At 39.0% G+C, this 72,089-nt stretch overlaps 2 protein-coding genes across 2 annotated transcripts; one reads left to right on the top strand and one right to left on the bottom strand.

The window, feature by feature from the left end:
• Positions 1-19,609: 19,609 nt before the first annotated feature.
• Positions 19,610-34,374, top strand: LOC128746273 (proton channel OtopLc-like). Its single transcript, XM_053843322.1, has 4 exons — positions 19,610-19,786; positions 32,238-33,682; positions 33,739-34,170; positions 34,233-34,374. Exons 1-4 carry the CDS (start codon positions 19,610-19,612, stop codon positions 34,372-34,374), a joined length of 2,196 nt encoding a protein of 731 aa, XP_053699297.1.
• Positions 34,375-42,262: 7,888 nt separating this feature from the next.
• On the bottom strand, positions 42,263-43,456 carry LOC128746274 (uncharacterized). The gene is made up of 3 exons (XM_053843323.1): positions 43,349-43,456; positions 42,670-43,287; positions 42,263-42,613 (listed from the first exon to the last, which is right to left on the bottom strand). The coding sequence occupies exons 1-3, from the start codon at positions 43,454-43,456 to the stop codon at positions 42,263-42,265; spliced, it is 1,077 nt and encodes a 358-aa protein (XP_053699298.1).
• Between the last annotated feature and the right edge of the window lie 28,633 nt (positions 43,457-72,089).

The raw sequence follows: 72,089 nt of genomic DNA on the forward strand, positions 1-72,089 counted from the left end.
GGGTGGTGAAGAGAGTGGAGAAAAGAAAAAAGAGAAGTGAGCAGTCGGAAGTGAGAGCTAAGAAGTTAAATATCAGAGTCGGTTCAATTTTGGCACTTCTCGTTTTTGGCACGGTTCGATTTTGGCACATGTACATGGGTCATTCCACGTCCAACCAAGAAAAACTACAAACTAGCTAGAGCGTAAGGCATGAAAAACGAAAAAGGGAAATTGGACTATTTCATACCTGGCGGTCCTCCAGGTGCATATTTTTCCATGAAAATCAACACTCGTGCTTCTTTTGAGTGCACTTTCATTATAAAGTAGTCATTTACTTGATCGCGTCGCTTTTACGATGTTACCCGTTAGAGGGTTAATGATAAAACTTGTACTTTGATGCGATATTGAGATGCATTGGAATCAATACTCATTCCATTCTGGTTCAACTCGTCGTGTACCTGTTAGTTCAACAAAACTATGTTTGATAATCTTTTATTGAACAATTAATAGTGATAGTAAATCAAAATATTGAAAACCGTTCGTTTTTGGCAACATATACATTTGTCGCTTATGCCATCCAAGAAATTATGCCCTACTGTTAGTGACCTAAAACCATCAAAATCTTGGCGCAAGCTCCCGAGTGAATTGGACCTTCCCGTCTTTTTTTTCGCAAACAACCGTTAGTGTACAAGTAAGTTGTTGTAATAGCCTCTTATTGTATCTACCAGCTTCTCTTAGCCGAGAATTGCACATACGACGGCTGGCTTGTTAGACTACTGTCGTACCTTGAGGTGAACCGGCAGATCCAAACTATCTATAATTTTGAGGCGGTCTATTTTGTAAGTCTTTTTTTACCTTTGTTATACTATATAACAAAGGTTTAGAAATTGGTCGAAAAACACGAAATTGATCCGAGGCCCGTAGGGCCGAATCACATATACCAATCGATAGAGCTCGACGAACTGGGCAATGTCTGTGTGTGTGTGTATGTGTGTATGTGTGTATGTGTGTATGTGTGTATGTGTGTATGTGCAGCTCATTTTCTATCGCCTGTTTCTCGAAGGTGGCTGAACCGATTTGACCGCTATTACTTTTGTTTGAAAGGTATTATTGCCTAGTATATCACTATTGAATTGCTTTGCGGTCCGACGTTTCGTTTAAAAGTTATAAGCAAAAATGTGAAAACTACGTGACACGCGTTTCTCCTGAACTACGCAACCAATTTTAACGATCTTAGTACCAAACGAAAGCTCTTGCTGTTACTAAACTTTTTACCAAGTTTTATTGAAAACGGACAAGCAGTTTAAAAGTTAGCCTTAAAAAACCATTTTTGATAATGTTCAAATGATCGCCTGTTTCTCAGAGATGGCCAAGCCGATTTATGCGCTATTAGTTTTATTTGGCAGGTAATATAGCCGGATAGATCACTATTGAATGGTTTTGGGATTGGACGTTTAATTTGAAAGTTATGAGCAATCGTATACACCACACCAAAATTAACAATAATTTACAATGATTTTAACCAAGATAATTTACCTAATTTCAATTATTTTAATATCAAACGAGAGGTTTTGACACTACGAATATATATGCAAAATTTCAGAAGAATTGGTTTTACCGGTCAAAAGATATCAATCCTCAAACGCTCGCGCCAACTTTTGCAACACAGTTACTCGCGCGCAAAACCAAAGAAAAAGTGTGCACTAGAGTTTTGACTAGGAAAACTTGTTTTTAAGTTTATCGAACCTTTGGAAGAGTTTCTTGAAATTGAATGCTCTATCATCTGGTGCAATTTAAATTTGGATTAATCCCCCTAAAAGTGAAAAAAAAAATTTTTTCAGTTTCAATATAACACATTGATATGTTCTGCAAAGTTTTAGAGCCTATTATTACAAGAAATTTTGCTGAAGACTGTAACCTGAGATAGAAGCGAAGACAGAGAAATCTTATTTATTGTTTCTGTATTTGTAAAATCAGTTTTTCTAATTTAGCTCTTTTTGTAATTGTTGTATGACTTTTTCATGTGTTACAAAGTTATACAAATAGTAAAAATACACAACTTTGCTGAAAATAGTATACCTCTATGTTTGCTTGTTTAGGAACTGTAGAACTTTGATTATAAAAATATCCTGATTTTAACCCCGAATTACTCGACTACCAACTGACGGATACATTTTAAACATTTTATATTTGCTGATAGTTTTGCTACATACAGATATCATTTTTCCATATGAAGTAACGTGAAAAAATTCCAGTTTGGGGCCAATAGCGGTACACCCACGGTTGCCAGTATGCCAGATAAATCTGGATTTTGCCAGATTTTTGATTGCGCGCCAGACCAACAGACAAAGCTTAAAACCTTCCAGATATTTGGCACTGTGCCAGATTTTCGATTATCCGTCTTGCAAAAAGGTCATCACTTCTAATTTTGGACAAAATTTTGCATCTACTGTGAGCAAAACGTGCAAGATTTTTTCAGGAAAACGCCTCCCCGTCGGACTAATTTACCACCAGATTTTTGCCAGACACTTTTATTCATGTTCGCCAGATTTTTGGGAAAACCAGGTGGCAACCTTGGGTACACCTCACATGCTGCTTGCTTCGTTTCTGTGCTCTCGGTTTATGCTGATCTATTTTCCTAACAATTTAAAGTATTATTGCATTGAATAATTCAGACATTTTGCTGAACATTTTTTTGAAGAATATACGTTAGTTAAACTCCGATTGGTAAATATGGCATTCAAAAACCTACACATGTTATTCAGTATACAACAGCGTGAGTAACCGAAGGTTAATAAAAATTGATGAAATTTTTTCAAGAAAACCTTATTGATGCATAGTTATGCATAGTTCAAAAACCTATAAACTAGACCTTTACTACGCAATATATATGTTAAAGAATAATATTTCTTCTTACAACTTACTTTTACTTGCACTTACCCACATTAGTAACAACTTACTCAGCAATTTCATAAGAAGAAGAACTATCAAAATTTGTAAGTGCTACTATTTTATTCAAATTTTGTAGGCTTATTCAATTTCCAAAATTTTTATGTAAACCAACGCACAATGCAACGTTAACTAATAGATGAATTATGTTCCGAAGACGTGTCGATTTCTATCTCAAATAGCAAGTAAGACCGTATAACAAAGGTTCCTTTCACCAATAGGTGGATTAAATCAGGTTTTTACTACAGTATTCAGGTTCCATTAGCTTAGATTCCCTACAAATTCCTGTTTACAAATCATGTTTGTTATTAACTCTCACACAATCACAATGTAATCCCAACAACAGTGACTTACGTGGCGCTCTGAATTGGCGACCGAATTCGGAAAATGCACAACCAAATCCAGATTTGGCGTGTACACCGGTAATAAAGCAAACATGCGGCGGAATTCCGCACTCCCAACCGGGTGGTGCGGTGTTGGCATGGTACTGTCGGTACGGAAACATTCGACGAATGAATGAATGTATGCTACTGTGTATGCATGCTACTAGCTAAACGGTATGGCATGGGGGGTAACGGAATCACTCGGCGCGGCGGTGGCTTACCCGGAGGTTCCCAATGATTCGCGCGTGCTACACCTTAAATGCGTTCAACCGTGTCGCCCTCGCGAGAGCGCGGCGTTCCTCGCGTTCGAACCGGGCCTGGGCTGCGTTTGACAGCCGGAGTAGTGTTTCGTACCGAGTTTATTGGCGGTTAAACGATTGACATTCTAATGAAGTATGAAAAATCTGCTCGTCTGAAATGGTTGACTTGTTGCGTTAGATACTTACCTACCGTGCTCGGATCGTCGTTGGTGCTCACCTGTGAAAAGATATATGTTTGTTGAATCGGGACTTTCGGTGCTTAACGTTAATGTGTACTTAGGATTAGTTGGCAATAAATCAGACATGGTTATGATTTCGATTGATGTCGGAGAACAGAGAACAGCTGTCTAGGTTTGGGATTTTAGAATAAACCATTCTTGTTGATGGTAATCGCACTTTTAGGAGGCAGTTGGAGATGACTAGAATGGATTGTTGTAAAGCCGTGATAGGCAAATTACACCGCATTACTACTAAGAGCATCACCTCCTCATAAACCTGGCAAAGTGATTTTTTCTCATACGATAAATCAATTACCATTTTTCCATGCAAACAAAGGAGCACACTGACTTACTTCGGGATAGGGGTGCATAACATCACCTCAGCAGATCCATTTATTCTTGGCGGTGGTCCTGCATAGCACCGGCATTGTTTCTTAGGACGACCAGCTAATCATGTTTGCCGGCAGCTTCCGTCCATTTGTGATTTGCCGATGGACGCTCCTGTCAGCCACCGGCCGGCCGGATGATTCAATTACAGTCAATAATAGGTTAGCTATTAACTACAAAGGCTCCCGGTTTATCGAATTGACTCCGATCGGAGAACCCTTTTTGCTGGCATGTTAGTGTTTTAGAGCATTTTGCCAATTCTGTGCGCCTTCTTCCCCATCAAGCCGCAGCAGCTCCTCCATTGTCTAGAAAGATTGGAGCAAACAATATTTCCCACAATGGCGCACCTCGTCGGTGAAGTGCCAGTTTGCCTAGGGTAGCACTGGCTACATCCGGTTTGCTCAGCGTGATTTACTAAAACGGGACAGATAAATCCACTGTCACCTTACTGGCTAACATTTCACTCTCGCAATCGGGGTAGAATTTGCGGATAAAAAATCAAACATGGACATAGTTGGACGGACTTGCAGGGCGAAGCTTTTACTAACTCGCCGGGCTGACTGACATCTATCAATTAAACGTTTTGTGACTGGGTAAGTCGCGAGCGGGACACCTACCAGGGTAATAAATTTTGTCAAATTTTGTGGATTCATCTAATAGAACAATTTCCGCGTCCAATCAGTCAAATATTTAATGTCAATGCGCTAGATTGATCACTTGTTGAACAATCCGAAATATTTGTTAAATAATATTTGAAAACAAAAACTTAAAATTATAGGAACGTTAGATTACAAAACAGCTGCCGGTATGTCTCGGCCCACACACATACACAAAACAATGAGCGGCGACGCTGTCGTCCAACAGCTCAATCACAAAATTGAATTTAGGATTCAATTAAAAATCCTTTATTCCACTGAATCGAATTAATTCAATAGGTTGTGATGATGAAATATTGAGCTGGAATTGGGTTCGCACTCACTTAAAGTGTGTACAAAGCAATGACTATACATAGCCAATGATCGTGTGAATTTATAGAAAAAAATAAAAAAACAAAAAAAAAGCAAACAACAGCAAATATTCTTCTCTCTAGGGTAATCGACAGATGGCAGCACACACGTGTGAATTCCTCCGGTCGGTCCCCCAGGGTCTGTACCTTTCCCACTTCCGCCTTTGTGCATTTGGTGGCCAGGTCGCGATGCCAGAGCATAGCATACCTATGCTGGAGCTGCGGCGGTGGCAGTCGGGTGTGGCTCCAGTCCGGTCCACCGTGCATCCGGTTCATTTCAGCGCGCCGAGAGCAGGTGGGTCGCTCACTCTTTGAATCCCAGGCGGACGTTGTACCTGCTGCTGCAAATTCAATTATAACTACCGATATTTCGCCTTTCGCCATGTTCCATTATTGGTAGGCTAATGGATTGATGGTAGAGTTGTTGTTGTTGTTGTTGTTTTTGATTTTGTTGTTGTTGATGGAAAACAATAGGGGATCGGAAATGTGGGTAGGTTGTTTCATGAAGTTGTCTTTGATGAGACTAAAAGATATCGTGTTTATACCGAACTGCTGGTAGGGGGAGACCTATCAATGAGGACCGTAATTTACGATTGAATATTGGAACCTTCAACAACTCCGTTCGATTATGCTATTATTTTTTATTATTTTATAAGTCGTTCATGTGAGGGTAAGGGAATGAACCATTATGATGTTCAAATCTAAAAATTGTTAACAAAATTGTAAAATAGATTCAATATTTTCAAATACCTGACGGTTACCAAATGTTTGCAATTACAGTTATTACGGCTTTTATGTAGAAATTTTCAAAACAAATCAAATCGAATCCTTTTTCAAATCAGAGATTCATACAATATTTTATATTAATGTCCGAAATAAGAAAATGTCTAAATTTGTATCAAATTACTTTATTTGGCATGCTATTCTTTGTTGCAAATGGTAAGACTTACAAGATCGACTACCTTCAAAACGTCTTTTACCGGTTTTGTAACAATGCAATGAATAATTATTGTGTCGCTATTCTAACCAAACGTTAGAATTCATCGAATAGCGGGGAACTCAGAAGGAACCTAAGAAGAAAGAAAAGGATGCAAATACCTAACATGCTTACAAAACGGTTATAAGAAATATTAGTAGGATTGTGTATGCGTAGGAGTGTATTATTCATTAACAATCGTGTCATTTCATAATGTTCGTGTTATTTAGAATATAAAGCCTGTCTAAAAGTAAATTTGGACGAATAAAACAATCTATAACTCGGGACTGGAGTGTAACAGAAAAACCTAAAAATGACTGGGTTGCAGTATGTTTATTCAGCTTTAAGTTTCACAGTATTACAGGAAAGATGGGGTTATCTGCCCGATCTATAAAAAGGACGACAAGTTGTACTGTGAGAACTACCGAGCGATCACCGTTTTCAATGCCGCCTATAAAGTGCTCTCCCAAATCTTTTTCCGCCGGCTATCACCAATTGCGAATAGATTTGTGGGAACTAATCAAGCCGACATCCTCGAAGGTCGATCAACAACGGATCAAATATTTACACTACGGCAGATCCTCCAAAAGGGCCGTGAATACAGAATTCCCACGCATCATTTGTTCGTTGACTTCAAAGCCGCATATGATACCATTGACCAGAAAGAGGTATGGAAAATCATGGACCAATACAGCTTCCCCAGGAAGCTCATCAAACTGGGTGGATTGTCGAGTTCATTCGAATCACACAGAGGGCTTCGTTAAGGTGACGGTCTTTCATATGCCTGCTGTTCAACATAGCGCTACAAGGTGTTATGAAATGAGCGGATATCAACACGCAGGGCAGTCTTCAACAAATCTAGTCAATTCGTCTGCTTTGCCGATGACATGGATATTATCGGCAGAACATCTGTGGCGGTGGCTGAACAGCACACCAGACTAAAGCGCGAAGCAGAAAAGATTGGGTTAAAGGTAAATACGTCTAAAACCAAGTGCATGCTGGCCAGCGGAACCGAGGCCGAATGACGCCGCTTGGGCAGTAGTATATTGATCGACGGCGATGCGTTTGAGGTAGTCGACGAATTTGTCTACCTTGGCTCACTGGTAACGGCGGACAATGATACCAGCCGTGAGATTCAGAGGCGTATTATCAGCGGAAGTCGTGCTTACCATGGGCTTGACAAGCAATTGCGGTCGAGCAGACTAAATCCTCGTACAAAGTGTACCCTGTACAAGACGCTTATTAGACCGGTTGTTCTCTACGGGCATGAAACATGTATAATGCTCGAGGAGGACCTACGAGTGCTCGGAGTTTTCGAACGACGAGTGCTAAGATCGGTATTCGGCGGCGTACAGGAGAACGGAGTATAGAGGCGGAGGATGAACCATGAACTCGCATAGCTCTATGGCGAACCCAGTATCCAAAAGGAAGCTAAAGACGGTTAGACCAGGTGGAGCGAGATCTGGCGGAGAGTACTCGGTGTCCGAGGCATTGAAGAGCGGTAGCCCTCAACCGATTCACATAGAGAAATTTTGTAGAGAAAAAGCGATAATTACAAATCTATCTCCCACACCAAGTAATTCAAGAAGGTCCATTTGTGGCTGGCGATCTGCCCAAGCCGCTGGCTGTTGTTTTCTTTCGGGCTTGCGGTGAACGGGGAGATATGCAGTACGAATTTTTTACCGTCTTCATCGAGAACTATGTATTATGTGAAGGAGGATGTGATCTGAGCTCGGCGTATTATTTACTTACATTTCATATTTATTCCATCCGACATATTGTCTTAACCCGAATCAGCTCAACACAATGAACCCATACGGCTTCACTTGACAAATTGTATACTACTGGGGCACACTTGGGCACGTGCCCGACCTTCTTTGTGAAATTGAATATAAAGCAAAATAATTTCTGTACCACACAAGTCCGCAGTTTTCAATTTAAACGGTTACTATTTTTCCACTATAATTATAATTTCAAGTCCAAAATCAATTTCACTTGAGTCGCTCAGAAGGAAAGGGGTGTAAGTGACAAAAAGTATATTTCGAGAAAATCGGATCCAAAGTTAAGCTAGAAGTCAGCTAGAAAATTCGTCAGGTTAAAATACAAAACTAATGGCGCACTATGGTTCTGTTAACTTCACTTTATTAATTTCTATTGAAATCTTGGAAAAGCATTTTATAATTTTTGGGAGATATAAGACATTTTTGAAAATGTTATTTGCACTTACACACCCCTTTCCTTCCAAGCGAAACCCAACTTTTATTTTGCTCTTTTTTTCATGTTTCTAAAAAAGTCATTAAACGGTAAAATTTTGACATGAATTTTCTAGCATGCATAAAACCATGCTCAAAGTATCGTTTCCTATCATTATCTCGATTTTTTCAATTTTGTCACTTACACCCCTTTCCTTCTAACCCCCTCACTTGTAAATAAATTTCAAGTCCAGTTTCAGCAAATAGATAACTTTTCAGGTTCTGTTTTTCGGCTATGTAGTCTGTATTTAGTAGCTAAAACGATGTTTTGCTTCTATAACCGACGTTTCGGCAGTTTTATTCCACCTTTTTCAAGGAAACTAAAATTTTTATTACATACAAAATATACAGAAAAAGCGGAAAAACGCACGAGAAAAGATCTGGCATGAAAATAAAAATAAAAACTAAACAAAAAACCTAACAGAATGGGATGGAAAACGGAACATGAAACGAAAAAAAAGCGGAAAAGACGAAGATGGGCGAGTAAAAGAGGGAAAGCGACGTCACTTTGTTAAGCATGAAAAGAAAAGAAAAAAAATGACAGAAAAGAAGAAAAATTGATTAAATATGAAGAAAACAAAAAAGAAAATGAAGAAAACCTGAACAGAAAAGGAGAAAAAATGGGGTAGAAAAGGTTGAAATGTGGGAGCAAAATAATGGAAAAACGAGAACAAAAAAAAAGAATGAATCGCTTTTTTGGTCACCGTGTGTTTATGTACTTGTTTTGAAATGGACACTTTTCGGTGAAATACTCACACTCCTTTAATTACGTTTCGGCCTACTCATATTTTTATTCGGCCATCCTCAGCTAAAACAAACAACGACGCGCAAACAGCGTCGTCAGCAGCAAACACCGGACGACAAAAAATGATAAATTGTTTAGTTATAAAACATTGTTTTATCTGAGGATGGCCGAATAAAAATATGAGTAGGCCGAAACGTAATTAAAGGAGTTTGAGTATTTCACCGAAAACTGTCAATTTCAAAACAAGTACAAAAAAACCCGATTTAATCCAACTAGTGGTGAAAGGAACCTTTGTTATACGGTCTTACTTGCTATTTGAGATAGAAATCGAAATCGTCTTCGGAACATAATTCATCTATTGGTTATCGTTGCGTAGTGCGTTGGTTTACATAAAATTTTTGAAAATTGAATAAGTTTACAAAATTTGAACCAAATAGGAACACTTTAAAATTTTGATAGATCCTTTTTTCATAAAATTGCTGAGTAAGGATAAATAAGTTGTTATTAACCTGAGTAAGTGCAAATAAAAGTAAGTTGTAAGAGGAAATCTCATTCTTTAACATATACATTGTCTAGTAAAGGTCTAGTTTATAGGTTTTTGAGCTATGCATAGTTTCCTGTAATGCCATTCTATTTGAATCACATCAATAGAGTTTTCTTGAATAATTTTCATCAGTTTTTATTAACCTTCGGTTACTCACGCTGCACGCTATGTCTGAAGGGTGCGATTATGCAACTTTGATGTACATAAAATTTTCTTTCACAATGTGTTAGGACAGGTCTTCACGATTCAGAATATGCTAATTTTAAAAAAATACATCGGGAAAAAATTGAAAAAAGTCAATTTGAATATTTTAGTTATAATCAACCGGTTACAGGTGTACGCACTAGTAATTCCATGAGCAAAAGTGCTCCGATGTTGATCAAACTTTATGGATTTGTTCTTTTTATGAAAATTAGACCACTTAGGGTGGTACTAAAATCATAATCTGTGTCATAACACCTTCTCTTAAATACTCTCGGATACTTTTTCATTTCAACGAATCTGACAATGAGAGATTTTCTTCGTGTCCCCTCTCTTCCGCTTTTTACGGCGATACTAATGCATTTTAGCGCATCAGCTTTGCGCGAATCGGTTGCCGGAATCACTGGCTAACTAAATGTTTTGAAAATTTTCTTTTCAATGCTTTAGTTTCGCCGTATAAAACGGAAGAGAGGAGACACGAAGAGAATCTCTCATTGCCAGATACGTCGAAATGAAAAACTACCCAAAAACTTTTAAATCGCTCAACTGGTTACAACAATTTTGATAGTAGTCGGAAGGTATATTAGTGAGTATCTAATAAAAACGATGCATTGTAACCTATATTAGTTTTTTCGAATAATATTGGTTTGAAACCCAAACCATCCAAACCATGACATGATTACAAAAACCTTGAACATATTTCCATGCAATGACAATAATAAGATCCCAGCTTTTATATTTTTTGAAAGCTTAAAAGGTTAAAGCGGTAGGGAAAAGTAACGAAAATGTTTTTTGAACGGAGGGAAAATAGTGGAAAGCTTGGTTCGACCAATTCACCTTCCAGCATTGGACAAAAGGTAGGAGTCACAACGACAACTTGTTATACGTAGCTACCAATTACCCCCTCCTCCCCCCCCCCCCCCTTACCTTTCCACTCTTTCCTATCCATTCCCAAAAAATAGTTCTGTAAAGAAGAAAGATAGTGCTTACAAATTATGTTGCGGCCATCTTAGATCTTAAACAAAACCGAGTGATGTGGCAAAAAGTCGATTTCTTGTCATAATCTAATATGGCAACATTTGCAATTGTCGCTCCAAAAAATTGTTCACCCAATTTGAAAGCCTCATCCTTTCTTTTTACAAAACCATGTCATTTGTTATTTGTTTATATATCAAATTTCGGGACTGTCACACGATAAAAATGTTGAAGTTAGCCAAAAATCAACTCTTTTTAATACTGTTCTGGTCTTTTGGCGAACGAGGGGTCCACTGTTTCCAGTTATTTCAAGTGAAATTCTCCATATTTAACCATTTTCATTCATCAGGCACAAAAATTGAGATATTTAAAGATTTCGTGGCAAAAGTTAAGTATTCAAAAGAAGGTGTCAAGACTATGATGCTGATTTCTAGGACCACCCCAAATCAAGAGGGGGTACCCTAAGCGCCAAAATAAAAATACGGGTCTAAAATTTTCATAAAAAGAACAAATCCACAAAGTTTGAGCAAAATCGGAGCCCTTTTTATTATGGAATTACTAAGTCCGTACACCTGTACCCGGTTGATTACAGCTAAAATATTCAAATTGACTTTTTTCAATTTTTTCCCGATGGATTTTTTTAAAATTAGCATATTCTGAATCGTGAAGACGTGTACTAACACGTTGTGAAAGAAAATTTTATGTACATTAAAGTTGCATAATCGCACCCTTCAGACATAGCGTGCGCTGTTGTATTTTGCACAACACGTGTAGGTTTTTCAACGCCATCTTGTTATAAAGTTACAAAACGTTGTTTAACTAACGTATATTCTTCAACAAACTTATTGTGCGCAAAATGTCATAATTATTCAATGCATTAATAATTTAAATTGTTGGGAAACTGTATGCAGCAAAACTATCAGCAAATGTAAAATGTTTGAAATGTATCCGTCTGCTGGAAGTCGGGTAATTCGGAGTCAAAGTTAGGGTATTCTTTATAATCAAAGTTCTACAGTTCCTAAACAAGCAAACATACAGGTATACTATTTTCAGCAAAGTTGTATATTTTTACTATTTGTACAACTTTGTAGTACATGAAAAAGTCATACAACAATTACAAAAAGAGCAAAAATAGAAAAACTGATTTTACAAATTCATATACAATAAATAAGATTTTTCTATCTTCGCTGCAGAGATAGAAGGTTACTGTCTGTAGCAAAATATCTTATAATAAAATGCTCTATAACTTTGCAGAACACATCAATGTGTTATATTGACACTGAAGAAAAATATTTTATTTATTTCATTTTTAGGGGGATTAATCAACATTTGGATTCCACCAAACGATAGAGCTTTCAATTTCAAGAAACTCTTCCAAAGGTTCGATAAACCTAAAACCATGTTTTCTCAGTCAAAACTCTAGTGCACACGTTTTCTTTGGTTTAGGGCTATTTTGCGCGCAAGTAACTGTGTTACAAAAGTTGGCGCGAGTGTTCGAGGGTTAATATCTTTTGACCGGTAAAACCAATTCTTATGAAATTTTGCATATATATTCGTAGCGTCAAAACCTCTCGTTTGATATTAAAATAATTGAAATTAGGTAAATTATCTTGGTTAAAATCATTATAAATTATTGTTAATTTTGGTGTGGTGTATACGGTTACTCATAACTTTCAAACTAAACGTCCAATCAAAAAATCATTCAATAGTGATCAATTAGGATATATTATCTTTCAAATGAGACTAATAGCGCATAAATCGGTTTGGCCATCTTTAAGAAACAGGCGATAGTTATTACCTTGTCAAAACAGGTTTTTTAAGCATAACTTTTAAACTACTTGTTTGTTTTCAATTAAAAATTTCTGAACAATTTAGCTTTAATAAGGGCTTTCATTGGATACTAAGATCGTTGAAATCGGTCATGTAGTTCCGGAGAAACCCGTGTCACGTATTTTTCACATTTTTGCTTATAACTTTTAAACGAAACGTCGTATCACGAAGCAACTCAATAGTGATCTATTAGACAATAATACCTTTCAAACAAAAGTAATAGCGAACGATTCGGTTCAGCCATCTCTGAAAAACAGGCGATAGAAAAAATCATTACATACATACACACACACACACACACACAGACATTGCTCAAATCGTCGAACCCTATCGATTGGTATATGTGGCTTGGCCCTCCGGGCCTCGGATCAATTTCGTGTTTTTCGACCAATTTTTAAACCTTTGTTATAGTATAACAAAGGTAAAAAGAATGAAAAATTCGAGAGAGAAGATGAAAACGGAAGACAAAAAGGTTAAAACAGGAAAGAAAAGAAAAGCATAAACTAAAAAGGAGGAAAAGTAGAACGTAGTGGGAGAAATAACGGAACAAACGAAAACGAACAACGGGATAAAAAATGAGTTAAAAAGTTGTAAAGCGTTAGGAGTTTGAAAACGGATGAAAACGGAGAAAAGAAAAAAGTCGAAATGGAACAGAACATGACAAAAAACGATAAATACAGGCCTGAAAACGAGATAAAGCAAAAGAAAAACGTTAAAAAACGGAAGAATGGCAAATCAGGACATAAGAAAAGGATGACAGAATGTGTCAGAAAATGAAAAAAATGGAATAAAGGAAGACGAAGCAACGGAACAGCGGAAAAAGGAAAAAACAAGAGATTAAAAGAGACAAAACGAGACAAGGGAAGAAATACAGAACAGTAAACAAGAGAAATCGAAAGGTAAAGCAAGAATACACTCATGTACTATTTTTACACGGTTTGTTGTTTCGAGTACTCAACAACGGAGCAACTTAGGGACCATTCGTTTATTTCTTAATACATTTGAGACCGGCCCGACATTGCAAATGGTCCCTAAGTTGCTCCGTTGTTGAGTAATCGAAAAAAAACAAACCGTGTAAAAAAGACTTTAGTGTAGCGGAAGGGAAAAATTGCAAACCGATAGACGAAACGAGTAAAACGGGAAAAAAGGTCAAATGGGATATATAAGGAGCAAACTATGATAAAAAATGAGAAAATGGTACAGAAAAAGAAGAAACAACAGAATAAACGTGACAAAAGAGAAGAATAAATAAGGCATCAAAAAGAGAAAAAACGAAACAGACGAAGACGCAAAGAGAGAAAGGCGATAAAAGGAGTCAGAAATACACATAACATGGTAAAGGAAAATAAGAAAAAAACAGTGAAAAACATGAAGAAAAACAGAACTGAAAATAAAAATAAATGATACAGGAAACGAAAAAAAGTGGAACACTGAAACAGAAAATACGGTATAAAATAAAAATACAATAAATGAAAAAGAGGAATAATGGAAGGAAAGTGCGAGCAATAATCAAGAAAACGACATAGACAAGGAGAAAAACATGTGAGAGAATAAGATGAAAAATGTCAAATCCAATTTCAAGTAAATTTTGTGTCTAATTTCGTGTCCATGTCCGGATTAAAAGTAAAACTGTTACTTCAAATCAGTCCAAATTCAATTAAAATTTAATGCCCAATGTCAAGTTCAAGTTCAAGTCCGTCTAACTAACTAACTAAATTCCAATTTTAGGTTCAATTCCAAGTCCAATTTGAAGAACAGTTTTTATTCTAATTTCAAAAGTAATTTCATGTCCAATTTAAATCTAATTTATATCCAACTAGCTGACCGACAAACTTCGTATTGCCACAAATTAAACTGTGTTGTACATAAATCGTGAATCTCGTATGACCTTTCTCACAATCTCGAGTTTTGCAGGTTTCTGAGGAGTTCATGGGTGTTTTAATATACAAACTTTTCTCACAGCAAAGTAAAAAATAACTCCCCCATCGCTCAGCCTGATAAAATAAAGCGGATAGCATTTAAATATTAGCCATCGCTACAAACCATTTCGCCGAATATCATTTTGTGGAACACCAATTCTCGGTTGACCATAACGCGGAATATAGAGTTTCGCAGAATACCATTTCACGGAAAATCTTCTCGTAGAAAGTATCATTTCGCAGGGATGACCCAACTGAAGGAAAGTAATAGAGGTCAGTAGATCTAGGAAAATAAATAAACCTAGATAGAGGTGATCTCTAGGGAGGGGTGCCCCCCGCAGTGGTCGGCGCTTCCGACGGCAGGTCTAATGTTACTATTGATAGCTTTTAGTGGTCTTGTTATTGATTAATGTTTTATGAAAGAGTCTAAAATTTCTCGAGTTCGATTAATTTTTGAGTAGCGCAAAAATTTCTGTTTTATTTGTATGAGAGTCCTTATCCCTCTACCACAGGGGTGAGGGGTCTCAAACCATCATTAAAAAAATTCCTGCCTCCAAAACTCCTCACATGCCAAATTTGGTTCCATTTGCTTGATTAGTTCTCGAGTTATGCAGAAATTTGTGTTTCATTAGTATGGGAACCCTCCTCTTACTGGGGGAGGGGTCTCTAACCATCATAAGAACCTTCTCTGGCCCCAAAAACCCCTACATAAAAATTTACACGACGATCGGTTCAGCAATTTTCGATTCTATAAGGAACATAGGGACAGACAGACAGCCAGACATAAATCCATTTTTATAGGTATAGATTTCAAGTCCAATTCCAAAACTTCCAGTTCAAATCACTTATTCTAAATTTGCGTCCGATTTCAAATCCAATTTTAAGTCTAATTTCCAGCTCAATATGAAGTTAAGCTACAAGCCCAAATTAGTCCAAATGCAAATATAATTTAATGACCTAGGTATGACAAGTTCGATTCAAAGTCCAATTTCAACTTTGATTTTAAATCCAATTGCACCCCACAGTCTGGAGTTTTTCTTACCGACTCGGCAATTAGTTTTGGGATATGTAAATATACATTCGCTATCCTAGGGTTACACGTTTCTTCCAAAACAAAAACATTTTGCGGAGAGATCGGGTGCCACACCTTTTGTTTATGTCTGCGCTAGTGCTAAGTAACGTATAAGGATTTCAGTATATACGGTTCCTTGATTTCTCTGGTAACTTTGCTAATGATACGAGTTGACGGCGAGCTTTTATAATAATACTTTTGTAGTGATTTCTAAACCTGAGAGCAGCGTCTAGAATCACTCCAAGATCTCATACAATTTGCACTCTGTTTAATTGTTCTCCGTTAATATTTTTTTATGAAAACTAATCGTGTAACACTTGGCGATACTAATCTGCGTTCCATTGACTCTACACCACTCTGCAAATTAGTCAAGTAAAGTTTGGGACAAATAACAAATGTTATCAATGACAGTGCACACTTTTAAGTCGTCAGCCTAGACTAACCATGAACTATCTCCGAGACAAGTGATTGCGTCGTCAATAAATGGCGAAAAGATAAGGGGGCCTAAGTTGGTACCTTGGGAAACACCTAAACGATTAGTGAACTAGTGTGAAATGGATACAGATAAGAACGTCCCCTTCCAATGAACGCAGAAGAACGTACAATCTTGTGTAATGTTGGTAACAGTATCGAGTACTTGTCAAATGCTAATTTGAAATTGATACGATATAAACCGTATCAATTTATTGCCCTTATCCACTGTTATGAAGGCAAAATGATGTGAACTCGCATAGGTTTGTCGCCACACTTATCCCAGAAAAAAAACCACATAAGTTCGTTGAGATGTATGTAGTGCTTAGTTTGATGAAACCAATAATACAAATACTTCGATACCAGCATCTAAAGAAGCTTTGTGCCGGCACAGTGAGAGAATGCATGCAGCAATTCCATCCTGTCCAGGTTTATATAAAGTTTTCATGTTTTGTGTGGCATTGTTCATAACTTCAGGCGCCACTTCGGAGATGTCCCACATCCCTAGTAGCACACTTTTGTCATTTTTGGTTGCCGTAACCTATTTATAACTGAAATTAGTCATTAATCGGTTACCACAACTAGTTTATAACAACTGTGCTACTAGGGATGGACAGTGTTACTGGGTGATACTCTAGAGTGTCTTCGACAATGCCACAATCAGAGCGAAAGACTAAATTGAATAAAGTAGCTAAAAAAATGCATTGTCAACCGTTGTGCTAGCCACAGATATTGTTCGTGATTTTTGAAGATTAACTAGACTTTTGTGCGTGTCTCATGATATGTTGATAAGCCCTTCTTTTTACCTGATTTTACGAAAAAATCCTTATTTATTCTGATTTTTATACCAAAATCTTTAAATTTATAAAAATACTATGGATACTAAAAACCCAGCAAAAGTTTCTGCGGATTAGCTAAAAAAAGTAAAGCTTTGAGTTACAAACGTCTTTAAGACTTGACCCTTATTTATCTACAGACGTCGCTGTCGGACAATAAATTATAGGTCAATAACCGGGCTAGAGCAACGATCCTACTGACTGTAGCAGTACTGCCCAACCAAGATTCGAACATACGACGACTGGCTTGTTATCACTAGCATCGTACCTCGAAAATAATTGGGCGGATCTAGTTATGGCTGTGGTGCTTCTAAAATTTCTATCTCATTTCTGCCAAAAGATTTTTTTTTCTCTCTAGTATTTAGCACTAGACCTTTTATATACTTTTTTATCGCTTATCACTTGACGGTTTTCAAACGGAGCTCTTTCCGGAAACCGACCGTGTAAATTGGCGTAGACTGAATTAAGAATAACGAGAATGTCCGCTCCTATGAGCCATTGTAACGACCCTAACCTCCATTTAACGAATTTAGGAGCTAGCCTGGCCCCAAAGGATTAAATCCCGGTCAGTTCAAGAGAAGTCAAAAGTAGCCGAATGGGTCAGGAAATAGAACGACCAACGGCGACATGAAATAAGAAAACATTTCTAAGAATGCGCGGTCCAGTTTCTCTAAGGGTGCGCGCAATGAAATTTGAATTAAACTAAAACTTATTTAGGCTGCTTTTCCCGGGTGCATTGCAGCTCGAAGAAAAAGGAAAACAAGTTGGCCGCGTCACTATAGCTTCACGGGCAATAAAGAATTACCACGCCGCAAGGTTGGCTTTCTGGAGCGCGCACGAGCTAAGTGAAAAGACGCGAGAAACGCTCTCCACTTAACCAACGTTGCTTACAAATTTTTGGCATCGAATGGACTCCATGAGCGAGACAGATCAAGAGGAATTTAGGTACGGTGTGCGATTTGACTGTTGGCAAAATAGGAGAAAGCGATTCTCGCATGAAGAAATCTCCCAGGGAGCGGAGTAGGTGGGGAAATTTTGCCGTCATGTTAGGCTAGGTTAAACGCGAATGTTTTAGAAAAATATACGAGAGTCGATTCTGAGCAGTAGAGTATGTCAACTGTACTGATTCAATTGCTGTAAGGACGCCTGGAAGAGCGTCGAAGTATTTTTTGGAAGGCTGAATGAACGTAAGGATGTATCGTGTTGGCGAGATCAATGGCCAAGATGAAAGCGGACACATTCTTCATTTTAGCTTTGGTAAGTTTGTTTTATTTTTAGATGAACTTCGTGTTAGTTGGTTACAGAGTGGCAGTCTCATTGAAAATTAAAATACATTAAACAAGCCTTCCTGTATGAATAGTGAATCATTAAACTTTACTCTTCGGCTGCTGCAGCATTGACGTCATCGAAGCATACCCAACGTACCTATATCGTATCGTTGTTGGTTACATCGAATGGGACGGGTTTTCGAATTCCGGAACAGGAAAACAAAACAGCCGCCGCACACTACTGTGACACGGATGAATGAGCTCCGACCCACCAACCACCACGGCTCGAATAACTTCACTGATCGCTGTCACTGGCACAGAAGAACCACCAGCAGCAGCAGCTCGAGACTCGAGAGTCGAGTCGACAGAAAGTGAGGGTGAGGGCGGTTCGTGTTACGGCCTCCTAATAGGCACTTCAAAGCCTTTTCGCGGTTCAGAAAATTCCAAACAAGGCCAACGTCGACGAACGTAAACGGGTGGACTGTTAATGATGAAACAGTGATTTTACCAACGAACGGTCCGTCGGCAAAAAAAATTGTGCTAAAATAGATAAAAGCATAGATTTGCACATAAGCTTGTTGTTAAATGATTCGATTTTTATGCTGGAAATTTACTTCTGACAGTAGCCGGTAAAAAGCTGTTCGAATAAGAATTAGTGTACTGTTTTCGGGTGATATCCGCCAAAACATGACATCATTTGCTTTCACTGTGATAACTAGACTTTGTACTGTTCAGCTGATATGTTTTAAAACAAAACAACACTTAATTAGCCCATCAGCTATCCGGACATGCTAATTTACGTCGCGCGATTCGAACGCCTTTACTCATCCGTAATTTACGAGCGGGTTCCCAGGACGGAAGCATTGTATATCGGTACCGTTGTTCGGCCACTTTATCACAATAAATCAGCCCATATACCGGCGGTCGATGTGTTGCGATATCGGCGATAACTTCCAGTCGCTGGCTGCTATCAAACCGAAGCCTGCGATCGGACGGACTGCGCAACCGCTTCCTCTTATCGTACCCGCACGCAAATCTCTGCCTTCGGCTTAGCCGCCTAAGCCTTGGCCATATATCCACTTCGACTGCTGACTGCTCCCGCGCGCTCGCTTATCTTCGATTCACGTAATTTGATGAAAAGACAATAAATTTTCTCCGTTTCGGGAGTCAATCAGTGCTGCTCGGGAGGGATCGCTTATCGGCTGCGGGAGATTCTCCCGGGTTAGTCTTGGCACGGATACGGTCGCGAATGGATCGTCCGCTTGAGGTTCGTCGTCGTTCGAAAAACCGTTGCTGGTAGTATTTAAATCACACACAGTTTCGATTTTTTTTCGCGAAATGCCTACCGGAGAAGGCGACGACGTCGAGATCGGTGGAATAGGAGGAGCAGGAGGTCATCCGCCGGTCCCAGAAATACGAGCGGCAGTGGTTCCGGAAATAACCATACACTCGGTCGACGAGACGAATCGCGATAGCACTTATCCCGCTTTGGATCTACAAAATGATAAATCTACGGTATGTGGATCAGGTGGATACTGGTGACGATTGATATCAGGAGTTTTTTTTCTATCATTTTTACCCCATCACGGGTTCCCGTTGTACTGACTGGCACCTGCCCACCAATTAAAGACTAGATTATTGAAAAGGGAGTTGCTACTGTAGAGCACATATATTTATGAAGGGAGATCGAACACCTGTCTCTATTGGCACTGATTGCATGGTAATGCGACCGCTGCTCTCGTACAGGTACAGGCTCGTACCGACCGTTCAGGGGGACCGAATTAGTGATTGAAGTTCCGGTGCGATGAGCCACATTTTTACGCTTGAATAGTTTCATCTTTTTGCATGTTCCAGAACACGACCGGTACCGACATATATTTGAGTTGGAGAGCGCTATTTTCTGCCGGCAGCGGAAGTGCACCTTCACATATTAAAAAGGGGAAAACATTATTTCCGGTAGCACTGCTATCAAAGCGATAATAGATTAATGGTTTGCCTGTGTATAGAAGTAACAGATCATTCGGTTGAGGTTGTTTTTGCATGAATGAATCAACTAACGCTTTGCTGGCCGTTTTTTAGTTCAACAAGCTTAGCGACACCAAGTTAAGGTTTTCATAAATTTTACAGGGCCATTCAAACTAGGAGGATTTTTTATGTTATCCGATTAACGAATTCGGTACGCTGATCGAATTTGTTTTGGAAAGCTTTTCGGAAATTACACAAATCTTGATACGACACATAAAAGTGCAGTAAAACTTTACTCAATGTGAGTCATGAACTAAATTCTGCCAAAAATGGATCAAGTGTGGCTTAATTTTTAAACTCAATTTAATATTATATTCAGTTTTTGAATACTTTCAGCATTCTAATAATCAGTTGGACTTCCAGCACTCACGATAACTTAGGAAATCCTTTTCGATATACCTACTTCCAATCAAGTTTTTTGAATCTCCATTTCCAATGGCTCCGACGCTTCCGAAATTACCACTTTCAGCCCACCAGTGCTATTGTATTGCTACTCGAATATTTTTTGTTGGAATTAAATCCGAGCTGCGGGCTTGCCACTAAAATAATTCAATTTTGCGGGAGTTAAACTAGGATTTTTCAACTGAACTGGTGTGAAACGTAGCTTTACTCTTGGTAAAACTAATAGCGATAACGGCATACGAAGAGTGTGATTTTTGTGAATAAATGACCAAAAGTAGTGATTAAAAAGTGACCAAATTAATGCATATAGTGCTCAAAAGAGGACCTATTTGGCAATTTTTATTGCGCTAGTGGTGAACAATACATTTCTTTGAAAAATATGATGATAATAGTTAAATACTTCATTAAACCTTTAGGACTTTATTGAAATTAGAAAAAAAAAGGAAATTTTCGTAAAAATTTTTGATTAATATTTTCTTTTCTTTGCGTTAGAGTGCTTCAAAACATGCGAAATGTGAGTAAACGCAGTTCAATAAACTAAAACTCAGAATTTTGGTCAAAAGTCAATTTTACAGGACTCTGACATAAACATAATCATAAATTCTTCACTGTTTCTGTAGGATTTTCATTCTTCTCCTGTATTCCGAGTCTCAGTGATGCCAGATCTACGGATTTAGGAAATTTCCACGGATCTACGGATCAAGTGCTCAAATCTACGGATTTTCATAAACTTTGTGGAAAAGATTGAAAGTTTCCTTTAGTGAGGAAAAGTACGAGTACCCCGAAAAACATAACTTTATTCTTTCTGAGAGAAAGGAGCGAATGGAAAACTTTCCTTTAATGAGAAGTGTATTAAAAATTGAAGATTTGCTTTATTGCTGTTATGCTGTCAATAAAAACTAGCATTTTTCGCTTTGACGGCAGATATTTATAGTAATACTGATATTTTCCTATTTTTTTGTTAGATTATAGTCACTTTAACAGCTTGAGTCATTCATGACTTGTGTGGGGTTGGGGTTTGAACCTGGGTCCTCAACGTAAGAGGCGAGAATGCTAACCACTACTCCAGGACTGACCCCAGTCCCTAATTTGAGTACGGCAAAATGGCTAAATATTTTCATTTCTATTTTTCCCACATTTAAGCAGTTCCATAATATGATTTCTGTAGTGCGATAGAACTTCAAAATAAAACGAATGAGGTTGTTCTTTATAATCAAGTAGATTGTTCTATATGGATTAATGTTCAATATGCTCTTTTTGCGACAAATAAAAACTCTTCGACATTTAATCCTTCAGAAAGCGATGAAAAGATGACTTAAATAAACAGAAAAGACAACGAAGAGACGGCGAAAGACAGCGGAATGTTGACGAAAATGTGAATAGAAGTCAATGAAACTGTGATGAAAAGATGACAAAAATACGATAAAAAGACGACAAGAAAACTGCAACAAAAAACACGACAAAAAAAGGAAAAAGACATTTAAAAACTGTCAAACAGGTGATAAAATATGCAAAAAACTACGGAAAGATGGCGAATATACGTCATCAAAAAGACATCGAAAGAACAACGAAAAGACAAGAAAAATACAACAATTTTGTTGTCTTGGCCACAAACAGGACGAAAGATGATAAAAAGGTGACAATGAAAACGAAGAAAAGGCGGCAAAATTTCATAAAACAAAAATACGCAAGCAATGAAATGCCTGCGAAAAGACCATGGAAAGACAATGAAAATGTAAGAAATGAGAGAAATGGCCATGAGATGACGAATACGGAGAAAAGGCAGTAAAGAGATTACAAAAAGATGAATAACTGGTACCGAAAAAGCGAAGATAATATGACGAACAGATAATGGAAGGTGACGAAAAGACGATGAAAGAACGATGAAACGACAGCAAGTAATCAACGAATAGGCAGTGAAATGCATGCGAAAAGATATGACAAAGAAGTGAAGACAAGTAGGCAAAAAGCCGAAAGACGACAAAAACGTTACAAACAGCGACAAAACATACGACCAACAAACATTAAAAGACAACAAAATAAAAACAAAGGGTCAACAAAGGGAGTAGTGGTTAGCATTCACATCTCTCACACCGAGGACTAGGGTTCAAATTCCAGTCCCGCAGAAACTACGAATGGCCTAAGCTTAAAGTGACTATAATCACATTAAAACAAACAAAAAATGGCAAGAAGTTGACAGAAACGGCGGAAAAGTTGACCGAGTACACTTAGCAAAACAAAAAAAACGAAAGGGAAAAGGCGAATGACGAAAGTCAATATTATGCGTTCTTGAATAATATAGAGGAAATATGAAATGTATCATGAACTGATTCGATTCAAAAAAGTATTAAATTGCTCTTTCCTCTGTGATTAAAACGCAGATGGTTAAACTACGGATTTTTCTTCAGCAAAACCTGGCATCACTCAGTCTTCTTTCCGCCGTCAAAATTATATGGGCGAATAACTCGATCGGTTTCTATCGAAATTAAGACCCAACGGAATACAGACTAAGATTGTATGCTCTGTAGAATTGTTTACGGACTTAGTAAACCCGCTTTTGTGTTCTAGACAATTAATTAGTAGTCGATTTAATTATCAACAGGAAATATACTCAGTTTTGTTATAAATTTTAACTCACTCCTTGCGAATTCGACTTTTGCCTTTTAATTACTTTTAGCACACGCAATTAGTAATACTGACATTTATTATGTTTTAAATTAATGATCAATTTTTCTTTTAAGTGTTTCGAATAGAAAATAATGTTCGAAAGAATTCTGCCACAATAATTACGAACAATGCGTACAACAAGAGATACGATTTCTAAAATACATTTCCAAAATTGTCTTAACCTTTGGCAATTGATTCAGTCAGAACAAAATAAATATGACACTGATCCAATTAAAAATGAAATACATCTTAGAATGAGTCCACAATTTTTTAAGTATTGTTTAAGTATAAATGATTGTCTGTCACTCATCGCCCCGAGGTATTCTTTGCCGATCCTGAGATATAGCGTTTTAAATCAATAAATTATAAGCAAAATAACTTTTTTTCAAGCAGTGATTCTCTTCGCAATGTAAAACTGCTTTGCCATATCGGGAAAGCATTTATACAATATATGGTAAAGTTTTTCTTAACAGTGTTGCCAGTTTTTCGTTTGATTTATAGTACTAGATGAGGAAATGTTACTTCAAAAAGGCGTAAAATATACGTTAGTTGTTTGATCATAACCTTGTAAACTGTTTTTCATCTCGCTAATAGACATGAGCTCTTACCTTCCTTGTTTATTGCGTTTATTGTTGCTAGGAGACCCTTAATTAATGTAACTAATCATGCAGGAAACTGAAAAGTTGGCAACACTGTTAAGGAAAACCCTGTTATATACTGTATAAATGCTTTTCCGATATGCTAAAGTGTTTTTACATTGCGTAGAGAATTACTGCTTCGAAAATAAGTTATTTTGCTCTTAGTTTTACATAAAAAAGGGGAATTGCTAGATTTAAAACGCTGTATCTGGGGATCGGCAAAGAATACCTCGGGGCGATGTGATTTTTATGTAAAAAAATCTGCGGAACACGATGAAGTTGAAATTTTTGAGATCAAATTGTCTTCATTGAGAAAAAAATGTAAATTTAGTTTTCAAATTGAGTTTAAAAATATTTGGCAACACTGGTGCTCAAAAATAAATGCTCAATTTCAAATGCTCTTTTTCGAATTCCTTGGGTGATTTCCTTTGAAAATATGAAAATAGTGTCTTTCTAAACCTAATACTTCCGGAGATATAAGCAAAAAAAAATAAGAGGTTTTGACAAAAACGGGTATTTTACTTAAAAATGGAGGTGCTCTCATTAATCGAGGAAATGTCCGAACGGCACCAAATTTTGGATTTTTACTTCCTGGCCGAAAACGAACAAGCTGGCAAAATTTGGTTCAAATCCGTGAAGGTCGATTACACGTTTGAACTTTTTCTCGGTCACTGGGCATGGAATGACCCATTTATAATTAACATATTAATGATTTCTGGTTTTCTGGGGATCTTTAAAAATCAAGGCTCAAATCGGCGCGATTTATATCTTCAAATTCAACGAATGCTATTATATTTTTGAGTATAATAATTCGAAAAATATCAACTGAACGCTGTTTCCCTGCTACTATTGGGCTGTTAACAGTGAGTTCGGAAGACGTAAATACCTAGTGATTGATATATTTTCTCCTCTATTGGGTTAAAGATAAAATGTTCATGTTTTGCTTTGTTGCGAAGCTGAAGGGAAAGTTAGTGTTTACTTACTTACTTACTTACTTAGGTGGCTTGCTGTCCTGAGACAAAGCCTGGCGAACAAAGTTTCCCCAATTTACTCAGTTGTGGGCTACCGCTCTTCAATTCCTCGGACACCGAGTACTTTCCTCCAGATCTCGCTCCACCTGGTCTAACCATCTTGCTCGCAGCGCTCGTCTTGTTCCTACCGAATTTGAAGCGAACACCATCTTTGCAGGCTAGTTGTCCGGCATTCTTGCAACATGCCTTGCCGATCGTATCCATCCAGCTTTAGCCACCTTTTGGATATAACGTTACCCTTATGTTTACCAATGAATGGCAAAATCCGTTTCTTCAAGCATTCTTCCAGGTATAAACTTGATGACATTGTTGAGGAAGTGATGAAAGGTTCAGTCTTTAGTGCACAGTTACATATTCCTTGTCAGATCCTGGTCTTTGTGAATTTATCAATAAACACGAGCTTATACTTGCCTGGTACAATGCCACGCCCAGTTGCAATGTAAAATTTTTAACCGGGAAGTTGTTTGAAATCCATGTTGACATAGGTTTCGTCGTTCATTGAAAAATATCCCTTGAATTTAGCCAAAACTTGCTCGTATGAATACCTAGCACACTTTTTGGCTACCAAATTCTGCTTCTAGTAAGACACTGTAAGACCTATAGCCTTTTCGAGCCAGAATATCCCAGATGGGGATGCCAGGATTGGACTCAACGTACGTCAGTATCTTTCTCCCTCAGATTTCGGTTCATTGTAGTTTCGGTCTTCTTAGAAGTTCGTTGCCGCCTTTCCACACCTCGGTTCTCCTTATAACCTTTTAGAACATTACACACTGTTGATTTTGGCATTTTTAGCACTTTCGCCAACTTTGATCCAGACCTCTCTGGATTTTCCAGGTGTTTGTGCAAGATTTTTTACGTCATTCGAGTTCCATTCTGTGCCTACTGCTGCGTAACGTAGTGGAATATTTTGACGAAATTTACACCAGTTGTTCTTTATAAACATGTAAACAAAGTTATGGCAAATGGTTCCAGTTCCTACCACTAGGGGTGTGGCGGTGACGCACGAGGGGTATCCAAATTTGCTTTTGGTCAGGCTTCAGGTTTTCTGTACATTTCAAATTTCAAGATTTCTGCACTTTCCACTTATTTAATTACCCTCTTTTTCCAACTCGTTGGAGAAATGCATGTCCTTATGTATGCTGTTTATGGTTGCTAGGATGGTTTCCAGTTTTCCTTTTTTGTTTAAACTGAAGACGTCGTCGAATCTCGGCTGGTAGGTGCTGCTATAGAGTCAGTAGGATCGTTGCACTAGCCCCGTAATTGAACTTACTTACTTACTTAATCAGCTTCAGGCCGTGGTTTCCTCTGATGTACGAAGAAGTAGTCTCCATTCCACTCGGTTCATGGCCGCAATTCGCCAGCCCCGTAGGGTCCGCAGGTCGCCTTCCACTTGATCGATCCATCTTGCTCGCTGCGCGCCCCGTCGTCTCGTTCCAGTCGGATCCCGTAATTGTCCTGTACTCTAATAGCCGGCAGCGAAGTCTGTCGATAAAGAAGGGTCAAGTTCTCAACAGGACGTTTATACCCATGGCTTTCCATTGCTTTGAAGACGTCGTTGACCATTTTTCAGAAAGTAATGATGAAGCCTGAAAGTCCTAGGCTAAATACGTTTCTGTCATGGATAAACTAATAGTGGAATTTAATTGTGCAAAAGTTTTTCTTTCATTTAACTTTCGTATTCTACTAAGACACTCATAAATACTTTAGTCAATCATAATATGTTTCAAACCATTAAACCAAATCATTGTTTTAAGATATAAATATTGTATTATTTTCCCCGCAAAATAAGAATAACTGAAGGCGCCTGTATTGAATGTGCAATAGTTGGCAAATTACCGTAGTGTAAATGACGATTGCGGGGACAATGTTGCAATCCTATTGATGCTAACAGTCAATTCGAACATACGACGACTGGGTTATTAGACCACTGTCGTACCTCGCCGTAGACCAACTGAGTTGAAGGGGATTAACTCTAAGGTTTACACCATTTTTAGACACCGCAATTTTCACAAAAATAGTTTTAGCTTTTTGTTTGTCATTATTTTTTTAACCAAATTCGTCAGCTTTAATGAAAAGCTCTTCTAATTTCATAATCAAATGATCTAGTACAGGACCAGGAGCCTGCCTTATGAGCTTATTGAGTTACAACAAAGTTACAAACATATTGGCGAATTTTGCGAAGTTTAAAAATGGCATAAACGTTAGAGGGGTTAATCCAATAGTACATTAGCCCATTTTAAAAATCATCGCTCGAAGACGATTCGTCATGTGATAAGAATCCAGAACAGTAAGCATGACGCCTGTAGACGGTTGATTCACGATGAGGTCTACTGCGATATCTTTAATTAATTACTATGGTAGATAAGACATGCACTTATTGACCTATGCAACAACAACATGCAATGTGCGAGGATTTGTCATACCCGGTTTTGATCAGCAGTGTGCCCAGAGATGGGGTACTAGGTTTACCAAAATAGTTTAAGTATAGAAATCAGAAATTTTGATTCTATGTGTTTCAATATGTTTCTATAAAGGCGATGAATAGTTAGTGTGGGGATTTGCAATTAACAACCCTTCAGGAGCTCCAGGAAATTTGATAAGGGAAGGCTATTAAAGGTACACTGATTAACTATGTGTATGAGTACCGTTCCTCTTTACCCAAGCTGTGCGTATTATTTTCGTGAGGCTTTTTGGCCAGGTTTCACGGGCGCCTGGCCAAAAAGCCTCCCGGAACTACCGTTAAGTATTACTTCGAGGGAAGGCTGTGTCTTCACACTGCTCCGTATACCAGTCGGAGCGTGTACCGATGCGGAGAAGGCGACCGGCATATCGTCAATTCCTGTACAGCCCAAGTAACAATTTGGGTTTTATTATATTTTTTTATATTTTTATGATGGAATTTAAGACCAAAATTAACCTTGAAAACCGTCATAAGAGTGCAATAAAACTCACATTGTTGCTCGGGAGCCACCCTTAATAGTTTTTCTCAGGCTTGATACTACTCTATGTTGCTTGACCGTTCCCTTTCCCTGCCCCTGTCGAGATACGTACCGATTCAAAGGTGGCGACCGTCATGACTTTCATTTCCTCACGGCGACCCTCGCAGGACATTTTTTACTCTTGGTTACTCCACGTGTAAGCAGAGTATCGTTCATCTTTACTTGTCTGTGGTCGGGATCCGTATACTACCTGGCCCCATCTCTTCTTTTATCCTCCTTCCGTTTTTTTGTAGCGCCCCTTCGTTACAGCACATTCGGATAACATTATCGACGCTGTTGTCTGAACCTCCAACAGTAAGCATCTCTTGTCGTTCTGATACGAATTGGGGACAGTCGAAAATAACGTGTTCCGGCGTTTCATCAGTGCCCTGGCACGCCACGCAGAAGGGCGAGTATGCAGCATGAGCAAATCGGTGAAGGTATTTCCTATAACAACCGTGACCAGACCTGTGTCAGGTGAAAATTGACATCACCATGCTTGCTGTCAACCCAGGTTGAGATATTCGGTATCAATCTGTGGGTCCATCATCTCTTACGTATACCCCTGACGCCTTTTTGCTTGCAGCACTCGTTGTCTTCAGCCACTGTAATGTCGATAGGGGTTATTCCGGATATCACGCTAACAGCCTCCAAGGATATGGTTCTGTAGGCACTAGTCACTCGCAATGCCATAAGTCTGAACGTTCTGTTCATTTGTGTTAAGTTCCGTTCCGTTTTCAGCGCTTCTATCTAGACGGGACCTCTATACCGGAGAATCGATATGAATACGCTTGCTAACAGCCGTCTCTTACCGCTAGTTATGGCAGAATTGTTATGCACGATCCAGCACAATACAGTGATCGCCTACGCAACCTTTTCGCTAATTTACGTTTCGAAAGTATATTGTACTCTCCAACTGTAATGTGTGTTTGCTGCTGCGCTTTACAGTTGCTGATAAGTACCGTCCCAGTTTTCTGGTGTGCGATTTCCACCTTCATCTCGGCCATCCAAGTCTCCACAAGACTTATCGCCACCGAAGCCAACATTTCGATCTCCTCACATGACACACCTTCCACAACTAGTACGATGTCGTCGGTAAAGCCAACAACCTCCGTCGACTAGGGCATTTTTTGTATTAACACACCATTGTACATTGCATTCCACAATGTTGGGCCCAGGATAGAACCCTGGGGAACGCCAGTTGTAATCGGGATTGACTTTCTCCCGCTGTTAGTGTAGTGTAGCTGTAGGCGGTCTTGAAACTAGCTCTTCAATCATCATTTTATGTAGCGCCCGAGCGATCGCTTCCCAGTCTAAGCTGTTGAAACCGTTTTTAACTCCTTAGCCACCTTTAATAATGCCTCGTTGGATATGTCAACCGGTTTCTGGTTTTCAGCTACTCTACCATACGGGGCAGAAGGCCAATTCATGGGTTCGTACTGCGAAAACAACCCTTCTATAATGACCTGCAACCTCTCAAGGCATGTTTCGGTAGGAGTAGTGAGCCCTCTCCTCTTGCACATGGCGATTCTGTAGGCATCGCCCCACGGATTTTCATTAGAATTGTGGCACAACTTCTCGAAACACTGCATCTTGATTTGTCTTATTCCGGTCTTGAGTGCAGCCATAGTCTACCGTAGTTTGTATCTATGAGCTTCTTTTTCGGCTTCGGTCCTAGCTCTTTGAATTCACCTTCTTACCCTTAAACAGCTCGCTCGGAGAGAATTAAGTTCTTCGCATAGGACCAGTATACAGGTCGGCGCCTGTACATTGGCTACTGCTTCCTCGGCATGGTAATGTCACATACGTTCGACAGCGCCTTCATCAGCCTTTCTGGGCTTAGATTGGATACTTTGACATTCCAACTGAGTGTTTCAATGAAGAGATTCTTGTCGAATTCTTTTATTTTACATGCGCGCTCTCCGGTGCCTCTTCTGCACGTTTTCGCGTATGTCTAATTCCCGATGCTAATACGAATTGCGTTGTGATCACTGTGGGTGTATTCCTCGCAAACTTTCCAGTTTATGTTTGCTGCTAGGACTGGGCTAAGGAAGTTACGAGTATAATGAACTCTCGTTCCTCCCTGCGGAAGGTACTGATGGTACCTACGTTAGATAAACACACTTCTAGCTTCACCAGGGCTTCCAGCAGGCTGGTACCCTCTTACATTGGTACTCGACAGTGATTTTATCTAAATTGTAACACATTGCACAATGGGCAAAAGCGAGCCCGTAATCCCAAGAATTAGAAGCCGCTGGTTTGGAATCTTACCAGATACCTATTTCCATGTAAAAAAAATGCAGGAAAATTGATTGGTGATGGTTTCATCCTGCTAGACTACGGAGGGGGTCAATTTTGCACTATTTTACCCAAAAAGATGACAAAAGCTAATTAAACAATATAGACACTTCTTTGCCATCCGTGAAATGACCTCAAATAGCTTCTAAACGTTATTAAAATATCAGAAGAAACAAATCCCATCCATTTCATACTTTGCGAAATTCAACAATTGTCCATTTTCTCCAATTCACCCAATTACAAATACGATGTTGCCGAGCTCGGTGCTTTTATTTAAGTGTGTAGATACTAAGATTTGCAGTCTAATCGAATATGTCGAGCCCAAATTTTTAAAGGGCCCTTAGTGCAAAATGTAAACTAACCGAGTGAAGGTTTCTTTTCCTATGCTAGTCCAGCAGAAAGTACCAAGTTTACGTTTTGCAGTTAGGCCCTTTTGAAAAATTGGATTCGATATTTATTTTGTTTAAGCAATTGGTTTTCAAAAATTACAAAATATTGTTAGCGCGTTAATTTTAGCTGCTTATCATTCCAATATGCACGATATAATTTAATGCGCATATGTTGCACAACTACGGAAACTGCAGAAAATTTATTATATATTTATTCTATCGGATATTTTATTATGGTCGCTGTTAATAAATCGATCAGGTTGACCTGACAGTAAAACTTGACTGTTTCTGCTCCGGGCTATATATTTTCACGTTAATAAAGCTGTCTGGGTGATTTAGATTTACACGCAGCAAGCTTGATTATGCTTGAAAACTATCGAAGAGCTTCATTAGATTATGGCGGTTGCCGTCAAGCAGCGAAAAGCCTAATCGATTTTACTGCTAATTTCAGCGTAATAAACCTTCATAAGATTATAGCCGCGCTCATAAAAACCTTTTGAAGAGTGGGCCCCTTGCTCGGAAGGAAGTTTTATAGCGCTTATCGGAACGTCCTAGAGGAGTTTTAGTTTTATTTGCAGTTTTATGAAAGGTCATGAAAACCACTAGAGGAACGTAATAAAACTTAAATTGCTGCATGGGATGTTCCTTGAAGAGAATCAGTACTGGGGTATACTCAAAACGGAAGGGGGAGGGGTAGTACCTAGGAAAAAGGGTTTTCTTTCTGCTCCTTCTCTATGAGAATTTTCGTTATAATAATAGATGTACACGCGGCTAGAGACAAAGGGGCCCCGACGTCCAAGATCGGGCAATCAGCTTGCTTAGCATAGCAAAGTAAGACGAGTTAACTAACAGATTGTGTTAGCATAGCTTATTGTGACTGTAATGTCATTCTTTTGTAAAATGTTTTTCAAATAATTCAATTTTAATTATGTTATTCGAATCGTCTTTATTTTAATTAATGAATTGTTTTTAATTTAAATAATATTTACTGACGAATGACGGTGGTTCGTATTTTATTAAAAATGCATTATGTTTCATTATTTACCGCATTTTATCTTTGCTGGTATCATCGCTTTTGATATTGACCTTATCAAAAATATAGGGGGAAATCCACAAAAATTTCCACGTCAATTCACGTTTGACGTTAGAATGGTTAAGTAATCCCATTGTTCTGTTCATTTTAATTTTTCCGACGCTAAACTTTACTCTGAATGATTTTGTATTCAATCGTCACATCATCACAGCACACGGAAGTTTCAAAAAGTACCATTCAACTGAGTATTTCTTTATTCCACCGCCGTGATGTACAAAAACAAAAAAAGTCTTCTTTTAAATAGATAATGTTAATCTCTTCAAAATTAATCGGCAACTTGTTCATTCCGGTCGGCTAAACTCACCACACCATTTGTAAGACGTCACCCACCGATAGATAGATAATGCTGGCTGGCTGGCTGCCTGCAGGCAGCTTAAGCCTGCAACAACGAATGCTTCCGTCATTGAGCAGAATTGTCGTTATCTTCCTTTTTTCTTTCTTACAGAGCAGCCCGACGACGCCAGTTCACGCGACCACTTCCGCTGACGATGATGAAGATGCAACGAATGCGGTCGTGTTCGCCGCTGGTAATCACACCACTCCGACGGTGTCGTTTAGAAAAAGGCCCGTTTCGTTTGTGGCCAACAATGCAAAAACGCCTCCGGCGATCCAGCGGGCTGTCTCGCATCCTGCATCCATCGGAGGTTTCTCGCAGCGATCTTTTACCTCAACCAGTGCGGCGGATCACATGATTCCACCCCCGTCGACGGCGGAGGAAAAGTCCAAATTTACTCGTCGATACCTGGCCGTCGTGACGGCCATCAGTTACACACTGTTTCTCATCGTGTTCGCTCTGATCGTCTTCATAACCGACGCCGTCGAAAACAACCTGCGCTATCCGCTGGCGGAGGTGTTCGGGTTGTACATGGTTTCCGTCGGGATAGTGTATTTCGTTTTTCTGTACGTCGATATCCGGTTGCATGTGCGCAGGACAAAGCGAGCCATTGCGGAGTTGGAACGACGACAGCAAGCGTACGACGATATGATGTCCCGGACGGCGGCACAGTTCAACAACGGACCGCTTGCACTGAATCCGAATGCACCGCAGAAAAATGTCGCTCACGATTGGGATCTTCCGCGGTTGGATCCTATTGCACACAATTATTGTTTTGTGAGTGGCCGCCATGGGGAGTTTATCTACCTGAAGCTGGGTGCTACTTGGTTCTGTTTCGGACTGTTGATTCATTCGGTTTTGCTGCTTTCCTACCAGGGGATTCTGATGAACAGTACCGACGGGAAGTGGTCAGCTTGTGCTTCGAACTCAACGATCGCTTTGGAGGTGCTGTTCCTGTGTTACTGTCTGTTTTTGGTGTTTTTCTTTTGGAAGTATGCCAACGTGGTCATCAACCATTACCGAGGGTTGGCACGGTTCGGAATGATGCATGCCATTGGAACTGCGTTGGCTTTTTGGATTTATACCATCGTTCGTGAGACCCATCTAGCGATTCGTATTAAGGAATCGTATAAGATTGCTAAAGGAGCGGATGGCATTGAACACAGCGGGCTGGCCTTGATGATATGCCCCGGACCGGAGGATCTCAACACCATTCTGACGACGTTCTCGCCGTATTTGTATCCGTTCGTGATCGAATTTAACATCTTGATCGTTGGATTGCTGTATATGATCTATGCGAACATTAATCGCTGCCCGAAGAAGTTGTCCGTTAAAGGACATGCCGGTCACGGCGGATCAACCGACGGACACGTCGACAGTGTGAGCGTTTGCTCCGACGTTCAGGATAAATCGCTCGATCATGACACCTCGGTGAAGGAACGAATGATCGTTTACGGGGATTGTCACGCTGCCAGTCGGGGTTTGTTTGCTGGACTGATCCTGGTAGTGGCAACGATCGTCGTCATAATTCTTTTTCACATCGCTGCCAGGGATGAGTAAGAAATTTCCTACATTAATCGATTCGTCTGAACTACAATCTTCCTGTTTTCAGTGATTACCGTGACGTGGGAATACTGATCGACTCCATCTACGAAATTACGATTCTCGCTATCATGACCTTTGCGGCGATTCTGGGCTACTTCCAAACCACCAAACTGGACATCAACCAGCATCCGATCTCACGGCTGGACGACGTGCTGCTGTTCATCGCAATTCCGGCTTTCTTTTCGGAAACTTTTTTCAGCATGATTCCGGCTTTCGAGAATCAATCCATTCTCAATGGGTTCATAATCTTCACCCAGTTGTTGCAGATTCTAATTCAGACCCCGTGGATCATTGACGCCTTAAGACGGTGCTCCAATGCACCGGAATTGCGCAAGCACAAACCGGGCCGAGAATTGGTTACGTTCATGACCATCGCAAACGTAACGAATTGGATCTATCTATCGTTTTCCGTCAAAACGGGTGACTTTGGAGATGAACGGTAAGCTTCCTACTTTAAGCTTAGTTTTCAACCTATCTTTAGTCGACATTTTATTTCGACAGATACGAATTCTACGGCGACGTGCTGTGGTCTATTTTGAACCACCTCTCGTTGCCCCTCATCATGTTCTACCGCTTCCACGCATCGGTTTGCCTGGTCGATATCTGGCGGCACTCGTACGAGCCGGGAGAATTCGCTCACTAACTAATTCCGGAATGTGACCAACACAAACCAACAACTCACCAGCGTTCGGGTGTTCGAATGATATTAGATTTCTGCTGGATAGAAGTAAATAAAAGGCGGATAAAGTTAAGCTAGGTTACTGTTAACTGATAAGGATTCCATAGTTAGATCGACCATCTTCGGGCCGACTATGTACGCTTGCCGATAAATGTGTGTAAGTGATTCAGCATCATCGATATGCTCGCAGACAATGACCGTGTTTAGCAAAGCGTTTAGGGTAAATCAATATCCATCGCCGCGCCGCCGGTGCGGTGGTGCCGAATGAGTTGATATAGGAATTACGTCAAATTCACTCGGCGCGGCGCGGCGCTACAATAATAGGTATCGGTGACTAAATCCGGTTGTGATTTATGCTGACCGGATTAACCATATCCGTAGGTAATACGGATTCAGTAGGTTGTACTTCTGAAATAAACAACATGTTTACCGAAGTTGTCGACTTTTGTCATGTGCGCTTTTGGATTACACATTGGCCTGGATTAATGTCTCGGTGTCTTTTTTTGCAGCGTAGAAAAAAAGTACTTCACCTAGACCATTATCACGATAGCCAATCTCCAAAAATTGTAAAAGTATTTTTTATTTTTTGTACAACAGAAATAGCAACGAAACTCTTTGCTTGAAGGGATTTTAGTTTACAATCGTTGCTATTTAAAACCAATCTGTCTTCATAAACAACATATGGAAGTTGAAATTGTTAGTAGATTAGAACTTGTTCGAGGATCGAGGAAACCCCGGCCTTCTCCTAGGTTGATAACGATTTAATCATTTTTAACTTTTATTGATTTATTGTTTAATGTTTGTTATCACTATTATGATCGATTGGGTTTGAAGTTTCAATTCGTTGAATGATTATTAGATAATTTCTATAATATATTTATTTATTTATTTGCTTTGGAAATAATCGACATGTAGTGCGCAAGCATAGGACCCAGTAGACTAAGAACCGTTACGTGGATTATTCGATTGAGAATAGTACCTTCAATATGATAATCAAATATAATCGAATCTTGAAAGGTCATAACGTTGCATTTTGCGATACTGATAACGAGTTTGTTCAGCTGACACCAATTGACGAACACGTTTAGGAGCTCTTAAAAATGATCTATAAGCAAGCGAGAATGCCACATCGTTGAAGAAAATGACGAACCAATGTGGTCCCCGATTGCTCCCTTGTGGAACGCCAGACATATTAACAAAAGGTGAAGAGACGTATTGACCGTGCTTGACATACAGCGTTCTTCCAGTTAGGTAAGATGAAAACCACGACACCAGTCTACTGAATGCTCATCGGGAGGTGAAATTGGTTTCCTTTTCACTGGAACGTTTGAAATCAGTCACTGACTGAATAACATTGTTGAACTTGGGGGCCATATTATTGATGAACATCCGCGCAATTGTGGACACACTGTCAATCCACAGCTGATAGGGAAGCAGAAAGGCAGTCGAAATTGATTTTCCGAAAATTGAGTTCTTTGTTCCCTGTACTCGTTGCTATTTAGCTGTACAAGGCGGGGTTGATTATATTCGTCGCACACGAGGACAGTGTCACTTTGACAGGCGCTATTGCAGAGTTCACAGACTCACTACCGCGAATTGGGGAGTCTGCCTGAGATCTGGTAGAGTCTATAAAATACCACAAAATTCAGAAGGTAGCTCCGCCAAAGCGAACCAGTGCCGCTTAAAGCACTTTAGTTCCTGGAGTGCCAACAGGCACATTAGAATCGGCTCTCTTTGTCCCTTCAAAACCTGGCAGGCCTTCGTGATACGTTCAAAGCTCGGCAGTCGGCACCTTAGGCGATAAGTTCAGATGAGAGTTCTTGAGTTGCGCCGATCTGGCTCTGGCTCGGGCCTCTATGAAGGACCCGAATCAACCCTTGCATTGCATCACTGCTTGCAAAGATAACCACGGGATCACAGCAAGGCAACTACAACCAAGAGTGGAGATAGCGGCATAAGGGAGGGATCCAAGAGAATAGAATCATCAATCGAAGAAATATAAAACAACAATAACACTGGCACAACGCCAACCGCCCAAGTAACAATTTGAGTTTTACTTATAATGGCATTTATGACTAATTTGGGTCACAAAAACCGTTAAAAGAGTGTAATAAAAACTTCAATGTTACTGGGATGGAGACGTGAACACTTTCACAAAGAGTGGTAGGCTGCAACGATCACCAGTGCGGAACCCGCCGGTTATAGCGAGTATCAGCAGTAGTAAGCCTCCAAGAGAGCAGAAAGAACGACATAATATGGTCCTGCTGTGCCAGATGTTTAAACCAGCCATTTGTGGAAAAAAACATAGGAAAGTTACGATGGACCGTTTCACGTGACAAATTAAAATCAAATGCGAATGCAACCGGATTGAAAACTCGCTGTACACCAGTCAATGAGCTGTTTCGTTCGTAGTTGGTGCGTTGAAAAGGTAACCTTAGCATTGAATTGTTCTGCAGTGCCCTGGGACGCACGTTTAGATCAATCGCCCCAAGAATAGCAGGACAATCAATTCTTCCCTGCAATGTGTCGACAGCAAACAGAGTTCTTGCGATGTTCCTTCGTGTCTGAAGTGTCTTCAAGTGTATTAATCGGCATCGAATTTCATAACTCGGAAACTGGAACGGATTTCGCCATTGTATAGACGACGGAGAGCTAAGCGTAAGAAGTGGCGTTGAACTGATTTAATCCTTTGCATCCCGTTTTGGTAATATGGATGCCAGACATCGGAACCGTACTCAAGAGTCGAACGGACGAGTGAAGCTCTTAGCGATGCGGAAGACGAATCCTAATGTTCTGGTGCCTTGTCCACAATATGCAAATAAGCAAATATGCCGTTTTAACGATAACTGGCTATCTAATCCTTTACCTGGTCGACACATTGGATTTCTGTGCCACGTAACTTGTAGTTAAAAATGACGGGTTCTCTAATACGAGCAAAAGAAATAATGGAACACTTCTTTTCTTAGGATTGACGAGCATGCAGTTCAGATTGCAACTCGTAAAGGTCTCAAGCTCTTGTTGAAGACAAATTGCATCGTCCTTGGAACGTATCTCCAAATACATCTTCAAATCGTCGGCGGAGGATAAACGAGGGTCTCTGAATACATACTTGACATCATTGAAGTACAATAGGAAGATTAACGGTCGCAAATGACTACCTTGTGGGATTCTAGATGAGGCCGGAAACGCATTTGATTGAAAACCTGCAACTGTTGCAATCAGTTTCATGATTGTCAAAATCAACCGGATCATGCTGGATGCATTGTCCGAGGAATGCCGGTCGAAGGCCTATTATTATTGGAAGAGACTCTGAAGCCTAGGCTAAGCTGAAGGTTGCACTGTTCAACGAGGGTACCCTTAGCACTTTTTGTAAGGAAGGCCGCGACTCTATCATCGACGTCACCTTCGGTAGCCCATGCTTTATGCCGAACATGACCTGTAATAATGCACAAAGCTAGAAGCTGCGAGCGAAAGTGGAAGACGGCGGCCTTTGATTATTTATTTATTTATTTCTTCAACATTTAGTTGCACAGATTATTCGCTTAAGGCCTTAATTCTATGTTTATAGGTACATTTACTGATATTGAAGTCGAACACGCTTGACGTTTCATCAAAAGCGCGGCAGCACATAGTCCACGGCCATTGTGGTCATAGTTAGTACGATGGGAACGATGCCCTGGCATTATATAGCTACGCAGTTGCCTATGAGGGACATGTATGCAAATCAGACTAAGAAGTGGGCTCCAGTCGATATCCCCGTTGATTAGTCCGAAAATAAACATTCGCTGAAGCAGTTTTCTTCTGGCTGCTAACGTATCGATGTCAATAAGCCTGCAACGTTCTACATATGGAGGAAGATTCGTTGTATCGTTCCACGGTAGGACACGTAACGCATATCTTATAAAGTTTTTTTGGATGGACTCAATTCTATTTGCATGTACCGCGTAATAGGGTGCCCAAACAACGACCCCATACTCAAGCAAGCTCCGAGCGCATGCGATAGATGTCCTGAAAGTCGTTAGTGTTTCTTTTTAAAAACCGAGCGTTGCGTATGCCTTAGCAATAATCGTGGATACATGCACCGTGAATCTGACTTTCGTGTCAATGTAAATGCCCACGCTGTGTTCTATGCTACACTCGTGATGCAGCGGCTCGCGTAAACGGCTAGATGATATGACCCAGCATTTTGAAGCATTGATTTGCATGCCGTTCAATGTACACCAGCGTAAAAGTGAACAAATGAGGTTTTGATTTCACGAAATACCTTTAAATCGTCTGCGAACATATGCTTAGACGATCGCAGTCTATTGCACAAATCGTTAACGAAGAGAATAAAAATTAAGGGCCCAAGATGGCTTCCCTGAGGAACACCCGATGGTATCACAAAACTGGTCGAACTAACACCGTTAACGCTGGCAAAGGCTAAGCGATCGGTTAAATAGGACAGCATCCACTGAGTAACCCAGTTGACAAGGACGTGTTCGTTGAATCGTTCGGGTGAACAGTGGAAGATTGATCTTGAATTCGTGCGAGTTGACGGACACACCGATGAGGGCATGTGATGCCGAGAAAACTGGAGCCTAGAAATGCCCGGCGCGCAGCTTACTGGTGGAATGAGACACTTAGCAACCTTCGTGCTAGTCATCTTAGCGCCAGAAGACGCGTGCAGAGAGCCAGAACTGCTGCGGAGCATGAAGAGCGTCGCATGGTTTTCAAATTGGCGAGGACTGCATTGAAACTGGAGATAAAGCAAAGTAAACGCCACTGCTACATGCAGATGTGCCGAGATGCTGACAGCAACCCCTGGGGTGACGCATATGGCATCGAGATGGCGAAAGACAAAGGTCCTGTCCTGAGACTGCCAGGCAGATGTGACCGGATAAGCTGAAGGCTATCGTGGAGGAACTTTTCTCGACACACTAGCCTACGATGTGGCTCCTAACACCGTACAACGTAGAGGAGAGGGACAATGCCGACGGTCTGCAACGATGAACTAGTAGCAGTGGCTAGACGGCTAAAAACCAAGAAGGCGCCCGATCCGGATGGAATCCCTAACAAGACCCTGAAGGCTGCAATACAAGAGTTTCCGGACATATTCAGGATAGTACTGCAAAGATGCCTAGAAGATGGTCACTTCCCGGACCAATAGAAGCTGCAGAAGCGGAGTATCCGGCGTCATATAGGCCGATATGTCTACGGGATACTTGCGGAAAACTCATGGAGAGGATTACCCTGAACTGAACTGACGAAGGTGAAGGTGAACACGGTTTGACAAACGTGCAGTTCGGGCTCCGGAAAGAAAAGTCTACAGTGGATACTATCCGGACAGTAGTCGAGCGAGCCGCGAAGTCATCCAACCAGAAGCGAAGAGGAGACCGCTTTTTCGCCCTTGTAACGATCGATTCGTTGCAAAGAATGCAGGTCCCGGGATATCTTTGCAGAATTATGAAGAGTTACTTCCGGAACTAGATGATTGTTTACGAGGCCGCCAAGGGGCGTAAGACGATGAATATTCCGTTGGTAGGCCTACGCTCTAGAACGGGATGTACAATGGTGTACTGACTTTAAAGCTGCCCAGAGGTGCGGTGATCGTGGACTTTGCGGTGACCGACGAGTCACTGAAAGAGGTGGAAATGCTGGTGACAGAGGCGGTTGCAAAGGTCGAGAACTGGCTGCAGGGGGCAACCATCGGAGTGCACGTCATTACCACAACGCGTGCTGTCATCTAGAAGACGACCGGTTGAACTTCAACTGCCACGTGGACTACGTCTGTGAAAAGGCGGCGGAGGCTATCAGTCTGTGCTATCAGTGCTGCAGCCAGAATTATGCTGAATAGCTACGGTCCTAGTAGTAGCAAGCGGAGGCTGATAACTTTTCTCAGATAGTCAGATGGTTTCCGGTACGTACCGCCAGCAAGTAATAGCTTTCTATAAATCATCCACGCGCCTCGTTGCCAACAGCTATTTTTGCATCCAAAAAATGCAAAATACGTCTTCAAATGCACCGTTTTCTACCGTACTTTCTCTTTTAGGTCGGTTACCCTACTAGCACGATTGTTACAAAGTTATTCTTGTAACCGAAATATGTATTTCAGTCGTAATTCGGTTGCTTTAACTAAATCGAGCTAAAGTTACTCGTCAATGATTCAAACCTATATATAGGTGAGTAGTAACAACTGTCAGTAAAGTAAATGGTCGCAAAAGTGCTTGCATAAATTTAAATTTTGAGTGTATTTTGTGTAAAGTAACATTACATAACATTCGTCTTAAATTAGTTCAATTCCAATAGTTCCCCCTTCGCTTTAATTACCAATCGCAATTGTTGTTGAAAAGCGGTAAAGCTGGCACGCACGATATCCTGAGGAATTACAGGTCGGACTCGGTTATCCGGGTGAAATTTTTTTTTAAATGGGTTTTTGAAACGTGTTTACGTTGAAACCGTGTTTGCGATCGAAAAAAAAAAAATTTTTTTTACCCGGATTATCGAGTCCTACCTATAAATTCTTAATCTTTTCCAAACGTTGCTTGAAAGTATCCTCAGTTAATTTTTGGTGCTGCCTAGTTTGCCATGCATTTAACCCCATGTATAGAAGTCGAGAGGATTCAAGTCAGGCGAAGAGGCAGGTCGCTCTTTCGAAAAAATTAAATCCGGTAAATTGTCTTCACATCAAGCCTGTGTAGCTTTCTCCTAGTGAGACGGTGGTTTTTTGACGATGGGAAGAAAATGGTTCTTCAAACAAGAAACATTCTCATACCATCACACTGGAAACATTCTGGAACCTGTAAACAGCCAGTTGGTCCCGACTCCCGAGCATATGTCCTGCATATATCCGATCATTTTGTCGGTTGAAATTTTTTTCGTCCGAAAAAAGAATTTCAAAATTGTGAGAGAAATTCTTGCAATTTGTTGCACTAAAGACGTTTTACTAAACGATGATTTTTCCAATTTCGTTTAACGCACACCTCTCTTACCATTCTCGCTCTGTCACCTCTTATCTCTCTCGAAATTAAGTATGTAAACTACTCATAAATTTTTTTGAGGTCAACCATTTTGTTCTAGAAAGTAAAAAAACGCATGAACTCATGGTCAGAATGTTATCATACATTTTTCACAACAGATCGAATAAGCCCTGAATTTGTCAATTAGTTGTATTATAATAAAAGTTTTTGTGGAGCTTAAGATAAGGTGAGGTTAATTTTTTGGTAAGACTCTGATCAGATTGGACGGTAAGTCAAAACGGAAATAATTGAATACAAGTACTGTGCAAGCATCATATTCGATACAGTGCCTAATTCTGAACAGTTGCAAATTTTTCTTAAATATTGACAAAACTCTAGCTATTCAAACCATTTTAATAATATGAATTCATCAGATGTAGTGATTAAATTGTTTAAATTGCTGGAATTTTGTCAATATTTATGAAAAATTTGCAACTGTTCAGAATTAGGCACTAATATGGTGCTTGCACGGTATTACCGCAAAAAAATTAAAATATAGTTTTTCGAAAACGCATATTGGAATAAATTATCACGTTTGCAAAGCATAATTGACAAAATAGAAAATTTCATCCATTAAATCAGGAACGTGAAGTTTGTTGCACGATATCCCTTTATGATAACTTCTAAATTTAAAATATATAAGCAAGAATTAAAGGAAAATGGTCCCGTTAAAAACTAACTGCCGTTAATTACGTTTAAGAATAAAAGCTCAGCATAGTCAGGATTCAAAATTTGCGAAATTTATTCTGAGCTATTAACAAAATTTGATTCTAAAACTCAAAGTTTTCACTAAATTCCACTAAATTAGCTAAAATTGACTACTTCCTTCCAATTGTAACCACTCTTCCGATCACCTATCGTTTAAAATAGTGCTTATACAGCGGCACGTGGTCACTCGGCTTGGTTTCCTTCGGTTTGAACATGCCCTGATCGACCAGATACTTCGGTCGGTGAATTTCCGGATGCTCCTTCAAATGATCAACCAATATCTTCACCGACCGCAGATGACAGATACCTTTGAAAACCTTCTGGAAAGTTTTCGTTTCCTCCGGAAAGTTCGGCACAATTTCCTCGATGTCATCAAAGCGCTTGAAGCGGCGCATGTGCATCGGAAGCGTGCGGCCGAAAGCGATATGACGCTCGCGAACTTTCGCCTCCCGTCGGTCGCTTCGCATTACCTGGGCGATTTTACGCTGCAGAGCCATCTGGAAGAAAATAACGGAAATGTTGCAGTGCTTTCAGATAAAGTTCGCTCACTCACATAATTCAGGTTCCAATCTTTGGCCACCTCATCCGGAATGGCGCGAATTTCCTTCGGTTCGACACAGAGTGCTTTCGCCGAGTCGCCCTCCACCCCGATCGAAAACAGCTGTTTGATGATGTCTTTTGTGATGTTGGATTTTTCCGCTCCGAGGGTGTTTAACCATTCAGCAAAGTCCTGCGCCCCGAGGTCGATAAGTTCCTCGACCTGCTCGAAGAGTGGCTTCTCCAGCAGTTTTTTGTCCGATCGGTACAGCTTCGTTTGCCACTTTATGCGTTCTTTGCGAGTTTTCTTCAGAAAGTTTTCCATCCAATTGACCTCCCGCAGTTTCAGTTCACGCGGTTTTGTTTTAGGTTCGATTTTCATTCCGAACTTTGACTGGCGAACCCCATCGGCATCGTCGTCTTCGTCATCACCCATTTCAGGACTCATACTGTCGGAATCTTTTATATCTTTACCACCGTCATAGCGGTATGCGTTCTTCAAGCGACTTTTAATAATTGCTTCGAATTCACGCAGGTCGTACGGGGAAAGTTGAATAATTCTTGCCGTTTTTCCATACAGATGACGAGGCACGACGTGAGTTAAATCTGGATCCACACGTCGGTGCTGGAGCTCCTTGAGAACAAAAAATTACAAATTGGCAGCCTTGTGCCCTTTTTAGTCAGAAGCCAAATACCTTTTTCAAACGTTCCTCTAATTGTTGGATAAACCTTCGCATCTCTACCTTAATGGCAGGATCACTAGTTTCATATTTGGAAGGCCTAATCTTGTATTTATGGGACATTTTTTGCACTATTTCAAACGTTTTTGCTGTGAAGGTTAACAATTTAATTCGTGTGTTCCTCCTGCAAGTGGACAGTTGTTTATTTTGAATCGAGCACAGGTTCTAAGCCGTTGCTATTGATACCGCCACGTTTAGTGACGGCACATGCGTTCTGCTTAATTCCTGGTTTAATTCTACTGACATGTCACTTTGAAGCTTTTATTATGAACATTAACAGATTATTCAATTCGCCACTGAGTTTTTTCTTTGTTATTTTATTACTAAGCGAAAATTTTCAGAGATGGCGACCATTCGCAGCATTTGCAGCAACTGTTTGCTTACTTAAAAATTGATTGTTGGCAATTTCTAGTCAAAATAAATAGACTAAAATCGATGTTATACTTGAAGTTGTAAAATTTTATTTAATCTGCGTTATTTTGATTTCATTAACATGCTGCTCAACTATTTCTCGCTGAAATAATTTTTTTATTATACATTTTGTTCTCAATATTTTACTTTAAAATTCCATTATGCGTCGCTTAAGTTCTTTTAACAGGCCCAGTCTCAGTCCCATCAAAAATAAAAATCAGTAATAAAAAAAATCAAGAATCAAAAATCTAGAAGACCGAATTTCAAAACCCAAAATTAATAATTAAAATTCCAGTTTCAGCTCGGCAGTTCAAAAGTAGAACAACCAGAAAGTCGAAATAATTGAACAATCAAAAATTTGTAAAGTCGAAAGGACAAACAGGTTAAAAGACAGAAAGATTAGAAGACTAAAAGACGGAAAGTCTAAAAGACTGAAAGTCTAAAAGACTGAAAGTCTAAAAGACTGAAAGTTTAAACGATTGAAAGTCTAAAAGACTGAAATTCTAAAAAACTAAAAGTTTGAAAGACTGAATGTCTTAAAGACTAAAATTATAAAATGAAGACAAAAAGAAGATAAAATGAAGACAAAAAGATGTCAAAAAGGAGACAAAGAGCAGTCAAACAGTAGTCAAAAGGAATTCGAGAAGAGAACAAAAGGAAGATAAAAAGAAAACAAAAATACGGTAAAAAAGATATAAAGAAGGTAAAACGAAGGTAAAAAGAGGATTAATAGAGGGAAAAAATACAAAGAGAAGGCAAAAACGAAGATATAAAGCTGACAGAAGGAAGACAAAAAGAAAGAAGTTTAAAAGCAGATAAAAAGAAGACAAAAAGAAGACAATTAGAAGAAAACGGAACCCCAAAAGACTACAATTATATGAAAACAGAACCCAAAAAGAAGACGGAAAGAATACAAATATCGGGCAAAAAGCAGACAAAATGTGAATATAAAGAAAAGAGTATCCAAAAAGTCAAGAATCAAAAGTTAAAGTCAAAATGTCAAAAATTGAAAAGTCAGAGACGAAAATTAGATAACACAAACTCAAAATTTGGAAGGCCAGAAAGAAAAATAGACAGGGAGTCAGAAAGCGATAAAATTGGAAAAAAAGAAAGTCTGATAGCGAAACAGCTAGAAATTTAGAAAGTTAAGAAGTTAAAAAATGAGACAGGTAAAAACAGATTTACAGGAAATAAGATAAGGAAATCAGAAAAATAGCAAGTCAGAATGTTCGTAAGTGAAAATGTCAAAACTTCAAACAGTCTTCAAAAAAGGAAATGACAAAGTCGGAAAACCGGAATGTTGGAAAGTCAAAAATTCCATGTCAGAAAATAAAATCATCAGTAATTCAGAAAAATATAAAGTGAAGATACTAGAAAGTAAGAAAGGCAGAAGATCAAAAAATGAGAAATCTAAAAAGTGAGAAAACCAAAAGATCCGAAAGCCATCCAAAATCAAGGTCAAGACAAAAACACGAGGTTGATCTATCTCCCATAGGAACGGAGCCTTCAACCCGAAGATCCGCGTTGAGAATCGCGGCTAACACGCTAACAAACGAGCAACGTCACTTCGCAAGTGCCTGTACAGTTTCGTCGTACCGTGAGTAAAACGAGTTATATTAAACTTCTCAATTCGGTGGTTCGATTACAATAGATCGAGGGGGAGGCACAATTTGTGTCTATAAATAACCCAACCCACCAGATGGTGGAGTTTGAAGAAAGGTCGCGCGCTTAATAAGGGGGTTGTGCAGTCTCCTTTTGTCCAGCACCTCTATGGTTCAAAAGTACATTAGCACCAGCGAGCTACATGCCCTGGCGGGTGTTGAGGGTTCGAATCCGGTTATAATCTCAGATTATAGCTCGATTCGACCCATGCACCTTCCAGCATTAGACAAAAGGTAGGAGTCACAACGACTACTTGTTAAGCGTAGTTACTAATAACTTTCTCCTTTCTCCTCACTCTAAAATTTTATTACTTTCTTCTACCGTTCCTTCGTCACTTATAAAAGAAATACCGTTTCAAAAAATATTAATATAAAAATCACAATCACAATCACAAAATGGGTAAATCCGAAAGTTATAAACTTAGGAAGTAAGAAATATAAAAAGTCAGAATTTTTGAGAAAATCAAAAGTCAGCAGTCAAAAAGTTGCAAAATCAAAATGCGAGAAATTGAACAAAAAAAAAATTAAAGGTTGAAAAGTGAAGTAGACGAAAAGCTTATAAGCCGAAAAGTTGAAATGTTGAACTCGAAAGGTCGAAAAGACTAAAAGGCGGAGCCAAAGGCGAAAAGCCGAAAAATGAACAAGTGGAAAAGTCTAAAAATTAAAAAATCGAAGGTCGAGAATTCGAAAAGGCGAAAAGTCGAAAAATCGAGAAAATAACAAATCGAAGGTCGTAAGGAAAAAATATGGAAAAGTCAAAAAAGTCCGAAAGTCCGAAAATCAGAATAGTAGAAAACCAGAAAATATCAAAACCAGTAAATCAGGTAGTTAGAAAATCAAAAAGCCAGATAATTTGAAATTCCAAAATTGGAAAATCAGACAACCAGAAAATAAGAAAAACAAAAGACCCGAAAGTCAAATAATCAAAACGCCAAAAACCAGAAAATAAAAAAAATCAGAAACTAAGAGAGTTTGGTAGTCATGAAAACCAAGAGGTAGAATGCCAAAAAGTTAGCAATTTGAAAAAACAAAAAGCACGAAATTTGAAAAGCCCGTAAACAAGCAGTCAAAAGATTAGCCATTCATAGAATTAATAAGTCAGAAGCACAGAAGTCAGCAAGCCGAAGACAGAAAGTGAGAAAATTAGAATGCCAGGGCATCAGAAAGTCAATAAATCAGAAAAACGGAAGTCAGCCCAAGCAACAATGTGAGTTTTATTATACTCTTATGGTGGTCTTCAAGACCAATTTTGGTCTTAAATGACATCATATGAGTGTAATAAAACCCAAATTGTTACTTGGGAGGAATTTAAAAGCTTAGAAAATTTGAAAGTTCGAACGTCTTTTGAGTCAGTCAGAATGTCAGAATGTTTTCTGGCTGCCGGAATAGACAAAATATTAGAAATACAAAAGATTAGAAATCAGAAAATCGGAAAATAAGGAATTTAAAACTCAGAAAGTTTAATGATTAGAAATTGAGAAAATCCGAAAGTCATAAACTCAGAAACTGAGTTTAACGTCAGATGACAGAAGCTCGGAAAGTCGGAAAGACAGAATTAAAGAAAATTATAAAGTTAAAAAGTTGGAGTTGGTAAGCGATAATATTAGAAATTTAGCAAGTTAGAGTGGGAAACAGGTAGGAAATTAGAAAATCAAGAAGCTGGGAAGTCAGCAAGTCCGAAAGTCAAAAAAATTTGCAATTCAGAAAATACAAAAGCCAGTAGGTTAGAAAATAAAAAAATCGGAGTAGCAAAGTATCTGAAATCCGAAAATATAGAAAGTCTGAAAATCAGAAATTCAAAATGTTTCAAGTTAAAAGATTGGAGATTCACAAAATCAGAAAGTCAGAAACTCAGAAAACCATGAACTAACAAAATGTGGAAGTAAGAAATTGAGAAAACCAAAGAGTCAGAAAGCCCGAATGCCTGGTTGTCAAAAAGCTAAAGGCCGAAAAATAGAACGACAGAAAGTTAGAAAGTCCGAAAGTAAGAAGCAGATTAACAGAAGTTGAGAAAATGAGAAGGTCAGAAAACCAGAAAATTTGAAAGTCAGGAAATTTGAAAGCCAGAAAATCTGAAAATTGGAAAACTCAAAGATACGAAATTCAAAAAGTTGGAACGTCAACAGATTAGAATATGAGAAAATCGGAAAGCCACAAGCTCAGTTAGTGAGCCAAAAATCAGAAGCCCATAAAGTGCGAAAGCCAGAAAGTCGGAGTTTCCGAGAGTCAGAAAATCAGAAAATCATTGTGTTAGAGGACGAGAACATCTGAAAATTAGTAAGTCAGAGAGAGAAACAGAAAAGAAGTTTGAAAGTCAGAAAGCAAGAAAGCTATAGTATCAGGAAATCAGAAAGACAGAAAATCAGCTAGAAACTCAGAAAATTATAAACTACGAAAGTCAGAAAGCCCAAAAGATAGGAAATCAAAATCCTAAGGCAGGAAAACTGAAAACAGAAAATTGGAAAGTTCGAAAGTCAGAAAGCCCAAACTTTGGAAGTTGAGAAAATCAGGAAATTAAAAACTCGGAAAGTTTGAGTCGGAAATTCCGATTTCGGAAATGCAGTCAGTAAGAAAATTGGAAGCCCGGAAAATAAGAAATTTGAAAAAAGTACTGTAAAAGTCAAAAGATTAGAAATTACTCCGACAATCACAAACTCAGGAAGTGAATTAGAGGTCAGAAACTCAAAAGGCTGAATGTTAGAATGTCAACATGTTAGAAAATAAGAACGGTAAGAATATAATCATAAAAAAGGAAACCAGAAAGTCTTAAGGTTAGTGAGTCTGAGCGGGAAACAGTTAATAGGTTAGAAAGCCCGAAAACCGGTCTAAAAGTCAGAAAGCAAGGGTAAGTCGCTTAGAACATTGTTGCAGGCTCAATTTAGGGAACAGCTTACCTCATTGATTACAATTGCGGTACATTCATTTCACAGTTCATGGCACGCTGTGGCCCACCTTTTTGACATTTAAATTTTGAAATGTTAGGAATTGGCAGCCCTGCCAATGTTTGTTATTGTCAAAACGATCAAAACAGTCTGACTGGGCGCAGGCGAGTTTGACAGGTTTCAAACGAACAGCACCTCAGCGGCACAGTAAAGCACAGACTGAACAAAATTTCTATGAATGAGGTGAACGGAATGTTCTCAGCGACTTACCCTTGTCAAAAAGTCACAAAGCCAAAAAGTCAGAGAGTTAGCCAGTCAGAAGATCGAAAAATCAAAAAGTCAAAAAGTTGAGAAGGCGACAGGTCGAAAAGTTGTAAAGTCGAAAGATCGAAAAGTCGAGAAGTAGGAAAGTCGTAAAGTCGAAAATTTGAAAAATCAAAAAGCCGTCAAAAGTCGAAACATCAGAAGTCAAAAGCCGGTAAGTTAAAAGTTGAAAATGCGAAAAGTAAAAAGTCAGAAATCAAAATTCGAAATTCAAAAGTCGAAAAGCCAAAGTCAAACATCGAAGAGTTTATAGTTGAAAAATTAGTAGTCTAAACTCGAAAAGTCGAGAAATCGAAAAGTTGGAAAGTCGAAAGGATGAAAAGTTGGAAAGTAAAAAAGTCGAACAATCTCGAAAAAATCGATCGTAAAATCGAAAAATCAAACATTCGAGAAGTCAAAAAGTTGAAAGACCGAAAAGTCGAGAAGCAGAAAAATAGAAATATCGAGAAGTCCAAAATATAAAAAATCAAAAAGACAAAAATCGGAAAGTTAAAAGCCGAAAAGTTGAAACGTCAAAAAGTCGAAAAATCAAAGTCTAACACTAAAAGTCGAAAAAAGTAAAAGTCAAAAAGTCGTCAATCCGAAAAGTGAAAAGTCAACATTCGAAAGTCCAAAGCAGAAAGGTCCGTAAAGTCGAAACACCGAAAAATCAAAGTGGAATAGTCGGAAAGTCACCAAGTCAAAATGCTGAACAATCGTGAAATTGAAAAGTCGTAAATTTTGAATCAAAAATTCGTTAAGTCGTAAAATCGAAAAGTCGAAAATTCGAACAATCAAAAAGTCTAAAAGTCTAAACCTCAAAAAGCCGAAAAGTCGAAAAATTGTAAAGTCGTCAAGTCTGAATGTTTGATTTCGAAAAGTTGAAGAGTAGAAAAAAAAGAAAGATTGAAAAATGAAAGATTGAAATGTCAAAAAGTTAAAACGTCACAAGGTCGAAAAATCGTGAAATCGAAGAGTCGAAAGAGCCGGAAAGTCGAAAACTTTTAGAGCTGGATAAGTCAAAAGGCCGAAGAGTCGAAAACACGAAAAGTCGAAAAGTAAAAAATCGAAAAGTTAGACAAGTCTGAAATTCAAAACCACCGAAATTCGAAGAATCGAAATGTAAAAGTCGAAAAATTGAAGAGCCAAAAAGTTACATATTCTAAAAATCGAAAAGTCGTAAAATCGAAAGACCAAAAAGACGAAAAATCGTAAAATTATAACGTCGAAAAGCCAATAGGTCTAAAACTCGCGTCGCTAAGTCGAGAATTCGAAAACTTAAAAAGTCGGAAAGACGAAAATTCTAAATGTTACAAAATCGAACAGCGGAAAATCAAAAAATCGAAAAGTTAAAAAGCTGAAAAGCCAAAAGTCGAAAAATTAAAACATTAGAAAAATCAAAAAGATCAAAAATATTTTAAAAATTGGAAGGTCGTAAAGTCGAAAAGTAGTAAAATCGAAAAACCAAAACGATGAAAAATCGTAAAATTAAAACGTCGAAAAGCCAACTGGTCTAAAACTCGCGTCGCAAAGTCGAGAAGGCAAAAAATCGGAAAGAAGAAAATTCGAAATGTTACAAAATCGAATAACGGAAAATCAAAAAACCAAAAAGTCAAAAAGCTGAAAAGTCAAAAGTCCAAAGATTAAAAGATTAGAAAAATCAAATAGTTCAATAGTTAGTAAGTAAAAATTTAAAACTCAAAAAATCTGGAAAGTCAGAGAGTAAGAAAGCGCGGAAGTCAGCGGGCTAGAAATTTTGCTAGTCAGAAAGAGAAGCAGTTAGGTAGTTGGAAAGCCAGAAAGAGGGAAGGTTAGAGTATCAGAAAGTCAGGCAGTTAGGAACTCATAAAATAAGAAAGTCGGACAGTTAGAAAATACGAAAATCTGAAAGCCAAAGAAAAAAAAACGAGAAAGTCAAGAGGTCTGAAATTCGGAAAGTTAGAAAGCCAAACGGACAGTACATCAAAAAGTCAGCAAGTCAGAATATTAAAATGTAAAAAGTCAGAACGCGAAAAAACCAGAGTATGAATTCAACGAGATTATTATTGACTTGTACTTTTTTAATCCTGTCGATGCCGTGTCGAAACAATTTAATTGATTTTGACAAAATAGTTGTTGATACGCAGATATTTTCATATTTCAGTCACTGGTGTGTAAGCAGACATCTACCATACTCTGTATTCCATGAAATAAATTCTTTTTTTTGCTTTATATACGTCTTATCGTCAATTCAGGGGCAACACCTGACAGAAAAAATGCAACAACTTTCAAAATAAACTCACCGGAAGAGCGTGGGAAAGCTAGTTAATTTTCTCTCCGCTCTCCGCTCTGTTTTTCCGATTATGTGTAATTCCCCTCCAATCAGTGGGTGATGAGCAAAACTCGGAAGTCTCAGAGAAAATCGAAGCGAAGAGCGGAATTGTTCGGTGCGTCCTTCGGTTACTGGTTGCAGAAGAGCAAATACGAACAGTTGTTTTCCACCCATCCGGCGCTTTGGCCATTCCATTCCAAAACAGTTCGTCCGGTGACTTCAACGTGAATGGTACGTTGTTGCGTGATGGTTTCCTTCGAAACCGGCCTGCCTGCCTGCCTGCATGCTGTCAGGTTGAACATATCGTTACAACTGTAATAGCACACATTTAATGAAACAAAAAAAGCGACTCGTTAATAGGTTCTGTTAAAGGATTTTACGATTGTGGTGGTTAAAATGTAATCGTTTTGTCGAAATGCTTCGCATTTAAAATGATCGTTTTTGCTTTTACCAATGTTTGGGACGATTTATTCGAGTCGTTTGAATAATCCTTCCAAATTGCTCCGAATTTTAATTGGGTTGAATTATTATTATTAGTGTTCACAATTAAATTGTTCTTTGTTTAATTGTGTTTTAACTGTAAGTGCTGGAATATTTTTAAAATAGTTTGAAAAAATACTGTCCAATTAATGCGATCCAGAAGAATAAAGTATGGAAATTATTATTTGCGTTGATTGGTGGAGAAAACTTGGAGTTTATAACCAAATTACTGTTTTACATGAACGTGATTTATCATTCGTCCTGAATATAACCGCCTAATTGTTTCTGGTGGATAAATTCAATTAATTTTATGAGATTAATATTTGAGGAGATGACTTAATTTACGTCATTGCTCGACTCAACCGTTTATTTTCAGGAAAAGCTTACATCATTCTGGTAGACACGAAGAATAGTTCAGATACTTTTTCAAGAATAATATTATCATATTGTGCAAAGGAACTTTTTAGTCAGCCCAAAATAAACCCTTTCTGTGTTCTCACGAATAGCTTTTTTTCAGAAAAATCTAGTTTTACAGCTAACATTTGTGTATTAACTGCATACCGACATGGCTCACGACAGTTCACTACATATTTTAATTTATTCGGGTTGAAGCATATAAGATAAAAAAGAGGATATAATTTCAGAGGAAAATTTTCACGTCTGATAATTATCCGTCCAAAAAACGGTGACTCTTGCACGAATTGTGGCTGAGCTCATCGGCTGGCTAGTAAGACTGACTGTAAGCATAGTGACCATCAGGCTCGATGTTTCACGCAAAATTAAAAATAAAAAAAAGTTGCATCCACGTATCCCGGAAGTTGATGACCCGCACGGTTGCCCTTTAGGTTGGTTGCTTCATCAAATTAAACAGTGGAAAAACATGTCCGTCGTATCCACGTCAATCACGGTGCTGATGCTGGCTGATGCGATACGATAACGATGTTGTCATCAACCGGTGCTCATCACGAGCGATCCGAACCGAGCGGTCCAGTACTCATAGCAGTCGACAGCATGCAATACCTACCGGGAAAAGGTTAATTGTAGCGTTATTGTTTTCATTAGTTTTCCGCGGCTCCGTACACGTGTAGATACATAATTATCAACCTGTGTGTAATGTTCACAAGCAGAAATTTTTCGGTTCGCTGCTCGGTTTGGGGGTCTGCCACGAGCGCGTCGCGGGAGGTGCCATTATTATGATAAATCATACCGCGCGTTTATGTTCCGACGAGGAAAATAACAATACATCAATCATGTTAGGATGAAGCAATCACTTCGCGGTGGCATAAATGCATATTTCAATCGCACATACTGCAAGTTAATTAAAAATCATATATGTTAATGAGCTCCATTTTGGTGCAGGTCGAGACAGGCTGGCAGACAGGCAGGCTGTCGCTGAACAGAACAGTGAACATTGAGTACACCTCACCACTCACAGGAACAATGTGCTTTGACGCCCATTGAGCCGCAAAAAGGGGGTGATGTGTGTGTGTGTGTTTGTGCATAAATCCGCGGTTCAGCTCGGAACCATGCGCTGGTAGAAAATAATGCTGGACTCGTAGTGAATCATTGAAGGTTCCATCACACAATAGGTTACGGCTGACGTTACAATTGGCTTGTTTAAATTTCAGTTTATTAATTAGACGGAGTTAGTTAATGTGTTTGTATTGTCAGAATCAATTGCAATTTGTTTGGAAATTGAAACAAGCATGGTCTTTGGTTGACATAATTGTTGAAGATATTTTCTACATAATAGTTTAAACCGTGATTGACGGCAATAGTCGTAGTCATAAAATTACATAATTTAACATTTCATAAAATAACATGAACATGACATGACCTAGATTGTTTCCTTGCGGTACCTTTTAATTGGTAGTCTAAGTCCAAGCCCAAGCCTACACCTATGTTCAAGTCGACAAAATCGATCAAGAGCAGGGGGTATTTGTGCACTTTTACAATACTGTTTACTATCAGGACATCAACCTGATCTACGTTCGGATACATATATAGTGCCATGTTTGAATTTTCATAAATCCGATATCTCCCTGTCTTATTGAACGAAAAACGGTCGATGGCAGTTTTGCAGGTTAAGAGAAATGCTTTTGTATGTTACTATTATGTTTTCGTTTTGTAGTAGTATAGATTCCCTTACCTTTTCTCTGGACGCTAGACAAGCAAAAACATCTGCTATTATTCTCAGTTACTTTTCGCTCATTAAGCATTGTAACAAGTATCTCGATTATCCTGGTTCGATTTTAGTCAACTGTGTTGGAATATTCCGCCATTTTACTGCGCCATTGTCGTAACCGGGTCGCTCGCCGTACGGAAAATTATGCGCATCGATGATCCGTACTATTCCGTACTCGTAGCGGTGAGTTCAACTTCACTTTATTTTCGCATTTGAACAAAGAACACCCGTACGAGGTGTGTCTGTTCTTACCTACTTTCTATCAACTTACTTATATTTCCTCATGAATGGCACATTACATTCTGTATGTTGCAATCCATATAAAAGTGGCGATAAAGTGCGTGATGCGGGACCTCCGGTTGATAATTATTCAATTTCAGCTGCTTTTCATCCAGTATCGAACAGTTCTTTTACAATTATAGTAAATTTAGCACGAGACACTCGTGGAATGTGCTGCCAACAGCATCAGACTCTCTAATTCTCACGAATATCCCTCGCAAAACACACTATCATTCGCTGTCCTCCATCGTGACCACGGCGGATGGCCGTTTTGAAATTTATTACACAAACGGGAGATCATCACTCGTGTCACTGCATCTTACTTGTTTAATCTCTTTTGTACTCCGCCTGCAGCTGAACGGACAGTGCTCAAACTGATGTCTGTGTTACTAAAACTTCTCGTTTTCCGCACAGGCTTCGGCGCTCAATGCGCAACCTATTCCGTAGACCGTAGCTTTGGTTTGGAAAATGATTTTCATCTATTTCAAAGTACAGAATGTGTGAAAAAATCAAACATTCATGTTCAACTCATTTTGGCTCGATATTACCAATTTTTGCCTTGAGATGGTTCTGGCGGTTCATCGGATTAGTGTCATTTGGATACTGGGTATTTTTCAAAACACTTGACTCCCCACAATGGCTCATGCTACCGACACGGCGAGTCTTTCTGAATCATCTATAAAGCGTTATCAGCCTGAAAAAGGTGAATAAAGAGGCAGTGAGTAATAAAAAGTAAATACATAATAAGAAGTGAGTTAGGAAAAGTGAATAATGAAAGCTGAGTAATGTTAAGTGAGTAATGGTTTTTAAAAGCAGCACAAATATTTTGGCGTTTAAAAACGTTGCTAACACTCCGGCCTTTCATTTTTCGAACTTTGACGTAGGACTTCGTCTTACAGCAAGGTTTGGGATAAGGTGTCATTCCGAAAAATCGAAAAATAACGACGTAACGAAAATATGAAATATTTTAAACGCTTATAGCTCTGTCAATTATGAATGGATTTTGATGGTTTATGTACCGATTGACCCGTAATAGACGTAGCAAGTATGTAATTTCTATTATAACGTTCTTTTTCAATCACTAATTAGTGAAAATTATCGAAAAGTTCCAAGGACAGATAATGTTTGCCATTTTGGGTTAGGTTGTGTTTTTTATCGACTGACGACTAACAGTTACAAGGACAGATATTTCCATACATTTTCTTCGTGATCACCTTACTTCACAGGTAGGGACGAAAGTTAAATACATCATCTGTTTACTGTGATTTCGATTGCATTATTTTTAGAAAAAAAAATGACAAACCCCCCTCGTCCCAACAGGTCGAAGATTCTTTCCGGCATTCAGACTTAAACTTTTTAGATATCTATGCTTGGGAAGCATGCCAGAGCAAGTGATAAAGTCCTCTCGTTCTAACATGATTTCTTAGGACCACGATAACCTAGTACAATTTGATGTCCTGAAAGTTAACAGTTTAGCGATCAACCATATCTTGTGCCCGATTGTTTCCACATACTGCAAGAATTTATTCAAAACTGATGTCTTATATGAAAAAGGGGTTGACGGAATATTCTTGCATGAACGAAGACGCATTCGTAAAACAACTTTTTTTCCCTAACAGGTCATTTCTTTCAGGGAAAACGAATAGAATATTTGATATAATATGACAATATTGTTTGATGGAGGGCGAATAAAACACTGGTCATAATAAAATACGACCAACGTAACACACTTCGGCTGGCTCAATCGCAGGGGCGTATGCTATCCTTACTCGCTGTCTCTCGTACGGATTGGAAATTGAGATTGGGATTGAGATCATAATTGTCACGTCAATCAACAACATGCTGTCGGCCGTACTTTTGGACTCTGTCTATCAACACTCTCAGACCGACACTAAATTGTTCAACAATTTCTCTGCTTTACACAGCTTTATCGTAAACAAACTCTAATCTAAAATTTTGCTCATCAACTTATCAACAAAAGGTCAGTTGCTAGCGGCGGACGGCTGCAATTCGCAGTAGGCCATTTGTTGATTGTTTGCAAATAAACGCGAAACGTGCCTACGTCACAACGTTCGTTTAGTGCGGTAAGTTGACCAGTTCCAGTGCGGTAGGCCACAGCTTCGTCCGGTAAATGTCGAGCAGTGCGAATGCCGATAACTGTTTGTTCATTAAATCTAAAATATTCTGTTTGATTTCACAAACGATTGACAGGAAGGAATTTATAATTAGTCGCTCAACCTAGGGTGCAGTTGCAACGGTACTTTAAGACGAACGTTCGAACTGAACGGTTCGATACATCGTACCATGAGCTGCTGCTGCCGACCAGGTCGACTATCGGCCGGTACGCCACCATCCGGGACGAAAGTCCCAGGCGATTGTTCATTATCCACTCGCCAGACAGCAAAGGTCGTCCACACGGTTCACACATACACAGCAGTGCAGTCCAGCAGCAGTCGAGTGGACAAAAGCACTTAAGCCGTTTTCCGTTCCTGTGTCAGGTTGATAAATAGGCCGCAATCAGGAAGCGATCATAAATTAATTATGAGGCGATAATTCAATATCATGCTAATCTTCACAACACAACCGACCGTTGATGGCAATTGCCTCCACCAACAACGTAAGAGTCAACCGGGAGCTGTCATCATCGGGGTTGGCATGGTGGGTAAGCTCTTGATGGAATTTGTTCTACAAGCTTGCAGATACGGGCGGACAAATCTCCAGCTCGAGATATGCTAATCTGCAAAATGCCTACCACAGTCCGTCGGACTGTGATAGTTTATCAATTTGTAGTTTGTTGTGTTTGTTAGTTTCAATTTAATCGAGACTGGTGGATTTGAAGTATGGTTAAATGCTTAGCTAAACCCGTGAAGAATGATAAACTGGCGGCGATTATTCCTGTTGATTCTATTTCCTGCCTATGTGTATTCTATTTTCAGCAGGTAGTATGATAACACTTATACAACAGGAAAAATGAGAAAATTAATGGCATTTCTTTCAAATCTTATTTTCAACTACTTCAAGCAATAACATTTTCTAGTTAAGTTATCGTTTTATCGTTATAGTTTAATCGTAATGTGTCCTCCATTGTTATCCATGACTTCCACAAGACAACGTAGGAAGCTAGAACGTGACTTTCAAACATAGTCCTCCACCTCCAACATCGTTTGCCATGTCGCGTTATGACAGACTTTTGAATCTTCACACTGGGGTGAGATGTTTTGCAGGCTTGTGCTTCAATATACGCCCACGGTGTTCAAAATTCCGTTATTAAAAAATAAAATAGGCCATTTAAACAGAAAATGCCAGTTGGTTTGTATTGCCATCCTACACCTCTGAGCCAATTTTTAAAAAATCGATCGACGAATTTTTGAGTTACGCCCTTTTGAAGTTTTAAAGGGCAGATTGCTCATATAAAGTAAATAAAAATCTTCAATGACACTTCCAAACGCAAATCACAGCCGGTATTGATTTTTTTATGCAACATATGCCCATTGCCGACAAACCGGAAATGTTCCGGATTAAGTTAGCGCTGTGGGAAATAGCCAGTATCGAACATGAACAAATACTTATCATGCGATACCTCAAATTACGCCAGAATTTAAAAACTAGATCACTGACAGTCAGATCAACTACCAAGCACCACGTTGGATATATATGCCAAGTTCCGGGGACTTCCGGAAACACCCAGACCAGAGGTCCATAACCAAAAACTTATCGTGCGGCATCTTAAATCACACTAGAATTCAATAACTAGATCAATGAAAGCCAAGTTTGTTATCTAGGCCCAGGTTTGGTCATATCTGGACATGTTTGGGGGACTCCGGAAAACCCTAGGAAATGACCAATTTCGAACATGAACAAAAACTCATCATACGACACCTTAAATCACACTAAAACTTTCTAAAATAGATCCAAGTAAGCCAAATTGAGTACCAAGAACCACAATGGCCATTTACGAACATGTCTTTATTATCAAAAATGTACCACATTGTGTTATTGACTTCCCAGGGGTTCCCGGGGTCCCTCAAATATGTCCAATTGTCCAGATATGACCAAATCTTACTCTGGATAGCAGATTTGGCTTCCATTGATCTAGTTATTGAATTCTAGTGTCATTTAAGGTATCGCAAGATAGGTTTTTGTTCATGGACGAAATTGGCCACTTGTCTGGGTGTTCCCGGAAGTCCCCGGAACTTGTCCAGATATAACTAACGTGGTGCTAAGCAGTTCTGACTGTCAGTGATCTAGTTTTTAAATTCTGGCGTTATTTGAGGTGTCGCATGTTACTGGCTTTTTGCCTTTCTACTATATAAATGTACTAGCTGACCCGACAAACTTCGTATTGCCACAAATTAACCTGTGTTGTACATAAATCATGAATCTCGGATGATCTTTGTCACTTCTCGAGTTTTGCAAGCCCCCCAGTGGGCGGCGCTTCCGACGGCGGGTCACCGGCAACACTCGCGACCGGCTCGTCCTGAATGATCTAGTGTTACTATAGATAGTTTTTGTGGTCTTGTTATTGATTAATGTTTTATGGAAGAGTCTCGAATTTCTCGAGTTGGATTAGTTTTTGAGTTTCGCAAAAATTTCTGTTTTATTTGTATGAGAGTTCATATCCCCCTACCACAGGGGTGAGAGGTCTCTAACTATCATAAAATAAATTCAAGACTCCAAAATCTCCTACATGCTAAATTTGGTTCCATTTGCTTGATTAGTACTCAAATTATAAGGAAATTTGTATTTCATTTGTATGGGAGCCCACCCTCTTAAAAGGGAAAGGGGTCGTAATACACCACAGAAAAAAAATTCTGCCATCTAAAACTCTCACATGCCAAATTTGGTTCCATTTGCTTGATTAGTTCTAAAGTTATGAGCAAATTTGTATTTCGTTTGAATGGGAGCCCCCCCCCTCCTAAACAGGTAAGAAGTCCTAATTCATCATGGGCAAAATGGTTGCCTCCAAAAACACCCACATGCCAAATATGGTTCCATTTGCTTGATTAGTTCTCGAATTATGAGGAAATTTGTATTTCATTTGTGTAGAAGCCCCCCCTCTTGAAGTGTGGAAGGATCCTAATTCACCGTAGAAAATATTTTTGCCTCCAAAAACCTCCACATGCCGAATTTGGTTCTATTTGCTTGATTAGTTCTCGAGTTATGGGGAAATTTGTATTTCATTTGTATTGGAGCCCCCCCTCCTAATGTGGGAAGAGGTCTTAATTCATCACAGAAAAAATTCTTGCCTCCAAAAACACCTACACGCCAAATTTGGTTCCATTTGCTGGATTAGTTCTCGAGTTATGAGGAAATTTGTATTTCGTTTGTATAGGACCCCCCCTCCTAAAGTGGGGAGGGGTCCCAATTCATCATTGAAAAAAAAAATTGTCTCCAAAAACACACACATGCCAAATTTGGTTCAATTCGCTTGATTAGTTCTCGAGTTATGAGGAAATTTGTATTTCATTTGTACAGGAGCCCCTCCTCTTAAAGTGGGGAGGGGTCCTAATTCACCATAGAAAATTTTCTTGCTCTCGAAAACCTTCACATGCCAAATTTGGTTGCATTTGCTTGATTAGTTCTCGAGTTATGAGGAAATTTGTATGGAAGTCCCCCGTCTTAAAGGGGAGAGGAGTTATAATTCCTCTTATAAAGAGGGGAGGGGTCTCAATTCACCATAGAATAAATTCTTGTCACCAAAAAAAAAACACCCACATGCCAAATGTTGTTCTATTTGCTTGATTAGTTCTCGAGTTAGGAGGAAATTTGTATTTCATTTGTATAGGAGCCCCCCCTCCTAAAGTGGGGAGAGGTTCTTATTGATCATAGAAAACATTCTTGCCTCCAAAAACACCTACATGCCAAATTTGGTTCCATTTGCTGGATTAGCTCTCGAGTTATAAGGAAATTTGTATTTCGTTTGTATAGGAGCCCCCCCCTCTTAAAGTGGAGAGGGGTCCCAATTCATCATAGAAAAAAAATTTGTCTTCAAAAACACACACATGCCAAATTTGGTTCCATTTGCTTGATTAGTTCTCGAGTTATGAGGAAATTGGTATTTCATTTGTACAGGAGCCCCCCCTCTTAAAGTGAGGAGGGGTCCTAATTCAACATAGAAAATTTTCTTGCCTTCGAAAACCTTCACATGCCAAATTTGGTTCCATTTGCTTGATTAGTTCTCGAGTTATGAGGAAATTTGTATGGAAACCCCCCCTCTTAGTGGGGAGAGGAGTTATAATTCCCCTTATAAAGAGGGGAGGGGTCTCAAATTACTCTAGAATAAATTCTTGTCACCGAAAACACCCACATGCCAAATTTGGTTCTATTTGCTTGATTAGTTCTCGAGTTATGCAGAAATTTGTGTTTCATTTGTATGGGAGCCCCCCCTCTTAGTGGGAGGAGGGGTCTCTAACCATCACTAAAACCTTTCCTGGCCCCAAAAACCTCTACATGCAAATTTTCACGCCGATTGGTTCAGTAGTTTTCGATTCTATAAGGAACACAGGACAGACAGACAGACAGACAGAAATCCTTCTTTATAGGTATAGATAGTATAAAGGTATAGAAATCACTTGGAAAACCGGAAATGGAAAGAAGGTCCTGCGGGCCGAATGTTATATACCATTCGACTCAGTTTCGAAAACTGAGCATTTTCTGTGTGTGTATGTATGTATGTATGTATGTATGTACGTGTGTGTGTGTGTGTGTGTGTGTGTGTGTGTGTGTGTGTGTGTGTGTGTGTGTGTGTGTGTGTGTGTGTGTGTGTGTGTGTGTGTGTGTGTGTGTGTGTGTGTGTGTGTGTGTGTGTGTGTGTGTGTGTGTGTGTGTGTGTGTGTGTGTGTGTGTGTGTGTGTGTGTGTGTGTGTGTGTGTGTGTGTGTGTGTGTGTGTGTGTGTGTGTGTGTGTGTGTGTGTGTGTGTGTGTGTGTGTGTGTGTGTGTGTGTGTGTGTGTGTGTGTGTGTGTGTGTGTGTGTGTGTGTGTGTGTGTGTGTGTGTGTGTGTGTGTGTGTGTGTGTGTGTGTGTGTGTGTGTGTGTGTGTGTGTGTGTGTGTGTGTGTGTGTGTGTGTGTGTGTGTGTGTGTGTGTGTGTGTGTGTGTGTGTGTGTGTGTGTGTGTGTGTGTGTGTGTGTGTGTGTGTGGAACGCTTTTGATTGAGCCAACATTTCTCGGAGATGGCTGGACCGATTTTAATGTTCTTAGTGTCAAATGAAAGGTCTAGGTGTCCCATTGGTCGCTATTGAATTTCACACTGATCGGACTTTTAGTTCAAAAGTTATGTATAAAAATACGAAAAATATGGGACTTCATTATCTCATAGATCCCTTAACCGATTTGAACTATTGATTGCATATGAAAGAGGAGCCTTACAAACCCTTAACTTCCATATTTCATGACGATTGAACTCGTAGTTTGAAAGTTACATAAAAAAATGTGAAAAAATAGTATTTAAAACATATTTTTGTAACATTTAAGAATTAATTCAATGAAGAACATCACACATTTTATTATTATTTGAGAGTACCTTGTAGGTAGTGTTCACCAGCGTTATATCGCGATAGTTGCAGCAGTCGAGCCGATCACCCTTTTTGTTTTCTTTTAGATAAAATTAATGGCAGTATCTAAACAAATATTAAAGTCTACCCAGAATTTCAGAGCAGAATCGGTTCGTCATCTGCTTTACATGAAAAAAGTTTTTTCTTGTGCCAGGAATGAATTCAATCCTCGAAAATGAACGACACACCCGGAAAAAATAACCATAACACGAAGCTAAAAATTATTTTAATAGTAGGATACAAAATACAGTAAAAACAATAAAATTTATTGTCAGAAAAGATAACCAAACCATCAAACTTATTGTTGCCCACCATAACTTTCAATGTTTTGAGGGATTCTAACATAAAAATGACGGGTTTTTAAGTATCTTAACAATGAAAAAATCTATTTTTTCGCGAAGAAAAATTTTCATTTACAGTAAAAGTTATCGTGCTTGTATGGTAATTTTTTTAAGCGAAAAAACAAAATATAATTAAATAGGCAACAAATTTGTGATGAAATATGACCAATTCCACTGCATAGAATTAGAACCAAAAATATTAATAAAATTTGAATTTGAGGCTCTTTTACAATAAATTGACCATAAGTTTTAATGTTCACAATAAAAAACTATTGTAGATGGATTGTTTCTAATACAAAATTTAATGCAATTTTTTTTGGGCAGCTAATCGCCATTTCCTTGTATTTGATATATATTGATGGTTTTCTGAAACTCTTTTTTCAAAAAAATAAACCTGAAAGTCTGTTTAGAATATTTGTTGCTTTAGACAAACCATAAATTTTAGCCTCTTATCTCGCTAGATTATTAAAAGACCCAGGTAACCAATAAGCATGACCAATGCAAGTGAATAAACATTTAAATCACCTTAAATGCTATTTAAAGACTACTTTGGCGGAGTAAACGGCGAGTTTACTGCTAACCCTTTTTTAGTGCAGCCAATGTTTTTGGAGCTGATTACGGACAAAAAGAATTTGAATAGAATTTTGAATGCCAATTGACAACAGCTATGCAGTTTAAAAGCTAATACACAGCAGCGTGCAGTAAAAAATACCTTCGATGCTGATAAATGGTTGATTTACTGCTTATGTTAATGCTGATCGTTTACCTGGGGCTAAATCGTAAAATCTTCTAAGAATTGGCCCAAATTAAGAAAAGTATGGATTCATGTTGTTGAACTAATTGAAAAATTGAAAATAATGATCCTATCTTTTACCAAAATTCTCGCTTCGTGATTGGTTGGAAGATTCTTTATAATGATCTAAACCTATACCAATTTGATATCTGTGCTTGAGAAGTAAGGCAAAACAAGTGACGAAGTTTCCTCATTTCAACAAGATTTCTTAACACCACGATTAAACCCAGACAATTTTGATGTCTTTGCTTGGGAAGTACGCCAGAAAGAGTGACAAAGCCCTCTCGTCTTAAAAGATTTCTTACTAACGCGATTAAATCTACTCCAATTTGATGTCTGTGTTAGGGAAGTGTGCCAGAAAAAATGACACAAGCTCGTAGTCCCAACAGATCGCAAATTCTTTACGATTAAACTTAGGCGAATTTGATATCTGTGTTGGAAAAATGTGCTACAGCTGTAGTGTTCGGACTGTATGAATACGCACGCTTGCCCTTTCATTAGAAGTGTAGTGAAAAGATGTGCTGTTGATAAAATAGGATTGAATTGGTAAAATCCCTTCAACAGCCAAGGGTAATAAAAACAATCTTTAATTTCTGTAAGATAGCAGGAAAGCAATAGTTTGTGTTCTTGATTTTGGTAAATTGTTTCCAAATGCACATAGAAATAACTCTGAAATCTTTTGAGGATTGAACGTGTGCAATGTTACCACTTTGATAAATGTTACTTACAACGCATGTAGCATGTATATATGTTGCATATAGCATGTATACATGAAGAATCGAATGATTCCAAGCATGGATACATGCCACTATCACTACAAAGAGACTTTCGTAGCCCTGCGTCACCTATATATGTGGTCGTGTCTTGTACATAACCCCTCTGATTTTTTTAAGGAAATAATAGTGCAGGGGTATGAACCACGAACTGCAGGCTTGGAGAGATTTTCATGATGAAGTTCGGGAGACTACGGTGGGCCGGCCATGGCGCGAGGATGTCGGTGAAATCTGTTCAGGAGCATCACAAGGACAACAACAGTAATGGAGAGGCTTAACGTCCCGGTTAGCTCAACCAGGTTGAAGCTAGCTTGCGTGTTTCGAGACGCTCAAAAAAATGGGACCGTGGAGAGAATTTTTTGATATAGCACGAGCCATCTCAGCTCTATGCCGCTGAAGAAGGAAACACGTATTATATTAATAATGTATTTTTTCAATACTTCAGTATTTTTTTTAATCTAGTCGAAATGGCACCCCCTCAAAATGGCGTTCCAAGCGGTTATTTGTGTTACTTAAGGGAAGCTCCTGCCCTGCTTAGAGTCATGCAGAGTCCGTAGTAAGCACGACTTCCGGTAAGAATACATCTGCGAATTTCTCTGCTGCAGCTCGAACTCGTCCCCATCGATTGTTACACTATACTATACAACCTTCTCTACTTTGCGTTTCACGTTTTGGTGTACTGTTCAGCAACAACCTGGAATTTCCTGACAGCAAATAATTGACTGGATTTATCGAAAATCATCCTTCGCATATTAAATTCCGCCCGTTTTATAGCCTCCCGAAAAAGCCGTTTTCGGTCGATATTATCACGTGCAGCCCTAAAATCGATGAAAAGGTGTTGCGTGGTGACTTGGTATTCGCCGCAATTTTCGCGGTTTTGATTTACGCGGGACGTATACTTCGCGTAAAAAACGACTTGAGTGTAAATACAAATATTTATTTGTATTTATTGCCATTCATTGATGTTTCGATGACATTTGAAATAAAAACGCCAAATTGATTCGTATAAACAAAATAACCCAATCGTAGTGAACTATGAAAAAACACTATTCGTTTCGACAGCCGCTCATTGCCTCTCTCTCTCTCTTACCGATGGACAATTGGATTGATTTTTGCTGGTTGTTCGATGCAAATCCCTGCAGCAATCCTGTGGTCCTCTGTTCCACCACCACTGCTGCTGCTGCTGCCTGCGACTGTGACTGATTGCCGGATGCGGGGCTCGCACCGGTGCCAGCGCAGTGGTAGTTGGGATCCAACAGGTGTTCGCGATATATGAATGTATGCAGGAGGTACCTCGTACGAATCGTGAGCGTCCATTTTTTTGCCGGGTCCAATTGCCAATTGCTTGCCGCCCGCGCCGCAAGCGGTTTTTCAAAAATCCATAATTTTATTACCGAACCCGATCATCGGGGGCGGTCCGCGCGCGTTTGGCTGGCTGCCTGGCTGGTTGGCGACCGTTTTCGTTCCAGTTGGACCGGTTCCCTAGCAAGGCAGAATGAAATGCGTTCATGAATATTCATATCCGGGGCAGTTTATCCGTTAGAGTTGTGCTCCGATAGAACGGTACACCGTCACCGGGAATGTCTTTGTGGTCTATTGTTGTTAAGGTCATCAGTAGGATGAAGATTTATTTTCGATTTTACGGCCTATTTCAAATAATTTTTGATGCAGACATCGTATTTATTATTTTGAAATATTGATTTTAACAACTTTGAAGAGGAATTGATTTCATCCTTGAAAGGTGAATCGTTCTACGTGAACAAACCGACCACCGTTGCTGCACTCTGATGCTTGATGCTGTTATTGAAAAGCAAGGTAACGAGATTTGGAATGCAAAAGCAGCTCGATTTGCATTTCTACCTGCCTGCCTGCCCGCCCGATCGGCAGGGCAGAGATCTCCGGGATATTTCGGTCACCGGTGAACGTAAAACTGACGATTCGGTCACTCCGGCCACCGCACCGCCATGGAATCCACACGGACTGTTGTGTTGTGGTAGCTTTGTAGTGACAATCGCTCGCATGTCAACTGTATGACAAATTAACGGTCATCAATCCACTGCAAACAAGCTGCAGTCCGCCCAAGGGCAACCAAATCAAATGAAGTAACTTAGCGATTGGCTTCGAGTGTGCGAAGTTCGCAGATAGGAATCACTGGGACCTTGTTTTAAGGAGGAAAATTTCCAGTAAATATCTAATTGTTCAGTACTTACAAGGAATAGTTTGAATAATATTGGATTTATCCAGAGTTTCACTCATTTTTAGTATGATTATTAAAGATGTTATTTCTGTCGGATTATCACCTTCCTACGGTCAACTACCTGTTGGGAGCACAAATAATTCGGACCGCTTTTCTAATGCTAAAAATTCATTTATTTCAAAATCAAAATAAATTAACAGATTAATCAAATTATTGCTACTTTAGAATTCAGAGGTGAACCATGGTTCAATTCAATGTGAAGCAGTGACTTGCGGCATCCGTGAGAACAACCAGTAATCAGAAGCAGTAATAGTCGAAGAATATGACGGGAGCGGTAAATTGTCCCGCTTAAGGGTTTTCAAATACTTTTCAGGACTTTTGCGACATGAGACCAACAAATGGCCGACAGACATATTTGGCCGAAAATTTTCACAAATGTACAAATGTTGGGTACATGCTGTCCTTACTCGCTGTCGCTCGTTCAGACTTAACGAAATAATAATCCCTATTAGTCAGTAAACCGAGGAAAATACATGCACCTACTGACACGGTAAATACGAGAACGTTCCAGATTCGTGGAGAGTGATAGATGAAAAACTAGGTTTTCCTCAATTACCTAGTTCAAAAATATATGTATTATGAACCAAATAACGTAGAGCAAAGAGTTTCTTTTGAAAATGTTAGTTAGTTTTTCTAAGCCAAACCACAGCTGTTTTACTGATCTAGGATCTAGGGGTAGTCCTTCTCTTGCTGCTTTCCAAAAGCAGAATAAAAAAAATTAGACAAAAGGAGAAAAAAATGGAAAATAGCACGTGATAAAGCTGTAAAAACGATGAGAGAGAAAAGAATAAAAACTGACGCGAAAAAAGACAAACGGAAGAAAAAACGTGGCAGAATGAAGTGAAAACAGGACATAAAAAGAGAAAAAAAGTTGAAAAGAAAATAAGGGAAAAAATAGGGGACTGGACGAAAAGAAGAAAACCCCCTAAAGAAGAAGAAAACGAGAGAGAAAATGAGGATGAACTGGATAGGAAAATAAAAAAATGGAACAAAGAAGAGTAAAAACGAGATAAAAAAGTAGGATAAGAAAAAGAGAAAATGGAGTAGGAGGAGAATGGCGAAACGAAACAGAACATCTTGCCAGAAAAGAAAATAAAATGTGAAGAATAAAATAAAAACATAAAAATCAGAGGGGTTGTGTACAAGACACGACCGCATATATAGGTGACGCAGGACTACGTAAGTCTCTATGTAGTGATAGTGGCATGTATTCATACTTGTAATCATTCGATTCTTCATGTATATATGCTATATGCAACACATATACATGCTACATGCGTTGTATGTAACATTTATCAAGTAGTAACATTGCATACGTTCAATTCTCAAAAGATTGTGCATTTGAAAACAATGAAACAAAATCAAGAACACAAACTATTGCTTTCCTGCTGCCTTACTGAAATTAAAGATTGTTTTTATTATCCATGGTTTCCCACGTTGAAGGGATTTTACCAATTCAATCCTATTTTATCAACAGCACAGCTTTTCACTACATTTCTAATGAAGCGGCAAGCATGCGTATTCATTCAGAGTCATATTATAACCGAACACTACAGCTATAGCACATTTTTCCAACACAGATATCAAGTTCGCCTAGGTTTAATCGTCTCGCAGTAAAGAATTTGCGATCTGTTGGAACAACGTACTTGCGTCATTTTTTCTGGCACACTTCCCTAACACAGACATCAAATTGGATTAGGTTTAATCGCGTTCGTAAGAAATCTGTTGGCACGAGGGGGCTTTGTTACTCTCTTTGGCGTACTTCCCCAACAAGGACATCAAAATGGTCTAGGTTGAACCGCGGTGTTAAGAAATCTTGTTGAAATGTGGTAACTTGGTCACTTGTTTTGGCTTACTTCCCAAGCACAGATATCAAAATGGTATAGGTTTAGATCATCGTAAAGAATCTTCCAACCAATCACGAAGCGAGAATTCTGGTAAAACGTAGGTTCATTATTTTCAATTTTTCAATAGTTCAACATCAAGGATCCATACTTTTCTTCATTTGGGTCATTTCTTAGAAGATTTACCGATCGATTGGTGTAAGAATATTGAAAATCGATCGGAAAATCGCTGAGCTATTAGCGTTCAAAACCTTTCATTTTTCGTGACGCTCGCATTTTTCGATTTTTTGGAATGACACCCTATCTCAAAACTTGCCGTAAGACGTAGTCCTACGTCAAAACCGATAAAGGAAACGACAAAAATGGGAAACGGGAAACGACGAGAAGGATAAGAAATAAAAGGAGTTAGAAAAAAAACGAAAACTGGAAACGGAAAAAAGGGAAATGAAGAAGAAAAAAGATTGAAGAGGAAACAATAACTACTGAAAAGTTTGAGGAAAAAAGGCCTAAACTAAGAAGAAATGGAACTGGAGACCAAGAAAAATGGAACAATGAAACTGGATGTTTCCTGGGACAAAAATGGAAAACGAACAAAGAAGAAACCAACCTGAAGGAAAGCGAGAGCAAAAACCAACATAAGGAAAAACGGAAAAAATGGAAAAACGGGACTGGAACAGAGAAAAATCGGAACAGAAAAGAGCCATAACGTGTGAAAGATGAAAGACACACACCCACACACACCCACACACATACACACACACACACACACACACACACACACACACACACACACGCACACACACTCACACACACACACACACACACACACACACACACAATTTTCTTCTGTTGAGAAATACAGACCCAGTTTTTTCGGCCAAATTATAGAAAACAAAAAGGCAAATAAATTTGCTGAAGAAATGACTTTTCTATCTTAAAAATAGTTTTCCCTTGTTTAACGTTTGTTAGTTACATTTTACAATAACACCTTGTTCTAGGCAATTTTCGAAGTACTCAAAACACACGATTTTGCAGAAAACCGAGAATCTCTAGGACTATTTTTTTTTGCTTCACGAGCCTGTAGGATAAAATGGGGTAAATCTTCTATTTATATAATCTTCTATTTATATAAAAGGCTTATGTCTGTACCGAAAACCAGGTCTGTGACAGGACGTCATAAGAAGCTTATAGGTAACTAAAAACAGGTCCCTGACAGGACGTCATGCTTTCGTCGCAATGCGTTGTATTCTCAGTCACCTCACTAGTCGGGTGCTGGACTGCTCGATTGCTCAACTGGTTGACTAGACTGCTCGACTGTACTGGTCGATCAGACTGTTCGATTTTATTGCTCGACTGGACTGCTTAACTGAACTGCTCGACTGAACTGTTCGATTCGACTGCTCGACTAAACTGCTTGATTGCACAGATCGACTTGACTGCGTGACTGAACTGCTCGAGTGGACTACTCGACTTAACTACTCGATTCGACTGCATGACACATTTGCTTGACTTACTACTCGACACGACTGCTCGACTTAACTGCACGATTGAACTGTTCGACTGAACTGTTCGATTCGACTGCTTGACTGGACAGCATGATTTCTCTGCTCGACTTAGCCACTCAACCTGACTGCTCGACATAACTGCTTGACTTAACTGTTTGATTCGACAGCTCGACTTAACTGCTCGATTCAACTGCTCAACTGGACTACTCGACTGAACTGCTCGACTCAACTGTTCGACCAAACTGCTCGACTGAACCGCTTGACCCGACTGCTCGACTCAACTGCTCGACTAGACTACTCGATTCAACTGCGCGATTAGACTACCCGACTTAACTGGTTGATTAAACTTCTCGACTCGACTGCTCGGTTCAACTGCCCAACTCGACTGTTCGACTCAACTACTCGGCAGGACTGCTTAACCCTCTAACGGGTAAGACCGTCTGTAGACGGCCTTCCCTTTTGGAGCTCCAGAGCCGCATACGAAATTTGTTTTCAGTTGGCAATATCGAAAATGTGTTCTGAACAGATTTCTTGACATTTTGATACTAATATCATAACATTCTGATCATGCATTCAAAAGTTATCATCTTTCAAAAACAAAAATTCCGTAAAATTCCGAAAATAATTAATGCGCGAATTTTTCCTTTTTTACTTTTGTAGAAAAAGAACATCTAGAACAAAATGATTGACCTAAAAAGTTTTTCTATGGGTAAATTTCATGCATTGTTTTAATTTTGTAATATATTTGAATTGAAAAAATATCTGGGTAGAGCGTTAGACATGAAAAAGGAAAAAGAGAAATTGGACTTTTTCTTACCTGGCGCTCCTCCAGATAATTATTTTTGCATGAAAATCAGAACTTAAGGTTTTTTCGTGTGTACTTTCATGATAAAATAGTCATTAGCTTGATCGCATCGTTTTTACGGTGTTGCCCGTTAGAGGGTTAACTGAACAGCTTGATTTAACTGCTCGACTAGACTGCTCGACTCGACTGCACGAATGAGCTGCTCGACTCAACTGTTCGGCTTAACCGCTTGACCCGACTGCTTGACTAAACCATTCGACTCGACTGCTCGACCCACGCTATGTCCATAGGCAATCATTATTCAACTTGTATGCACCTCAGATTTTTCTTCACTAACACCCATTGATCAAAACAATTAATTTAGAGAAGGTTTTGAAATATTCTGTCTTGGGTTTTTTACAAAATTCAATTTTCAAGGTTATATAGGGGTCGTTTCCTCTCAAGTGATCATATCCGTTGTAATCGACCACCTCCGATTTCAACCAAATTTGGTATAATTACTCATTCCGACCCCACATTCAATTTTCCAAAGTTTTGTACGGATTGATCAATCCGCAAAAATGAGTTAATGGTAGCAAACGATCAAGAATTTTCTAAGCAACATTTTACTCTAATGAGACTACATAAATGTTGTAAACAGCTAGAAGTTTTTATTTAGTTAAATAAAATCCAATATTACTATAAAAACTATTAGTTTCAGTTTCCGGCTATGACTATTTTATGTACAACATCTTAGAGCAGCGGTTCCCAAATGGGGGTTCGCGAACCCCTAGGGGTTCGCCAAAACTTTAGTACGCTGCAGAATAGTATAGGGAAATCCGTCAGGGGGTACGCGAACCGAGAAAAGGTTGGGAACCGCTGTCTTAGAGCTATATTATGCAATACAAGAACTCAAAGAACTAATACAAAGATTAAACATCTTCGCAAACAGTGGCCAATGGAATGTATCCGCAGTTTTCGGAATTCTGAACAGACATTTATATTTTCCGGATCATGAGATTCGGGCTCAACTAGTAGATATATAAAATCAGTGCTACACCTTGACTCTTAGGTCAAGTAGTAAACATTTGTATAGATGACGCTTGTCCCCGTCCACCCATATTAAAATACGGCAAGCATCTGTTTTATGTGTTTTGCGTGCCGCCATCCGGGGTGAGATTGTGCCAAAAACCAAAAATGAATATTTGTGAAAATTTATTACATCTATAGAAACTGGTGACCTAAATTCAAAATGATGATGAACTTAATATATTTATTCATAACTTAGAATGGAACACAGATAATATTAGCAAACTATTTTGCCTAAACAGGGTTTCAAAGTTCGCGATCAAAAATACTCGGAACTAACGCTTGTAAAAAATGTCCCGCATAAACCAGCCCAAACAAGAAATCGCATCAACTTGCTATTTTGAAGGTATAAAAACTAATCATTTACAATGTATTGAAAGGTTATTATGCGTTGGATAAGTTTTGAATACGAAAATAATATTTTTCGAAACTTTGTACTTTTTGAGTTTCACGGGGGTGAGATTGTGCCAAACCATAATGATTGACTGAAGTTTTTGGAGCGTCTTAGTAGACTACGAAACCTAAAAATAAAAAATAAAAGATAAGAAAACTTTTCCAATTTAATTCTACTCTGTGTATTTTATTCAATGACAGATACGTATTTCGCCTACGACTTGCAGGCTTCCTCAGTTTTCGAACACGAACACAGACACGAACACAGACACACAGTTCGAAAACAGACACTGAGGAAGCCTGCAAGTCGTAGGCGAAATACGTATCTGTCATTGAATAAAATACACAGAGTAGAATTAAATTGGATAAGTTTTCTTATTTTTTATTTTTAGACATAATGATTGATCCAATTTGTGGATTTCACATACACAACAAAAATACGTCAGTATACACCACATTCTCTACTATTGAGCACAATATTTTGACAGATTAGATTGCATCATCCATTTTGGAGCAAACAGCATTATAGGTCTGGTCAATAATCTTTATTTTTTCTCTGGAAATTTCAGATGCTTTGAATAAACACTCTAATATAAGACGAATATATTATACCGTGTATAAACTGCCAGTTTTAAGGAAGGGGGAGAGGGGTGGGATAGGTCACATGTTTTGCGGCCGCGGGTTCTCGAACGAAGTAATGGCTACTTTTGTTAAATGATCAAATAGGTATGACCCCTTAGGATACACCCCGTCATATATCTCCCCCTTGTTAACCCTAGAAACGCTACAGTCCATTGACTGCAAACTCATATTTAGTAATTTCAGACCTCCCTGGGTTATTTTCGTTCATAC

Source organism: Sabethes cyaneus, chromosome 1 (genome assembly GCF_943734655.1).
Source record: "Sabethes cyaneus chromosome 1, idSabCyanKW18_F2, whole genome shotgun sequence".
Lineage (NCBI taxonomy): Eukaryota > Metazoa > Arthropoda > Insecta > Diptera > Culicidae > Sabethes > Sabethes cyaneus.

Excerpts from the sequence above, each read along its gene's own strand:
- LOC128746274 (XM_053843323.1), bottom strand. The coding sequence starts at position 43,456 with ATGTCCCATAAATACAAGATTAGGCCTTCCAAATATGAAACTAGTGAT. Across the intron at positions 43,288-43,348 it reads TAGAGGAACGTTTGAAAAAG|GAGCTCCAGCACCGACGTGT; the intron begins GTATTTGGCTTC and ends TTTGTTCTCAAG. Across the intron at positions 42,614-42,669 it reads AAGATTGGAACCTGAATTAT|ATGGCTCTGCAGCGTAAAAT; the intron begins GTGAGTGAGCGA and ends ATTTTCTTCCAG.
- LOC128746273 (XM_053843322.1), top strand. The coding sequence starts at position 19,610 with ATGCCTACCGGAGAAGGCGACGACGTCGAGATCGGTGGAATAGGAGGA. Across the intron at positions 33,683-33,738 it reads CACATCGCTGCCAGGGATGA|TGATTACCGTGACGTGGGAA; the intron begins GTAAGAAATTTC and ends TCCTGTTTTCAG. Across the intron at positions 34,171-34,232 it reads GGTGACTTTGGAGATGAACG|ATACGAATTCTACGGCGACG; the intron begins GTAAGCTTCCTA and ends TTATTTCGACAG.